This window comes from Ictalurus furcatus, chromosome 29 (assembly GCF_023375685.1).
Source record: "Ictalurus furcatus strain D&B chromosome 29, Billie_1.0, whole genome shotgun sequence".
Classification (NCBI taxonomy): Eukaryota; Metazoa; Chordata; class Actinopteri; order Siluriformes; family Ictaluridae; genus Ictalurus; species Ictalurus furcatus.
In genome coordinates, this window is record NC_071283.1 from 13856940 (window position 1) to 13927616 (window position 70677).

Genomic DNA, 70677 nt, shown 5'->3' on the forward strand with positions numbered 1-70677 from the left:
TGTATGTGTATGTGTGTGTGTGTGTGTGTGTGTGTGTTTAAGGGGTTAAAGATGGCTTTCTCAGGATTCCAGAAGATCAAAGCGACTGTTGCTGTGGCGATGGTTGCTGTCTGGGAGGTTGCCGTGGTGACCATTGCCCATGCTCATCATTCCGCTGTGCGCACTCTCTCCTCTCACCTGAACAGAAGTCGGATCACTCGCGGGTTCGTCGTCATTCAGTCCGAGGATCTTTCATAACGAGCACAAGTTCCTGGATGAAGTCGTAGTCACTACAGACGTTCACCTCGATATTTTCTCATACAGGATTTTTAAGTAGTGAAACGGGTTCAAACGGTAACGCTGAACTGTAGCAAACAGCCGAAAATGACGGAAAAGAGTTAAAAAACACGACAGGAACCGTCAGCCTGCCCGAACACGTCTCAAACCTCACTCCACGTCCACGTTAATCCGGACACTTCTGAAAACGCATCTCTTTTCCCACGTTTTGGCGTTCCCGTCCACGCCGAGACGGCGTTCTCATTCTGGCGAAAACGGAGCTTTTATCGTAAAGTGTATCGAATTGAAAACGCCGTTTTGGCGCTGTGGCGTGGACTGAGAAAACGCCGATGTTCAGAAACCGATGACGTGTTTGTAGTCACGTGACTCGTTGACAACGCAAAACAAACAAACAAGATGGTGGACGACGTTGATGCCGCGGTTATCGTATCCGGCTTCAGAGTGTCGTTAAACGTTAAATCTCACTCACTTGTACGACCTTCAGATTGTTTCGGAATAAACGCCTGACGGAAACTGGCGTCTTTGCGCGTCGTTACGCGATTGTTCACGTGAGCGTTTTCAGACGTTCCAGCGTGGACGAGCGATTCCATGTTGTGAACGGAGGCGTACATTCTAAGACATTCTATACGCTTGTACGCTTCCAGCTTGGGTGTGAAGGTCAGGCGTCCACATACATTTGGCCATATAGTGTATAATTCCTTAAGATATATATTTCTATATATATCGATATCGATATCTATATTTACACCACGGTCTGTCTGAATACACTGGAAGGTGTGCGTTAAAACCGTATAACGCACGGGTAGTTCCAGTCCGTTTAATCTCCTTTCTAAATGAACGCGCTGCCTATAAACAACCGTAACCATAGTAACGTACTGCAAACATCAACGACAGCTTTAACGTGTCGATGCTCGTATAAGCGGGATAATCCACGGCCAGGTGTGCGTTACAGCGTTTTAACGCACCACGGGAGGCAAGGAACCGGGTTTGACACACCTAGCCGTGGATTATAGGAGGTGAGTAGGTGGGGTCTTTCAGTAGAATCGGAAAAATGATCATCAGAACTATATGGAGCCCAAATTTGACCACGTGAAGGGTTTTCTCCGGCTGCCACACAGGTTCAGGTATATTACAGGGAAATGTTTATTACTCATATATGTTAATAAGCTCGGAGCAGAGAGGGCTTGAGCGCATGAACTTCTCATCAGTAGATCACTCACCCACAAGAAAGTGTACGAAAAGCCGGAGCAAATTTCAGGTGATTCAGAGTCGACTCGTGTGATTCGATATGGGATCGTAACGCTTTCACAATTTTTTTTGTGTGCGTAACAAATAAAATAAAAAAAAAAAACACTACATATATCACTATAGTGCGCTAAATCCGGTCCTACGTTTATACAGGTTTATACACTGGAGGTTCGCTTGGGACGCAATCTACTCTGCTAGCTAAGAGATGATTACAAGCAAGCTAGCTAACCCTCCCAATCAGGAGCAGTAATAAATGAGTCCAACATCTGGACTGCCCGAGTTATTTTTTCAAATGAATGATTTATAGTCAGGATTAAATCTCCGCTAAGATTAGCAGGTTGTTTTGTAATGTCCGTGAGCGAGACGCGTTATGGGTTCGCTTTCCGATGACGTGACCTCGCGTGTCCAGGAGGAGACGTTTCGCTCTGGAACGCCGCCGCAGGATGACCTGTTGATCACGGCGACTCGTCATATTCCTCTCGAGAAATATCAGTCACACAAAAAGAAATAAATCTAGTGTGACTGGGTCTTAACACTCCACCGTGGGAGTAATGTATTACTAATAAAGCGTCTGTAACGGCGCTCGGTGAGTGTGTGTGTGTGTGTGTGTGTGAGAGGAAGCGTGCTGATAAAGGAGTGTGCGAGTGTGAAATCAAATGTTAGTGTTAGGTGATTGGTGAGAGCTCTGTGATCGATCTGAATGTGATTGTGTTGATAGTGCTGAGAAGGGTCCTGATAAATTATAACTGTGTGTGTGTGTGTGTGTGTGTGTGTGTGTGTGTGTGTGTGTGTGTGTGCGCGCACGCACACGTGTGTGGGAAAATCGGATCACTGGTTTCATAGCCAAAACACACACACACACACACACACACACACACAGTGATGAGTACTTACTCAATAAATAGACAGTGTGTTAAAGAAATGCATAATACAACCCGAGGAAAAAAAAAAGAGAATGAAAAGAGAGAGAATGAAAGAAAGAGAGAAAGAGAGGAAGACAGAAAGCTTAAGAGGTGAGAGATAGGTTGAGAGAGAGAGAGAGAGAGAGAGAGAGAGAGAGGAAGGGAGAGGGAGAGAGAGAGAGAGAGAGGAAGAGAGAGAGAGAGAGAGAGAGGAAGAGAGGGAGAGACAGAGAGAGAGAGAGGGGAAGGGAGAGAGAGAGAGAGAGAGAGAGAGAGAGGAAGAGAGAGAGAGAGAGAGAGAGAGAGAGGAAGAGAGGGAGAGACAGAGAGAGAGAGAGGGGAAGGGAGAGAGAGAGAGAGAGAGGGGAAGGGAGAGAGAGAGAGAGAGAGGGGAAGGGAGAGAGAGAGAGAGAGGAAGAGAGAGAGAGAGAGAGGAAGGGAGGGAGAGAGAGGGAGAGAGAGGGAGAGAGAGACAGAGAGAGAGAGAGGAAGGGAGAGAGAGACAGAGAGAGAGAGGAAGGGAGAGAGAGACAGAGAGAGAGAGGGAGAGAGAGGAAGGGAGAGAGAGACAGAGAGAGAGAGGAAGAGAGGAAGACAGAAAGCATAAGAGGTGAGAGACAGGTTGAGAGAGAGGGAGAGAGAAAGAGAGAGAGAGAATGAAAGAAAGAGAGAAAGAGAGGAAGACAGAAAGCACAAGAGGTATGAGACAGGTTGAGAGAGAGAGAGAGGAAGGGAGAGAGAGAGGGAGAGAGAGACAGAGAGAGGAAGGGAGCGAGAGACAGAGAGAGAGAGAGGGAGAGAGAGGAAGGGAGAGAGAGACAGAGAGAGAGGAAGGGAGAGAGAGACAGAGAGAGAGACAGAGAGAGAGACAGAGAGAGAGAGAGAGAGAGGGAGAGAGAAAGAGAGAGAGAGAATGAAAGAAAGAGAGAAAGAGAGGAAGACAGAAAGCACAAGAGGTATGAGACAGGTTGAGAGAGAGAGAGAGAGAGAGAGAGAGAGAGAGAGAGAGGGGAAGAGAAAGAGAGAGAGAGAGATGGAATGATGATGCCTGTGTGCAGATGAATGAAAAGAACAAATCAGACACCAGCGCTCATCTTTCTGACTCTTTCTATCTCTGTCCGTCTTTTACCATCACTCCCTCTCCTGTTCTCTCTCTCCATCTCTCACTCTCTCACGTTCTCGCTCCATCTTTTGGTTATTAAGCAGATCCAGATGTGTGTGTGTGTGTGTGTGTGTGTGTGTGTGTTCACAGTGAAAGCGTTTCATTTAATCATTAACATATCCATCTTCCCTGATTAAAGTCCCCCGGATTAACTGGCTCCGTCCCAAGACGCTAGATTTCATGCCTATTCTGTGTTCTTACTGGAACGCAGGACGTTTTAGAGAAACGAATCGTTCCCCCGAACCCAAACGTAGTCGATCAACCGAGACATGTTTGGTGTGTGACGTTAGCACCTTTACCCGGAGCTCCACATTCGCTGTGACGGAATAAGCTCTTTATACTTTTCCTGCTGATACGATGCACCGATCAATCTGTAACCATGACAACACCCTCACCAGGCATTTACCGATCCTAGCTAGCGCTGGCTAACTAACTAGCCTAGCATGCAATCTTTTCGTGTTCGCTCGTTGTCCTCAGCATTCTTCCCTCAGATCTCTCACTAAAATACTGTTAGTTATAGTTAAGACTAGAATTCATCGCTAGTTAGAAATTCAACCCTGGAATTCTTCGCTAGTTAACATATTTACTAGAAACTGAGGCTAACATTTATGTTTGTTTTTTTTACACCTCCGTCCGAACGGCAGGTTTACAGAAGGAAATGGTTATATTATCTGTAACATAGTGCTGTTGTTTTTAGCATCCTTGTGCCCAAGCAAATAAATCTTACACGATAAACGCTAATTAGCACTCTAGCTAGACGGCTATGACACCACAAAGGTACAATGTGTGTGTGTGTGTGTGTGTGTGTGTGTGTGTGGCCTATTTAGAAACATTTTCTTCACTTCATAAAATGTCTATTGCTATTAGCATGAAAAATGTAAAGGTAGCGTCATGGCTTGGGCTCGCATGGCTGCTTCTGGAACAGGCTCACTAATCTTTATTGATGATGGAACTCAGGGATGGTAGCAGCAGAATGAATTGAGAAGGAACAACGAATCAGTGCAAAGAAACAAGACGAAGGAGAAGGAGAAGAAGAAGGAGAAGAAGAAGAAGGAGAACAATAAGGAGAAGAAGAAGAAAAAGAGGGAGGATAAGAAGAAGAAGAAGGAGAAGAAGAAGAAAAAAAGAGGGAGGATAAGAAGAAGAAGAAGGAGAAGAAGAAGAAAAAAAGAGGGAGGATAAGAAGAAGAAGAAGGAGAACAATAAGGAGAAGAAGGAGAAGAAGAGGGAGAAGAAGGAAGAAGAAGAAGAAAAAAGAGGGAGGAGAAGAATAAGAAGAAGAAGAAGGAGAAGAAGGAAGAAGAAGAAAAAGAGGAAGAAGAAGAAAAAAAGATGGAGGAGAAGAAGAAGAAGAAGGAGAAGAAGGAGAAGAAGGAGAACAATAAGGAGAAGAAGGAGAAGAAGAGGGAGAAGAAGGAAGAAGAAGAAGAAAAAAGAGGGAGGAGAAGAATAAGAAGGAGAAGAAGAAGAAGAAGAAGAAGAAGGAGAAGAAGAAGAAAAAAGAGGGAGGATAAGAAGAAGAAGAAGGAGAAGAATAAGAAGGAGGAGAAGAAGAAGAAGGAGAAGAAGGAAGAAGAAGAAAAAGAGGAAGAAGAAGAAAAAAGATGGAGAAGAAGAAGAAGAAGGAGAAGAAGAAAAAAAGAGGGAGGATAAGAAGAAGAAGAAGAAGAAGAAAAGAGGGAGGATAAGAAGAAGAAGGAGAAGAAGAAGAAGAGGAAGGAAAAGAAGAAGAAGAAGAAAAAATAGGGAGGATAAGAAGAAGAAGAAGGAGGAGGAGAAGAAGAAGGAGAAGAAGGAAGAAGGAGAAAAAGAGGAAGAAGAAGAAAAAAAGATGGAGGAGAAGAAGAAGGAGAAAAAGGAAGAAGGAGAAAAAGAGGAAGAAGAAGAAAAAAAGATGGAGGAGAAGAAGAAGAAGAAGGAGAAGAAGAAGAAGCAAAAGAAGGAGAAGAAGAAGAAGGAAACCAATATGCAACCAAGTATTAAGTGGTATTTACTTTAAGACTATCTGTTCCATTACTTTTGCTCACCTGTAAATTGAGTAGTCTGATACGAAAGGTTGTATGTTTTAAGTTGTTGAACGCGTGTAGATGTAAACACCAGGAAATACAATCTGAAATCCTGAACTCTCGTCTCATCTCCATCGTCTCATCTCAAACCACAGTGTCTTTGGTGTACAGCGCAAACTAATGACCTGGCCTCGCCGTTCCAATACTTTCGCAGGGGACTGTACATATCAGTGCATATTAACTCTTGTGTAAAGCCATGTTTAAACACACACACACACACACACACACACACACACACACACACACACACACACACGTGAGAGGCCATCATGAGAAGAATGCTTTGTGGCGGTGTGTAATAGAGCGATAGCTCTAATTTCAGACACATTAATCACACTGCTGTCAGCAGACACACACATTATACACACACTAACATATCCATCATCATAAAACACTTATTCTTATCCCTACTGATGGGTCTCACACACACACACACACACACACACACACACACACACACACACACACACATATATGTATGTATGTATGTATGGGCATGTATGCAATGTTGGTGAAGTGTATATCCCAGAAGCTGATTGGCTGGCCGGGGGTCACGGCCGACAGGACGGACGGTTTATTCTTAATCTCCACTGTGGAATAAAAATCTCACACCCTTTCCATCAACAAACCCACCCACTCATGTCATGTGTACACACACACACCCTTTCCAGGCTGAGGTTTAGGACTACTGGCAGATATTAGTCACTCGTTTGTGTGTGTATGTGTGTGTGTGTGTGTGTGTGTGTGTGTGTGTGTGTGTGTGTGTTGGTTTTTCCCTAAAAAAAAAAACATAGTTTGTATTAAATGGCTGAGGTCCGAGACGTACCACGCCGAGGTCAAAGAGCGAGAGCCAACCAAGGCGACTCAGACGGTGCTCCGTCTTTGGTGTGAAGTAGCACTTTAACACGTGGCAAAGATGACAACAAACCACTGACACCACTATGAAAGGAAATTCCTCTCCACACCAGCAGGGGGCGGTAGTCTGTATTTGGCCAAAAACAAAAGCCCATGCTCATTTACTAAATACTATACAGTTATCATTTATGACCGAACGGTCATGTGACCAACTTCAAGCAGTCCCTCCTGGATTTTGCGATGTTGCGATCACAGAAATGAACGCAAAATCAAGGAACCTGAGGAGCTTGCGATTTTTGAAAATTACCGCAGATTTTCCAGAGATTCGGGCTGGAGACGCGTCATGTGACATCATCATAACCTGAAAAGAATCACGCATTTTTGGCCGCAGCAACCACAAAAAAACTGTGCGAAATCCTGTACGGACTGGACTGCCGTCAAGGCTCCTTACACGAGTTTTAGCAGAAAACTACTCGAGTTGGTGGAATTGCAATCGCAATCGCACGAAATTGTTCTGAACAGTCTTTCACAGTGATGTGTGTTGATAAATGAGACATTTTAGCTGTACTCGTGTTCGATGCACGTAAATCAAAGAGTGCTTTGGCTGAATGCGTGTTGTGATGATGTTACATGACGCGTCTCTGCCCAAATCTGCGGAAATTTTTGGAAAATCGCAAGCTCCTCCTAATATATTGCAGAGTTTGCGGCAATTTCTGCGATCACAAAATCACAGAATCCTGGAGGGACTGGTTATGGAGAGCTGAGTACCAAAAAAGAGTCAGTTGCAAATCATTTTTTTAAAAAAAGTGAATTTAACACCAAGTCCCAAACTGGAAAGCTATTAAACATGAACCATAAATATTCAATATTTAAATACATGTTTATTCACTAGATTAGATACACGTTTACGTGTACGTTTGATTTTCTGTATATTCCTGTAAAAATTATTCTAACAATGTTATTTAAACATATTTTGGAATATTTTTTGACTGGGTACAGTATACAGGTGACTATAGATAGTGTCAATATGAAACATTTAGTGGATCATTTGTCGCCCTCTGTTGGCTGCGAGGTGAAATATCAGTTAAGAGCAGAATTTTACATCTATGCTGCCCCCTGCTGGTCATATCAGTCTGTATATACACACATACACACAAACACAAACAACCACCAAACTGTATAAACACTGTAAAGAGACTGATTAAATTAACTTGAATTGTTAAAAACATTAATGCATTCTTCTTTAAGAACATAGTAAGTTAGTTACATAATAACATAATATTATGCCTATTGTTATAATTAGTCAAACATATTATGTTATATATTCTATGGAATATCTTAAGACTAACCTTTTATTATCTCTTACTGCAAATCCAACCTACTTTAGGACTGCTTTGCTGTAGTTTCCAGTAATTTGGCTCAAACAAAATATTGAAAGTGCATAAACATTTACATTGACATTATTCTATGATGTTTGCAACAAAAATATATTTTGTAAAAATCGGTGGAACATAAAGCAAGTTACAGAGGAATTTATGAAAATAAACATACGTCCCTCCAAAAACTTGTATAGGCTTACCGTTTAATCGAACCCCGTCCAATATGGCGGATATGTTAACGCGGGTCAAACGGAGGCTAACTGCGCATGCTCCTTATGCTAGTCTCGTCCAGGAAACGCACTAGATGAGAAATACCGCGAGACTTGAGTTTGAAAACTGGCGGTTGAATGATTATTGGAGCTTTTTCAGAAGAGGAGAAGCAGCGTAAAAAGTACGTCCTGTTTTTCATTTTTTGATGATTCTTATATGTAAAATATGTAATATATTGTTGTTGTTGTTTTCTTACATTGTCAGGTAAACGTAAATGATTATTTTCCACAGTGGTTATGTAACATTATGTTGGGAAATCTGGTCATTTTTGGGTTGTTTTTCCTCACGTCGCTGGTTTAAACCTACGTTAGCTATGTGGCTAACAGTGCTTTTGTTGACGTTAACAATGCAGCCTCGCGCTTCGTGCGAGTTTAAAACTCAATCAGTTTAAACTTTTTAATTAACAACTGGTCACTTTTAACAATTAAAGTTCGTTTAACGGTTGTGTGGTTGGTTATAGATAGCTCGCTACTAAAATAGTGACGTGCAAAACGATTATTTCCTGTGAATCGACTCAGTAAGATGAATCGATTCCTTTTCGCACTGATTCTTTTTACGTGCTATAATGTCCAAAATCATCACTAGAACTTTGTATTATTTCTGAACAGCGTGTGTAGAGATCATTAGAAAATGAAGATGGTAATATTATATATTTATTTGGAGATTAATGGATGGTTTAGCATATCTAAGTACATTAATTGGTGATATAGTTGGTATAAAAAGTATATAAAAAGAACTTTTCCCCATAGATGGGACTTGGAAAGATCGCTGTATACAGCGTTCCAGGAGATCACCTGATCTTTCCAAGTCCCATCAAATGTTTATTTCTATCAATGGGGGAAAAGTTATTATAATATATATATATATATATATATTTTTTTTTTAAATAATATATGTTTTAAAAAGGCTGTTCAGCCTTTAGGTTCATTTTCTGTTTTGAGCTCTCCAGTGATTTGTAAAAGTTAACAACGAACATTACGGATATTTTGACAAAGTGATTTTGTGTGTTTCTTAGGAGCATCGAGATGACCGCTGATTCTAAACTGGAGATCCGTGAAACTTTCCAGCGCGCTCAGAAAGCGCTCAACAACAAGGCCAAGCTGGTGGCCAGTCTGAAGAACATGTATGTTAAGGTAAAGCGAGTTATATTTCTAAACATCCCCATGATTTGGTGAAGCTTGCCATTGTGAGCTGTTTTGTATATATTGGTATAGCTTCATATCTGAAGTTCACTGTGTGTGTGTGTGTGTGTGTGTGTGTGTGTAGTTACAGGATAAGGCAGAGTTCCACGAGGAGTTTCTGCGCTGCCTAAAATTCGCGATGATCGTGTACACCCGAGAGCCGGCGGTGGAAAGCGTCATCGACTTTGTGGTGAAGTTTGCCGCTAGCTTCGAGACGCCCGTCAGCGAGGAGGAGGCGGAGGAGGAGGAAGAAGAGGAGGAGGATACATTTTTGAACTTCCTGTTCAACTTTCTGTTGGAGGTAATCTAGAGCGGCGCGTAAAGCAGTAATTCTGAACGTGATCCGAACTCTGATATGAATATCGTGAACCGTAATAAATACGTTTCGACCTCTTTTTTTTATTATTTTGACGTGTCGCAGTGTCATGGCGTGAGCAGCCACGCGGTGCGGTTCCGGGTGTGTCAGCTGGTGAACAAGCTGCTGGGCAGCCTGAGCGAGGATGCGCAGATCGACGACGGGCTCTGCGATCGGATCCACGAGGCCATGTTGGTCCGTGTCACGGATAAATACCCCAACGTCAGGATACAGGCTGCGCTCGCCATGGCTCGCCTGCAGGACCCAGAGAACCCTGAATGTCCTACAGTCAAAGGTACACACACCCTTACAGCATCCACTCAACCATCACACATACGCGCATATATATATATATATATATATATATATATATATATATATATATATATATATTACTTAGTTAAAGTGTTCTGTCTGTTAGCGATGTATCATCTATTTAATTAACCTGAAATTGTGTAAGGAAGAGCGGAGCTGCTCATAATTTGAGTGTGTGTGTGTTTAAAGCCTACATGTTGCTTTTGGAGAACGATTCAAACCCTGAGGTGAGGAGAGCCGTCCTGTCCTGCATCGCACCCTCCGCCTTCACACTCCCCAAAATCTACAGACGTACTCGAGATGTTAAAGAGAAAGTCCGCAAACTGGCCTATCTGGTATACACACACACACATAATTTCAACACGGTATTTGCGAATCAGTCATTTTAAAAAGTAGATCGTATTACACAGTGAGTCAGAAGACTGGATTAAATTATAGTGTGTGTGTGTGTGTGTGTGTGTGTGTGTGTGTTTTTGTTCAGGTGCTTGCTGAAAAAGTGCATATCCGAGCTTTGACCATCGCTCAGAGAGTCAGCCTGCTGCAGCAAGGACTGAACGACTCTGCAGGTTAGCTGTGTGTGTGTGTGTGTGCGCGCATGCATGCGCATCAGTAGGGCTCGAGAATATAATCTCGAGGATGAGACGTGTCAGTGTAGCAATAAGTGTTAATTGTGTGTGTGTGTGTGTTTGTGTGTGCAGCCTCAGTGAAGGAGGTAGTGACGCAGACACTCCTTCCATCCTGGCTCCGCCTCCTCCAGGGAGACATGCTGCAGTTACTACACAGACTGGACGTCGAGAACTGCGCAGAGACCGCAGTGTCTGCCCTGCATGCCCACTTCTCTATGGCAGCGACCCCCGATGACCTTCTGAACGTGGCTAAACTGGACGACAGGTGAGGAGGAAAACATGCAAATGTTTTCGCATAACATTTAATCTTTCAGACACTGCATTAAGTGTGTGTGTGTGTGTGTGTGTGTGTGTGTGTGTAGAAAGTTGATCCCGTTAGACGCCCTGACGTGCGAGAACGTGCTGTACTGGCGTGCTCTGTGCGAGTTTGTGAAGAGTAAAGGAGACGAGGGGGAGGAGCTTCTGGACAAACTCTTACCCGAACCTGCTCTGTTCGCTGAGTACCTGTACAGGTAAACACACACGGCGCCATACATCTGCCCGGGTTTCAGGTTTCCTGTTCAAACGCAGGCGATAAAGGATTCTGACTACAAGTATTTGTGCACACACACACACCGTAAAACTGCACCATTATGTGTAACTGTTCTTTGCGTGTAGTTATATGAAGACCCTTCCAGCCATGTGTGAAGATGACCGAGCTGATCTGGCTCAGCTGGAGTCTGTGATGATGAAGGAGTTCATCACGCAGCAGCTCATCCAGCTAGTGGACTGCTTGGACACTGCAGAGGAGGGAGGAAGGTAATACACATGCTGTATGAACAAGGCCACAAGATGATTACATCCTATCGTATAGAATTGCAGACTACTAAGGAAAATTGATTGAAGATCAAAGCGCATGACAAACGGGGTTATTGACTCCCAAAAGTAGGAACCGGTTATGAACGGCTGAAACGAGTCGTTATTAATTCCAGATTTACTTCCTGTACAAACCTGTACAGAGTATGCTCTCTGAAAGGAGGAGTTTAGAATTAATCTTTAGAACGGATCATTGACCGAGTCGTTTGTGACACTTTTTTTTGAGCACGTTAAATTTTGAGCACGTTAAAGATGGACGTAAATTTATTGCATGAGCGCTTTAAAATAAAGTTAGGCACGTTTCAAAACTATACTAGGTGCACTTTAAGGGGAAAACTAATACTACATGAATTAACAAGGTCAATTTTGACTTCATGCATAGGACAGGACAGTGAAGTCGGTGTTTTGAGTATCTAAAACGCTTCCCTGTACCCGATTTATTGATTTCAGAAAACGCGTGCTCGCAGTCCTGAAGGAGATGCTGGTGCTGTCAAACACGCCCCTCTCTCTGATCAGTCAGCTGGTGCAGAGACTGCTGGGGATTATCCACGACGATCAGCAGCGCATCGCAACGGTGCGTGATTTATGTCGAATAAATCCTTACACCGTGCCGTTGCTCTTCTGATTCTTTCAAGCCGAATAAACGTGTTTTGTGCGTGACGAACAGGTAGCCGAGATCATATCTGACGTGAGGGAGCCGATCGTGGCCGACACGCAAACCGAGGACGAGAAACGCAAAAGACAAGTCCGAGTGAGTCTTCACGTAGATGCAATCCACTCTGGAATATACATTTGATCCACATAAATAACCGGCTTGAAACGCCATTGGTCTGTCTGTCTGTCTGTAGCTGGCCGAGGTGAAGGTGTGTATAATGGAGTGTAAGGAGCAGCTGGAAGAGTGTATCAGTGCTCAGGATTTCAGCCGAGCTGCCGAGCTGAAGAATTCCATCACCGAGCTAGAGGAGCTGAAGAACCAGTTAGCACAGGAGAACACACACACCGAACCTGCTAAAGAGCAGCACGCAGAGAAGGTATACACACACACACACACACACACACACAATTATTAGCAGTGTCATGATGATATTGTACACTGTTAATTGGGCAATTATCATGGTGTTAAATTTGGTATCACTTCAGCAAGTTTAGTGTCGTGCCATTTAATTTTCAGTGTTAATTAAATTCTCACCCAGTGTGTGTGTGTTTGTGTTTGGTCAGTTCTTGGTTTCAGGTCTAGAACTCTCCAATATTTCATCTCTAAGCTTTATCAAGGTAAACCGAATGTAGATCCAACTGATCCAATCCTGCGTTAAGTCCGCTTCATTTTTTAAAAATTTGCAGCATATGCCCAAGAGTGTTTGGACACCTGGCCATCACACCCATATGTTGACCCTCTACAAAGGCTGGAGTGGGAGAACCCTAACCGGAACTGCACTACTACACAATTTAGTGGAGAAACCTTCCCAGAAAATTGGAGGTTATTATAATTTAAAATTTTTTTAAAAAGGGGTGGAGTCTAAATCTGGAATGGGATGTTCTTGAAAGCACATATGGGAGTGATGGTCAGGTGTAAATATTAGCAATATTTTAAGCATCTTCCTAGCTAATCCACTAAGCTGCTTCCTGGCTGAAAATGATTTCGAAACAGTGGTGAATCTTTTGTGGATCTTCATCTCTGAAGCCTCTAAAGATTTTCTTCCCTAATTGATGGATATTTCCCCGGCAGAGCAAATCGACAAATAAATCCCCAGTTAGATCTGTCTGGAAACTAATCCTCACGCTGGAGCTGACCGCTTGTGAATGAAAGCTTTGGAGCTAGCCAGCTACGTTAATCATCTGGCTGTTTTGCTACTATGAATTGTGCGTGTTTTTGTGTGTAGAATGACCCAGAGACGTTGCTGAAGTGTCTGACGATGTGTGCCGAATCCCTGAAACAGATGAGCATCAACCGAGGAATCTGTCCCACCATCAGCGGTCTCCTAGAGTCGCTGGTACACACTCGCACTCACTCTAAAGCACACACACACACAGGTGTGTTTTAGTTTGTAATGAGAGTTGTATGTGTGCTGTAGGTGTTGCCGTGTGTGTCAAACTCCAACACCGCAGTGAGGAACATGGCTGTAGTGTGTTTGGGCACTGCAGCGCTCCACAGTAAAGACCTCGCCAAGACACACCTGGTGCTTCTGCTGCAGGTAACACACACACACATACACACACACACACACACTGGTGTGCCCCTTCACACTTTTGAAAATCTGAAAGCCAAATCTATTTGCTCTGTACGAGTCTCCGGTTGTGTGTGTGTGTGTGTGTATAGATCACCCAGCTAGACGAGCCTAAGATCAGGATCAGCGCTCTGAGAGCTGTGATCGATCAGCTGCTCTTGAACGGCCTGGACATCCTGCGCGATAGCGCCGCCTCCCAGCAAACGCAAACCTCCGATTGGCCGGATGCCAGCGACGGACAAGCAGACCGTCCGGTTGAAGAGAACGATAATCCTATACAGAGTATTCTGAAGCTGCTGGCTGAGTTCTTGGACAGTGAGGTGTGTTCGTGTTACTCTCGCACGTCTCACCACTGTCTGTTCTGAATAAACGTTTCTCACGTTAACCGTAACCTAGCACGGTTAGCGAGGTAGCTAGCAAAGGTGTCATGCTAGTGCTGTATCCATGAGTGTCATTTAATATAGGTTGTGCTTATAGATCTGCGAGTTGCGCACGGAGACGGTGGAGTGTGTGTGTAAGCTGCTGTACTGCGGCAGGATGGTGAGTGTGAAGCTGCTCACTCGCCTCATTCTGCTCTGGTACAACCCGCTGACCGAAGAGGACCAGAGACTGAGACACTGCATCGGAGTGTTCCTGCAGCTCTACACACACTCGCACAGGTACGCAGGATTCGTTTCAGTCTGGGGCTACGGTGTATCGTGTCTGCGGCGACGGAACAGAAATAACCTGGACCACAGACATCCAACCAATCAGGATAATCCTGCTGGTTTGTTTTGAATTTTGAGCAAACTTCACGTGCGCTCTTTGTCCCTCAGGACTCATCAGGAGTGCGTAGAGGAAAGCTTCGTTCCCACCATGCGGACATTATTCCACGCCCCGGCCACATCTCCGCTGTCCGAGGTCGACACCAACAACGTCGCCGAGCTCTTCGTAGAGCTGACACGCTCCAGTGCTCCGACTCTGGTACGCACGGCGCTAAGATAACGATTAATACGGCGAGAGTTGCGTTATGGGTGGGTGGCTATGTCACGGCGTGTTCTCTTCTCTCTGTGGGTTTCAGGGAGCGAGCGTGCACGACTCTCTGGCCGTGCGAGTGTGTAACGAGATTCTGCGAGACACTTCCGCTCCCGAGGTGCGCCTGTACTGCAAAACCCTCAGCACTTTGGAGATCAGCGCTGATCCGGGACCCGCTAACAGCGAACTGCAGCAGCTCCTCGCCTCCATCCTGCAGGTAACACTCACTCTACACACAAGTGTAGTAAAGTGTAGAGGACAACAACATACACACATCAGTTATCGGTTTTGTAATGTTGGATCTACCGAAAAATGGCGCCATCTTGTGGGCGTTTTGAGAATTGCACGCAGGAGCGCTATAACAGCTATTAACGTACAAATTAGACGTGTTACATAAACGCTTGATATGTAATTTAAGCAGCTTGGTGTTAAGAAATTCGAGACAGAGTCACGTAATCTGTTTACCTGATCTTAGCTTTCATTTAAAGAAAAGGGTAAAAAAAAAAGACATTTAGTGACGGTGCACTTTTATTTTTTGCACTCTTTCAGACCCTGTATTTACTGGTGTATAAATAAGTTTTGTTTTGTATGCAAGAAGGAAGTGAAATTGACAAAATTGTTATAAATAAAACGGTTCAGTGGTGGTGTCCTCATTGTGTCAAAAACAGAAGTAAAACAATAAATAAATCAAACGTCGGTTCTGCATATCGGTTATCGGGTGCAAATATTAGTATCGGTTATTAAAAAAAAATCAATATCGGTCGATCTCTCTCTCTCTCATTCGCTCCTGATCTTCGGGTTTTAAACAAAGGAACTGAAAACAGAACATGCCGGTGAAGATTTAGGCTGTGGCAATACGGCAAAAAAAATGTCCAGAATACATACCTGGAGGACTGCATTGCCTCTAACTATCCTTTAAGAGCCATTTTGCTCACTAAGCATTTAAAATACAATATTACGCATATAATTATAGCTCTAGTAGAAGCAGGCTAGCCTTATAATCTGCACATTTAAGGTAAAAGTGTGTTGCTGTGGGGAAAAAACCCCCCAAAAACTGTATGAAAACAAAATGAAGACGCCTGAACACGAATGAAAGCCTTTTGCAGGCTGGCTGTCTTTGAAGGCTTTAGATGTATATTGGTACATACATTGAGGCACTGTTTGTTACCATAGAAACAACTTATTTCCGAGTCCAAAAATGGCTTTTTGTGTGGGTTTTCTGGGGCGTCTCATAAATACTGTAATTTCTACATGATGTAAACACACTGATATTTTGGTGGATGCACATACATTCCACTACACACACACATTCTTTTTCATGCACAGGATGAATATGTACAGTACATATGGGATAATGTGTGACTTTTCCCTGCTTCCATAGAAACCTTTGATCATGTGTTTGTACTTATGTTTCTGTGTCTGTGTAGGAGGTAAAGGATAAGAACTGCGTGAAAGCCTTGGAGAAAGTGCTCGCTCGTCTTAAAGGAGAGCAGTGTGTTCGAGTTGCACACACTCAGGACGTGGCGCTGACCGCTGTGGATGGAAACGCCAGCGGTACAGCATACACACACACTTGTACATACCACTGTGTGATACGTTGTTGTACACTTCAGACTGTTTACTTGATCGTGTCACGAACACACTTTGACATCCGCCATATCAACCCAACCTTTATACCTCTCTTTCAATTTTATAACTCAAATATCCTTCAAACTTTTTTTCTGTGAGTTTATCATCACATCGACCCTTCGACTTATTTTTTTTGCGCTTTTTTTTCGTCGTTACAGAACTGGTGGATGTAGATGACTGCAAGCCTAAACGACCCAGAAGAGGTGTGCTAGTAAACCTGTTTCTCGTTTATTTATGTCTTTCGTGTGAAATGCTCCTCATGTGTGTTACGTTGTGTATCATATCTCGATGTGCTGCGCAGGTCAGAAGAAAGCCACGACGGCCCGGAGTGTTAAAAAACAGTCTAAAGCGAAGGAGTCTTCTGATGAGAGGTGGTATTAATCTCCTCACACACACACACAGACATATATATCAGCTCACATATACATATATCCACACGTGTACTCTGGTAGCTAACTGTATATTCGTGTGTGTATGTGTAGCGACGAGGAGAACGTTCCAGAAGCCACAGAAGCTCCATCAGCACGTCCGAGTCGGCGCGCTAAAATGGCAGCTCTGGATAAAACCAGGCAGGACCTGACGGCGCTGATGAATCACGAAGCCAGTGCGTAGGTCAGGGTTAGTCTAAACATCTCCAAACACACCCAATCTCAACGTGTCTCTGTGTGTTACGCTTAGGAGACGATGAAGTTGAACCACCGAGGTGTTCAGTCTACACTCTTCAGTCTGCATGCGTGTGTGTGTGTGTATATATATATGTTTCATGAGCAATATTACCTCCATATAAGGCGTTATCACTCACGAATATTCATCACTTATTATGACATTGATACGAGTCTGCTAATAAGGCTTACTTGCTGTGTGCGTTTATAAATATATTTTTTTCCCAACCTGCACTGCTGTACAATGTTCACTCCTCTCTATTATTAATCATCCCTGCAGTCTCCTCTGTTCTCCGTGTTAGAGTTTTGACCTTTACAGAGGGAGCGGAAAAGAGAGAGACACAGAGAGAGAGAGAGCACCGTTGAAGTGCTTGTTATAACATCAGCAAAACTCGCTCGACTTGCAAACCCGAGCAAATTATTCTTTTATAACGTTTTATTTCTCAAGTGTTTCATTTTTAAACCCCAATAAATAATTTTCTGTCACTCCCTGCATTGTTTTTTTTTTTTTATGGAAAAAAAAACCCAGACTTTTTTTTTTTTTCCCCTTATTTTAAAGGAAGCACCTTTATTGGTCTAGTGACAGGACATTCTGTTACATGTTTAAATCACATTAGAAAAGATAAAGTGTATATTTATATCTCTGTACAGTGTTTAGCACCTTGTGGATACTTACTTTGAACTCTCTCTCAACCAACTGTAACCAACACTCCCCCTCAAAAAAAAAACCTCCCCAAAACAACAACAACACAAAAACGACAAAACTGCAAAATGATTCATTTTACGAGAACACCGACACGACCGTTACAGCTACGCAAAAAGGAGATCAAACCCCTGGTTTAATTAACGCTTACAGTTTGACGTAAAAAAACAAAAACAAAACCCGTCTAATCACGGAAACACATTCAGACGTTTTTAAAAGAGTTTAACACACGCTAGTGCACTAAGAGGATGGATGGGGTGAGATATACTAGTGCAGTTCACTTCATCAAGATCAAAAGAAAGGGATGCCTTCGTTTTAAATAACGAGCTCGGATACGGATTTACACGGTAAGTTGTTAAATGTATAAGGGAGAACCGCCGAGACAAGAATTTTCCCTTGTACGTAGAAACGATTGTGGTATTAGTGGTGTAGTTACGAGGGTCTGATGGTGCACGGGCGGTACAAAAGCGCAAACGACCAGAACTACTTTTGTACCGTGTCGTACCAGAGTCGGAAATTTGTACGCAAGAACGTAGTCGTGGCGTCACGTTCTGACGTCTGCCTTGTGCTCACACTTTATTCTTCGAACGTAAAGGTTAAAACACGGACAAAATATTCAACGTTTATTAACGTTTTCTCGCTGCGGGGAAATTCTTGTCTTGTGGAAATAACAAACGATACAGGGGAGTCGTGAAACCTTGGTGTAGAACTTTAAACACGAACGCATGAACGGATGGTTATAATGCTGAAAGAACTGAGAACTTGAATACATTAAAAAAAAAAAAAAACAAAGCTTCAAAATGGGATGGAAAGGTTGGACCAAATAGGTTTAGGTTAGTCGCTCATGTCGTGATTTAGGCCGGAATTATGGGACGTCGGATTCGTTTTGTAAAAACGGAAGTGTTCCCTATGGGCTTTTGTACGCTCAAACGTTGAGTTTGTTTAAAATTTATCTCGGGTCCTCAAACATGCCGCCTGCCTTAATGACACGCAGAGGCGCCGATAGACTGTTAAATATCGTGATGTTGCAAAGCCGACAAGCAAAACATTAACGTTTGGAACTATTTTAAACCACTGTGGCAGTGTGTTTCTGTTTGTGTGTGTGTGTGTGTGTGTGTGTGTGTGTGTGTGTGTGTATAAAATGATAAAGAAGATTAAGCTACTTGTAGTGCAACACAACATACATGTTTTAATGCTTTAAGAAGAGAAGAGATTACTGGTAGATTTTCTAATCAGTTCTCCAGAATCCAATGTTGCTCACAGTAAAATATATAATCAGTCCTATACCGATAATCGTTTATACGATATATCACGATATATCACGATATAAGTGGTGTAAAACACCACTTCGTTGGTCTATAGGTGACAATGCATCAGCTGCATCAATTTTGTAAACAGGTTTTTAAAAACATAATAAATATATGATTATTTATTGCGAACGTTCGACAATTACGTTAAGGCTTCTCGAATCGAATCTGAACTTATTAGTGTTTAATATATAGAATCTAATTAAATCGGGACTATACTCAAGATCTTATGTTGCACTGAATCATTTCCCTGAGAATCAGAATCGAATCATTTTCAGCTCAGAGATTCACAATATTCACACTGATTTTGTTACCGTGGATCTTTCACGATCCTCCCTCCGCGTCTCCCTCTCTAGGTGGGCAGCATGTTTGGGAAGTTTCTCCTTTTCAGAAGGCAGCACATGATAGCGGCTCTTATTATTTTTGAGAGAGTGTGTGTTTTGTCGAAGATTAAAGCCTGAAGGACACGGATCTGGAGAATAACGCTTACAATGTAATTTTATAGATTAAAATTAAAGGTAAGTGCGATATGAAAACGTAACTATCGTTTCGTTCTGAACAACAGGTTGAATAATGCCGTTTTCTTTCTGAGACTGCGGTGTATCAGGTGTTAAATGAGAAACAGGATTATCAGTGTTGGCTCGAACTCGTTTACATGCGTTTAGAGACGGCATCGAGTGCACTCGCGCTTCTGAACAAACAATAAAAAAAAAAAACATAAAAAAAACTATTCCAACACAGCATCTCTCAGATATAAAGAGAAAATGAAATAATGCAGTAAGATAGTGCAAGTTTCTTAAAGTTTGTTGCTACGTGATGCTTGCCGGGTTTTTGTGTGCATGTCGTAACACTTCTTGTTTCCCCGGCTCATCGTTTTTAAAGGCACAGAGTGTGTGAGGAAAAACGCTGCTATCGGGCCGGACCTGTGAGACAGAGATGGCACAGATGTGTTACAGAGAAGGACACACAGATATTGGGTTTCACAGGAAGAGTCAGTAGGTTGATGCAGTGGTGTGACAGTGTCGTGTCAGTGCAGTGAGGCGGTGGTGAGGTGGTGTCGTGTCAGTGCAGTGAGGCGGTGGTGAGAAGGTGGTGAGAAGGTGTCGCGTCAGTGCGGTGGTGAGGTGGTGTCGCATGAAGCGGTGGTGAGGTGGTGTCGCGTCAGGGCGGTGAGGCGGTGGTGAGGTGGTGTCGTGTCAGTGCAGTGAGGCGGTGGTGAGAAGGTGTCGCGTCAGTGCGGTGGTGAGGTGGTGTCGCATGAAGCGGTGGTGAGGTGGTGTCGTGTCAGGGCGGTGAGGCGGTGGTGAGGTGGTGTCGTGTCAGTGCAGTGAGGCAGTGGTGAGAAGGTGGTGAGAAGGTGTCGCGTCAGTGCGGTGGTGAGGTGGTGTCGCATGAAGCGGTGGTGAGGTGGTGGTGAGGTGGTGTCGCGTCAGGGCGGTGGTGTCGGTGCAGTGAGGCAGTGGTGAGGTGGTGTCGCGTCAGGGCGGTGGTGAGGCGGTGTGGTGTCGAGTCAGTGCAGTGAGGCGGTGGTGTGACGCACTGTAATGTCAGCAGTGTAATGGGCTGGTTTTGGTGTAAAGATGTGATGTAATGGTGCCGCACAACAGTACCTTTTATAGTAAAGTTAAAAATGAGGTGAACGGTCATGTGGGGTGTAAAACACTCACCGAGTATAAAGTCGGACCACTTGGCTGCCATCACTCCTCTGCTGCTGCGCTGCCGTTTCGGTGATGGAGGCAACACATTTGTGCAGGAGTGCCTTCCTTTCCTGTTTACCTTACTCTGCTGCCGTGTGGAGGGGCCCGAGTTACTCCTCTTCTCCAGTTTAATGCACTTTCTGACCCCTTGTCCCCGATGTTGCGCAGACCCGCCTCCGGCAGGCGATACGCTGAACCTCACCGTGCAGTCGTTACACTCCTCAGACGGTGAGCGTGTGTTGGCGGAGTTTAACTTCTTCAGAAACACTTTGCACTCCCTCAGTGTGTGCGCACTCCAGGCATTAGCAGCGATCTGCTTTTGCTGAGTCGATGTCCTGCGGGACTTGCTCTGTACTGTGTTCAGTAGACCGTGTTCAGACACACTCGCAGGCTGAATCCCGCTCTCCTCCTGCTCGTTAAGGCTTTTATAGTCTACGTCGGTGTTCTTGGTCCTGGATTTGAATCGTGATCTTGCTCGATCTAGCACAGTTCTATAAAGGCGCCACGCTCCACACTGCTGTGATTTCTCGGTATCGGCGTGTGTCGTGTCCGACACACGTTGCTTGGTGTAACCGTTTTGTGCGCCACGGATCTGCGCTTGTGCTCGCCGGAGTTTCGCCGGGCTTTTCGGGACAACCGTAGCGAATTTCTTGACGCATTTCCTGAGCCGCTCTGCTTGCAGACTTGAGCATAAGTTCGGTCTATTACTCGCCTGGACTGAGCTATACTGAAAAACCTCACATGGATTTCGGTTGTTGGCCTTCTTTACGATGGCGAGAGACTGCGTCTCGGTTGTCTGCATGAACCAGGAGCACAGCGTCTCCATGCTGCAGTCTCGCTCAAACAGCATCCTCACTGAGGACGAACTTGGAGCAGAGCTGTTGTCCTCATCTGACGTGGTTGCGTCTGACGTGTCCGAAACCCACGTCTCTTTCATCACGTTGAGCCGCCTGTTCATCTCTTGCTTTAACGACTCGGGTGACGCGGACGGCGGCCACCACCGCAGATTCGCATCAAAGAGGGACTCGACCGACTCTGCTGGGAAATGGACGGCATCCTGTGGAGAAGTGTTTGGCCTGGTCTTGGTGTCATTAGCGTTTTGAGGTTCATGCTGTTGCGTCTCCTGGTGGGTTACGTTAGCTCTGTTCAGCAGCAGTTTGCGAGGTCTGGGTGTCTGTGTGTTAGAACGTGACATCGCGACACACCGCAGCAGATGGATGGAAGGTCTTCTTTCTCTGACTGAGTGTCTAACGGAGGCTTGCATTTCCTCAGTGATTGTCTCCTGTTCTTCATTCAGTTCCAGTTGCGTGACCAGTGCCCGTCGCTGTACAGCCGGTTCTCTCACGTCTCGCTTCATGTGGATTTTGCGCTGCCGTGGTGAAACCGTGGTAACAGTAACGGAAATCCCTGAGATTTTGACCTTAGCTGGTCGTCCTGGTCTCCTCGTCCCTGCTTCGTCACTCTGCTTTGGACACATGATTGAATGCGTGAGACACTTCCTGTCCTCCACAGGCATGACTAGGTTAAACTGATCTTTCTTCATGCTGACTTGTGCCTGTGTGGACTGCGCATTCTCTTCTGCATTGCTGCTTCGTTTTAAAGAAGCTCCATTACCTTTGCTTTGTTCTGTAGGACCGTGTCCTTCACACACCATCCTACGTGCTTTCCGCCTCCCGTATGTAATGATGATCTTTAGGTTTTTATTGCCATCCTCTCCGCTCGACACATCTTCTGCTCTTTGTTTTTCCGTGTCCTCACCGGAAACTGCATTTGTGTCCACCGGTTTGAATTTCCGCGGTCGGCCGATTGGACGCTTCACTGCTTTCTCTGTTGGAGCTTTTAGCTTTTTGGGTCGTCCAGGGCGCCTCTTAATAGTCGGATCAGTCTCGTTAACGCTATTTACACAGTCGCCGAGACCCTCTGTGTTAGCAGAGTCTTCTGTAGAGAGCTTTTCGGTACGCTCGTTGCTTGTCGTCACTATAGTTTTATCCTTGGCCTGCTCTTTGATTGTGTTTCCCGCCCACGACGCCTCCACACACGGATCGAACGATTCTTCATCATTTTGTGGTTGTGCAGCTCTGAGTGTGTACTTAACGCCATCTTCATCTTTAATAGTCGACACTAGCATGAGTTTTATTGGACTGACGTACTTGACGTCGTCAGTGTCTGTGGAGTCATTGGTAACAGGACTTGGGGATTGTGTTATGTCTTCAGAACGGCGTGTCTTTACCCTTGGTCGACGTTCAGCATGAGACTGTTCACTGTTCTCGTCCTTACAGAGTTTTCTCTTGTTAGGTGAAGCAGGTGGAGTTCTGGGTTGTTCTGTCACAGCACTGGGTGGGGGTTCAGTCGTGTCGGTGCCATGTGTTGGGGTGCTGTTAGCTTTAGCAGAGCGACAGGCAGCGTAAAACATCTTCCTTGGCTCGGTGACATAAGAAGACAAGTGTTGAGGGCGGACGATATTCCGCCGTGACCTCAAAGTGCCACAGGGCTCTGCTTTCTCTGTACACGTCACTGATATGTTACTATGTGTGCTGGGCGTGTCTTGGTTCTGAGCATGTGTGTTGGGCGTGTCTGGGCTCTGAGCATGTAACTTAATTGTGACCGTGCTCTTAGTGTGTGAGTTGAGCGTGTCTGAGCTCGGACTGAGTATGCTGGGCGTGTCTGGACTCTGAGCGTGTGAGGCGGGCGTGTCTGGGCTCTGAGCGTGTGAGGCGGGCGTGTCTGGGCTCTGAGTGTGTGAGGGGTGTGTGTCTGGGCTCTGAGCATGTGTGTTGGGCGTGTCCGGGCTCTGAGTGTGTGAGGGGTGTGTGTCTGGGCTCTGAGCATGTGTGTTGGGCGTGTCCGGGCTCTGAGTGTGTGAGGGGTGTGTGTCTGGGCTCTGAGCATGTGTGTTGGGCGTGTCCGGGCTCTGAGTGTGTGAGGGGTGTGTGTCTGGGCTCTGAGCATGTGTGTTGGGCGTGTCCGGGCTCTGAGTGTGTGAGGCAGGTGTGTCCCGGCTCTGAGCGTGTGAGGCGGGCGTGTCCGGGCCCTGAGCGTGTGAGGCGGGCGTGTCCGGGCCCTGAGCGTGTGAGGCGGGCGTGTCCGGGCTCTGAGCGTGTGAAGTGGGCGTGTCCGGGCTCTGAGCGTGTGAAGTGGGCGTGTCCGGGCTCTGAGCGTGTGTGCCATGGGTAATCGGGTACGTCTTCCTCTTCTTCTTCCTAGAAATGTCGGGTTCAAGTCGCGCAAGGTCTCGTTTGATCTGTAGGCTTTGCCTGCGTGTTGCGGGTTGGTCATGCGACCTGCTTATGGCCTCCATCACTTCCTGTCGCCTCTGTGAGCGGGTCTGAGGGGATCGTTTCTCAGAGGCGAGGTGTTGCTCGAAGAGCTCCTTCAGGTTGTAGTCTTTCTCACTGCTGCTGTGCAAGACGGTGGTGATGATCTCGGTCAGGTGCGTGTCATCACACGCTTTCACGCTGTCGCCCGCGTGCGTCTGCACACTCCACTCTCGCTCCGACGCTTCCATGAGCGTGTCGGTGAACTTGTCCATCAAGTCTATTAAGTGTTCAGGCTTGGCGTGTGTCTCGGGCGTCAGTGTTTGATCAGTGTGTGTGTTGTGAGGAAGGAGAGGTGGAGGCTGTGTATTCAGGGTGTGTGTGTTCAGCCCGGGCATGTCTGGATCACGACTGCTCTCGGCGTCCTGCGGTTTCGGCGACAGCGGGGGAGGGGATGGACTGTGGCAGCGCGAGTGTGTGACGCTACCTGTGTGTGCACCGTGTGTGATGTCGTTGCCGTGTGTGTTCTGGCACACCGGTATCCGGGAGCGAGCGCAGCGGCCGGCACACCCGAGTGCGACGCTCCGACAGGAGGATCCGCTACAGCTCTTCATACACACACACACGGAACGCAGCGCGCACACTCCAAGCTTGCACGGGCATACGCACCCGGCCGCAACACAGCTACTCAACACGCACAGCGATTCATCAGCACGACAGCAGTGTCCACCATGCTCGCTCCTCGGAGTCCCTGCTGTCCCACGCACGTCCCTCTGAGCCGCCACCACCCCACACTCGTCCTTTGGCAAGAATGGCGTCATTTCCTGCAGGATGTGCAACAGCAGGACTCTGTGGTGAGCACAAAGCGATGTCATCACCTCCTCCAGCGCCGTACCTCTCCGCTCCTCTCCTCTCTCTGTCTCCAAACAGCTACAGGTAAATGAGGGACACATCGTTACTCATCACTCACACTGGGTAGCAAGAGTTTCTCTATTTTCTCCATGTTCACATTACAGCAGCACAAATCCGACATATCTGCCAAAACGTGGCACCTGCTTTGTCTCAAATCACACGCTCTACGTCTTGTATTTCTTCTTACTTTTGTTTTCTATTCCTTTGCAGCATTTCGGCTAATTGAACAAGCCAGTCACGGTCAGACTTTATGCACATTAAAGCATCCAGGGTAAACTTTAAATACCCTGCAAATATGTAACCTTAAACTTGTAAGCATGAGAGACATATCAAATGGAGGAGCTGCTAAATCACCAGTGGTGGCGCCAGTAATTTATTTCAGCTAGGTGTGTTAGAAAAGAGGTGATCTTGTTAAGACTTCTGCATTGGTCACAGGTGTTTTTATTTATATATATATATATATATATATATATATAGCGCCATTTAACCTTAGTGGCTCTACAAAGCGCTTTACGCTGTTTCTCGTACACTCATTCTCACACACACACCAATGGTAGAAGAGCTGCCCTTCAAGGCGCTATCCTACCATCGGGAGCAACTTTGGGTTCAATGTTTTGCCCAAGGACACTTCGGCATGTGGAGTCACGTGGGCCGGGCATTGAACCGCCAACCCTACGATTATCGGACAACCCGCGCTACCACCTGATCCACAGCCGCCCATTAATGTAATTTTTAATGTGAGTCTTCTACCGTCGACAGTATACACTCGCGGTCACCCCTGTACCCCCATGCATTTATTTATCTGATCATGGCTGATGAGATTGGTGATTTTAAAAAGGGGGAGGAGCCACTTGATATGTCCCGCCCTGACTTGGTGATTTTGTGAGGAACGTAATTTCAGTTTATCTAGTAGGATCTTATTGGAACTCTACTTGTATTTTAATGGAAATGTCGTGTTGTCGTATAGCTCCAAAATCCCGATAGAGTATTTTTTTTAAATAAAATTTTTTTTAGAGTATTTTACAGTATTACTTACAGAACGTTGAATTCACAGGTAGTCCCAGTCACATTAATCACCGTTCTGAATTAATGCGCTGCCTATTAATAGTATAGTAACATACACTTACAGTTGCATACAGAGTGGGACAGCTCTTTCCTAATATAAACCTTTCCTAATTACCCTACTTGGCTAAACAGATGATCTTTGAGTGTCATTTAACTTATATGGTGAATACGGTCATTTTGATAAATGGGCCGAGGCACAAGATAAATCTGACGGACTGCAGAAGATAAAGTTCAATGATTTTGAATCGGTTATAAGTAAACCCACAGCTTCATTATTAGTCGAGACGCGTCACAGACACAGATAATTCACATACACACAATCTCTCTCTCTCTAATAACTATTTATTATAATTCCTTCAATTAAACGTAATCCCTTACATATCTCTCTCTCTCAAGACATAAATCTTCAGAAACCATCCTGTAAACATCTTACTCTGTATTGGTCATTAATTATTAATAATTCTAGGATCAAAAAGTTTTAAACCGTTCTTTTATTTCAAGCTTTAAAGCATATACCGTGCGTACAACTAAATATTAGGACAAGACGTGCTGCTTTTCCAGGCAATTACAGAGGAAAACCGCACCTTTCGGATTTTTAAATATCGTGGATCCCGTTAAAAGTGCTGTAGACGTGGTCCTACAGGCTCTTTAACTCTTGTCCTATAAGACAATTCCTACAGGAATATTATAGGAGTGGGTCCAAAATGTGAAAGTAACTATAATTACAATCCTGTACCAGTTTCTTATTGCCGTCTTTTAGGATATTTCGACAAGGACACTTCACCGGGACTTTAACTCTAAGTGTTCAGATAAATTCTGCAGAACTCGACTGTTTTACACGTCCCAATTCATCCTCGTATCATCTCATCAGTTATTACAATACTTAATAATAATAATAATAATAATAATAATGTTAAAGCAAGGATGGGATCACAGTGTGAGGATCTGTGTGATCTTTTCTATTCAGAATTCTTGGCTCTTTATATATTAAATATATTTTTTTATTCTTTAGTTCTGTGGACAGTTTTATTCACATGCGTTACCATAAACATGTTTTAGTTTTATTTAGTTTGTTCCCCACATTAATGTAGCAAAGTCAGCAGAACAATGGACACGGAGACCCATCAGAACACACACAGGGATTCAAACTTAATAATACACCTGGGGGAACCTTGGATTTGAGAATCAGAGAGTCAACCTGGCATGAATTATCCTCACACACACACACACACACACTTAAAGCAAACCTAATCGTTTATGAGGATGCTAATTACACATTTCAGACATGTTAATTAACCAGCACATAAAGATACACACAGATTTTAATGCACTTTATTGTCATAGCATTTTTGAAGACTTTTTTTTTTTTTTCTTTAAAAACGATTCAAAATCAAAGCGAGCATTACACATTAACATCAATAAGAATTATTTATCAGCTTTATAAATTAAATTGTTAAAGATTCATGAGTGTTCAGTGGACTTGCTGAGCGAAAAGCCCTTCTCTGATTAATAATAATAATAATAATGCAATTAATCATTAATCATCACAATTAGAGAAATATAACTTTTATAAAGAGCTAGAATAAAAGCATGCAGAACACGGTTCACATTTAAAAACAATGAAGTGCTTCAACACAAATTCAAACACACTTAAGCTCAACACAGTCAAGTCTTCTCCTGATTAACACAGAAATAATACACAAACATTTCAAGAGGAAAATCGGAATCAAATCGAAGTGCAGGGAAACGCCCCCCCCCCCTCCCCCCCGATTACACCCCGCACTGCGCGAACACCACGCCGTCACACGCGGCGTTAACGCACGTCCCGATTTAAACGTCACGTGATCATCGGTTCATCACCCCGACTGCAGTTGTGTTTCCGAGTACTAAAACCCAGTCACTACTTTTGTTCTGTTCTTTGTTTGAATTAAAAAAGGCGTGACGGATCACGCTAGAAATTACAACGGACATCACAGGGCTCGAAATTAACGTGACGATAACGGTGACTCTCAGCGGCCGTCTGAACGCAGAACTCGCCATAACGACGGTCCCGGCGCGTTCTCGGACTGAGAGGTGCAGCGGCGTGACATGAATACGACGACGGCGTTCAAAAAGAGCAAAATTCCGGTATTTTCCAACCTGGTGTCTGTAGTCCACGTGTGATTACTGCCGACAAGAAGTTCGACACGGTTCTCCAATGCAACCCAAGACCGACCGCCTCCATTTTGTTTACCCGAGAACCGTGTCAAAGTTCTTTGCCTGTAATCGGACGTGTCGGAAAAACGCCGGAATATTCCGGAAATATTCTGTGATTCAGGATATAAAAGTTCTCGAATTCACTGCGGAGAGAATAAATACAACAACATACAGTAATAATAGTAATAATAATAAAAACACTTCATTTCAGTCATCATGAGAACTCGAGACGGAGTTTGTGCTGTGGCCAGGAGACTTTTTTTTTTTGTTGTTGTTTTGTTTTTTTTGCATTACAATTGGTTAACGGTTGGTTAATTTCAAGCCCTGAGTACAACAAAACAAAACCATTATTAAATTACAAACCCTGAAATGAAATCAATACGCTATCCTTACGTTGCACCAAGCTTAAATTAACACACAACACTGAAATGAAATGATTAATCATACACCGAAAATGAAGCGGGCAGGTTTTATTATTATTAACTCTGGTCTCTGTTCTCTCTCACCCTGAGGATTTCACTTTTTATGGCTACATTAACCAAACTCAAGAATCAAATTTGGTTTCTTTACCTGAATTCATCGTTGCTGAAACGACGTTTACATTAATGTGGTCCAAAAACAGAGGAAAAACAAAAACCGTCGACACGCGAGTCGAAATACCGACGCGGAATAAACGAGGATTTTAAAGCACAGACTGAAATAACGTCTCTGATTAATCGAAACCAGATGTGAGGATGTTGCCGATACTCCGAGAGCGATTAAAAGCCTTATGACCTACGATGTTATCGCCTTTTACGATAGTGACGCTCGGCACCCGGTCGATTTTGGCTTGGCCGAAGGAATGACGGGATTGAGAAGGACGTGGAAAACCGCCGTCACGTCTCGGCCGGCCGATCGCCCAGTCGAGCCCGTGATGAGCGTACCATCGGGATATCGTACAACCGAGTATCGGCACACGCCCGCTGTTTACACGGGATCGTTAAAATGTTAACGACGGAGAGAGAAATCAATTCACGGATAAAAATCTGTTCTTAAATTAACGCAGTGCCTGTCCCGACAACACTAACACCCATACGCGGGTGTTAATGCACACTTATAAAGCTGTTCGTTGTTCATGCGAACGCGTTAATAACAGGCACTGATGTCATGACATTCAGTTTACACGGCAGAAACCGAGCGGCTTTCTTTATAAATAACGTAAACACAATTCTCACAAAACACTAACACGTCATTAACATGTCATTAACAGCACATTCCTGAATCACAAAATTCACATTTCATTTCTGCGGCTGCACTTTAAACCGTTTAGCAATAAACACAGGTGTGTGTGTGTGTGTGTGTGTGTGTGTGTGTGTGTGTGTGTGTGTGTATGGGTCTTTGTGTATGTAGCTTGTGTAAAGTGCAACCGAATCTCGTCCCTCGAGCGTTTCACAACTTCAATTAAAAAATGTTAATAGAATTAGTAAAAAGGTTCATGCAGTGAACACACCACAGGCAAGCGTGTAAAGTGTGTGTGTGTGTGTGTGTGTGTGTGTGTGTGCGCGTGTGCAGTATGTATGTTACAGTGTTAAATACATGAATGCTATCTTTGAGGATAAAGTAACTACTAATAAAGACACATCAGAGACGAGAGCAGCGCTGCAGTTTAGCCCTGAATAAAACACACACACACACACACACGTGCATGCACACACACACACACACACACACACACGTACGCGTGCGCACACACACTCCAAGTGGTGTGTTACAGACGTCAGTACAGCAGCGTTGTGCGGAGAGTGAGGTCGCCCTGAATGGTTCATTTGGTTACAGCAGAAAATCACAATCACATCAACATGAACATTAAACTCAGCAGCGTTAATTACATGAGGTTTAACTGGAGCGTTAATTATCTCGGTGAGGTTTACTGCGGTGTTTATTCTCCCAGCGAGGGATTACTGCATTGGAACGGATCTCGGCACGCTTTAGTCGCAGTGTTAATTATCTAAGTGTGGATTTGCAGCATTTTTAAACGATTTCTGTCAGTACTGAATACGGTGTTAACTATCCGAACGAGGTGTTTAGTGCAGCGTTAATTATCGAGGTGAGGACTTGGGGCATGTAATTTATCTCCAAGTACTGACTACAGTGTTAACGATGCCATTGAGGTGCGTTCACTGCAGTGTTAATTGTCCCAATGGTAGGGGTTTGGCTTCAGTGTTAATTAGCTTTGTCATGTTTTACTGTAGTGTTAATTATCTCTCCTCGGCACTGACTGCGGCGTTAACTGTCCCAACGAGTGTTTTTTTTACTGCAGTGTGACCTGTCCCAGTACAGTGTTAATGATCTATCTAGCATTGACTGCAGTGTTAATTACACCTTTAAGGTGTTTACTGCAGTCTTGATGTGGTTTTTAAGCGCTGTGTTCATTAGCTTTGTCGGGTTTTTCTGCAGTGCTAACTATCCTTCTGCAGTGTTAACTGTCCCAACGAGGTGTTTACTGCAGCATTAAGTAGCTTTGCTAAGATTTTTACTGCAGTGTTAATTAACTCCTAGATGTTAAAGCAGTGTTTTAATGAAGTGCTTTGAGGTTTTAATGCAGTGCTTATCTCGGTAAAGCACGGTTTTGTTGCAGTGTTAACATCGCAGTTAACACAGTGATGTTAGTTATCTCGGCGAGGTTTTACGGTGGTGTTAATTGAGCGAGGTTTATGGTGGTGAGTGAGGTTTGTTATGGAGGTGCTAATGGTCCAAGGTTTCACATAAGGTTCTACAGTGGTGTTGATCATGACAGAAGTTTTTACGGTGGTGTTAATTGTCCCACGGAGGTTTTTACGGTGGTGTTAATTGTCCCAGTGAGGTTTTTACGGTGGTGTTAATTGTCCCAGTGGAGTTTTTACAGTAGTGTTAATTGTCCCACTGAGGTTTTTACGGTGGTGTTAATTGTCCCAGTGGGGTTTTTACGGTGGTGTTAATTGTCCCACTGAGGTTTTTACGGTGGTGTTAATTGTCCCAGTGGGGTTTTTACGGTGGTGTTAATTGTCCCACTGAGGTTTTTACGGTGGTGTTAATTGTCCCAGTGGGGTTTTTACGGTGATGTCAATTGTCCCAGTGAGGTTTTTACGGTGGTGTTAATTGTCCCAGTGGGGTTTTTACGGTGGTGTTAATTGTCCCACTGAGGGTTTTACGGTGGTGTTAATTGTCCCACTGAGGTTTTTACGGTGGTGTTAATTGTCCCACTGAGGTTTTTACGGTGGCGTTAATTGTCCCACTGAGGGTTTTACGGTGGTGTTAATTGTCCCACAGAGGGTTTTATGGTGGTGTTAATTGTCCCACTGAGGTTTTACGGTGGTGTTAATTGTCCCACTGAGGTTTTTACGGTGGCGTTAATTGTCCCAGTGGGGTTTTTACGGTGGTGTTAATTGTCCCACTGAGGGTTTTATGGTGGTGTTAATTGTCCCAGTGGGGTTTTTACGGTGGTGTTAATTGTCCCACTGAGGGTTTTACGGTGGTGTTAATTGTCCCACTGAGGTTTTTACGGTGGCGTTAATTGTCCCACTGAGGGTTTTACGGTGGTGTTAATTGTCCCACAGAGGGTTTTATGGTGGTGTTAATTGTCCCACTGAGGTTTTACGGTGGTGTTAATTGTCCCACTGAGGGTTTTACGGTGGTGTTAATTGTCCCACTGAGGGTTTTATGGTGGTGTTAATTGTCCCACTGAGGTTTTACGGTGGTGTTAATTGTCCCACTGAGGGTTTTACGGTGGTGTTAATTGTCCCACTGCGGGTTTTATGGTGGTGTTAATTGTCCCACTGAGGGTTTTACGGTGGTGTTAATTGTCCCACTGAGGGTTTTACGGTGGTGTTAATTGTCCCACTGAGGGTTTTATGGTGGTGTTAATTGTCCCACTGAGGGTTTTACGGTGGTGTTAATTGTCCCACTGAGGGTTTTATGGTGGTGTTAATTGTCCCACTGCGGGTTTTATGGTGGTGTTAATTGTCCCAGTGAGGTTTTTACGGTGGTGTTAATTGTCCCACTGAGGTTTTTTTTGGGGGGGGGATAATAATTATCCCAGTCTGATTTGACTGCAGTGTTAATTATCTCAGCGAGGTTTTAGGCCGAGGTTATTGTACCAGTGAGGTTTTCCGGTGATGTGCTAAAATTAATAAGAAATTACACACGTACATACTGAGCAATCTGATTCACACCCAACAGCGTTAATTTAAAAAAAAACAAAACAAAAAAACAAAACAACTCTTATGCCTAAATGCTCATTGTTGAAGGAATTAACACAGCGTCATTAACACAAACAGCGTCGTCTGCATCCATCTGATCATAAACAATAACTCACCTGATGCCTCGCCACTGATGACATCATCACTTATTAGTCGAAATAAATTAACTGTTTTAATGATCACCAAATGCCATTCTTCCACTTTCAGTACACACACACACACATCTCGCTAAACCGAGTGTGTGTCACACACACACACACTACACACACCTCTCCCATACCGGTCTTACACACAATACACACACCTCCTGAAACTGAGTGTGTGTTAAACCAACCCGAGTCTGTGTTTGACTACACTGGCTGTTTGTTACATGCAACACACACCTTTCACATCTGAATGTTACACATCATAAACGTGTGTTGCACTAAACTAAGTGTGTGTTACACACAATTCGCTTACCTCCCTAAACTGTCACACTAAATGTGTGTTTTACGCAACACACACACACATATCCGTAAATTAAATTAGTGTTAAATTAGTGTTACACCAACCTGAGTGTATTACCATTACATTTGTTTTATACAAAATCGAGTGTTATGCTAAACAGTGTGTTACACTAAATTGTGTTACACCAAACTGTGTGTTACACTAAATTGTGTGTTACACTAAACTTTGTGTTACATTAAACTGAAAGAATGTTACAGTAAACTGTTACACTAAACTGAGTGTGTTGCACTAAACTGAGTGTGTGTTGCACTAAACTGAGTGTGTGTTGCACTAAACTGAGTGTGTTACACTAAACTGAGAATGTTACAGTAAACTATTACACTAAACTGAATGTGTGTTGCACTAAACTGAGTGTGTGTTGCACTAAACTGAGTGTGTTACACTAAACTGGAGTGTGTTACAGTAAACTATTACACTAAACTGGAGTGTGTTACACTAAACTGGAGTGTGTTACACTAAACTGGAGTGTGTTACACTAAACTGAGAATGTTACAGTAAACTATTACATTAAACTGAGTGTGTGTTGCACTAAACTGAGTGTGTTACACTAAACTGAGTGCGTGTTATACTAAACAGTGTTACACTAACCTGTGTGTTACATTAAAAGGTGTGTTACACTACCCAGAGTGTGTTTCACTAAACCAAGTGCATGTTACACCAAAATGTGTTACCTTCCCCAAGTTTTTTTTTTTTCCTGAACAGCAGATGCAAACACTGTGTTAAAGAGCTTGTTTTGGGGAAATAAATAATTTACATAATTAAATACAATCTCTGAGCGATGAACACCTATCACTGTGCAGGTGTTAACGCTGTGTCAATAAGCATTAGCAGATTAGCTTCCCTAAAAATCAGACCTGAATGAATCCTTCAGTTCTAACTGAACAGTGCTTTGCAGTTTAAATAGAACAATTTATATCTTACAGATCTGCACAGTGAAACCCTGAATAAAGGCGTGTGCGTGTGTGTGTGTGTGTGTGTGTGTGTGTGAAATGTGTAAGTAATGTGTATATTCAAGTTTACGTCATTAGAGTTCCTGACGGTTTAGCTTGTACGAGGCGTTTGTCTGTGTGTGTGAGTGAATGAGGTGGGTGTGGGTTTGTGTGTGTGCAGGCAGTAGTGAGGTTAATCGCAGTACTGAGGTTTAAAACCGTTTCGAGGCGTTCAGCGTTGTCCCTGAGGTTCCTGGTTCCGGTGGGCGGGGCTTCTTTTTGGGCGGAGTCTTCAGTGTCCCCATACGCTCCTTCACTTTGTACTCGAGCGTGCTGTGCGGGACGCCATACACACTCTGCGCCTTCGACACCGTCATCTTCCCACCCATCACCATGGCTATAGCCTCCTCCAGGATGTCATGGTCGTACTGGCGGTAGCGCCCGCGCTTCTTCCGCGGCTGTTTGTCGCGCCGGTCGCTCTCCTCCACACATTCGTCTGCACTCGCGCTCCCACCCACGCTCCTGGCGCACACGCACGGCGGGGGGACGTCCCCCTGCAGTGGACGGGACTCGAGGGTGGAGCTACAGTCGCTGTGTTTGGGGAGGAGGATCTTGACACGATCTGAGGTCTTGCTGTTGAGGTAAACGGCGTCAACAAGGCCGCTGAGGTCAGAGGGCGGAGTCGTTACGCCTGGACGCACCTGAGGGATGCGGAGCAGCGCAGAGCCCCCTGCCGGAGTGTTGCACGCGTCCCCGCGTTCTCTCAGCTCACACACCAGCCGGTGAAGGAGGGATGCTGCCGCCGCACTCTCCACTGACGGTTTAGCGCGATCTGGCTGGTCAGACCGGGGCCGAGTCCAGGACGTTGCCGTTTTGGTCTCACCTGTGTGCAGAGCTGTGCGGGACGAAGTCACTCCGTTGTGGTTGGCGAGCACGAGAGGCGTGGCGCCGGAGTGTGTGTGATCCGCATGGAGGCGTAGTGTGTTCTGAGGTATTCCGTATAGTATGGCAGCTTTGTGAAGGTCCAGCGCACCAGAGCGAACATCCTTCACGGCTTTAGAGAGCAAACCGTCAGCAAACTGAGTGCTGCGGCCCAGACGCTCGTCTCTGATTGGTCTCCTGGTGGGTGGGAGGACGAGAAACGCACGAGTGAGCTGACGAATGACAGGAAGCACTCAGGGTCCACTCCTTTACCGCCTTGTCTTTGGTAACATCACTCGCTTCTTATTTGTGTGTTTAACACACAGCCTCACTTTTGGGGCGTACAATATGTGTCTGGACCTGTGTTCATGTGTGTGTGTGTGTGTATGTGTGTGTGTGTGTGTGTGTGTGGGTGGGTCTGTCTGTGTGTGAGTTTGGCTCCTGTTTATCTTTAGTCTGAAAATTGTAACGAGTAAACGGAAATAAAGCGATAACTTTGGGCAGTGCAGCCCGTTGAAGCCCTGACACACACACGTGACGTTACCGTCCAACAAGTGAGAAAAGAGTCAACCCTTCAGTGCAACACAACACTCTCCGCATTAACACACACCTGATTAACACACACTCAGTTTTAAGAGTTCAAAAATGTGCACAACATTTAAGACATAATCAGAGCACTAAGACACTCATGCCTACACACACACACACAGACACACACACACACACACACAGTCGATCATAATCTAAAGTGTTAACTAACTCACCCTGATAGTCTTTGTTGCGCGAGCGTGTTCAGAGACGGTGTGTTTTTCTTTGAGAGATCGAGAACGCCATCTGCTAAGACAAGACAACATCATCGTTAAGACACACTGGCTCTGATTTAATACGATCCCAAACAACAAGCACTAATTTGCACGTGCAATTGGATAAATCATGCACACAAATAGTGTATATGCTGTGGGGGATTGACAAAGAATAACCGCATGAATCTTGTCACGCTTGCATAATCGCACATCCAGTATGACGGTAAATAAAGGTGGAGAGACATGCTGTTCAAACTGCTCAAGATACAAAATAAAAGTGTGTTCTGGTCCAAAACATAGACGGTTTTATTTTTACAGGTCCGTTTAGTATGTGTGCACGTGTGTCGGTTACCTTGTTGCGCACACGGTGTGTTGCGGCTGAGCGTCAGGTCCAGTGGTCCGTCTGGCTCGGTTTGCGTGATGGCATTCTGGTTTTCGACCGTTTGAATTTTATGCGCATATTCAACGGCAAACTGGCGAATCATCTTCCTCATCAACTCCTGCGCGGCCAACGGAATAATGGGGTCGCAGCTCTCAGGGAATTCTGGGTAATGTAGTACAGCATACCAATGAATAATTCTTGTAAACAATGAAATATAACTCATGCTCTGTTACCCCCACCAGAAGGTGCCCAAGGTCAAAAAAGTTGACGGGTGTCTGTCTTTTTAACGGCATTGTGTTCAGGACTGTGAAAAACAAACGTGAAGACCTCACTCAATTTGTTTAAGACCTTGACAAATGCAATTCGTTTACTTTTATGTTGTACCGGTGTGCTTGGCAGAACTTTGGTACTGGAGGAGCTCTAATGTCTTTCATTTTAATTCGTTTTAATTTTCATGAGTCATTGACCAAAAGGCCAGTGCATTCTGACTTACTTCAGCCAGCCTGGAACTTGAAAGGGAGGTACAGAGTCTAGGTAACAAAAGGTAAATAATGTAACCCAAGTATGCATCTTGTGTATTTGTTTCCTCTGAGATGCCTGCTTCTTAGGCGGCTGTGGATCAGGTGGTAGAGCGGGTTGTCCACTAATCGTAGGGTTCATGGTTCGATGCCCGGCCCGCATGACTCCACATGCCGAAGTGTCCTTGGGCAAGACACTGAACCCCAAGTTGCTCCCAATGGCAAGTTAGCGCCTTGCGTGGCAGCTCTGCTACCATTGTTGTGTGTGTGAATGGGTGAATGAGACACAGTGTAATAGAAGTGCGCCATTTCCTTGATCACTATGGTGTAACCATCCTATTCCTGGCTGTGACCCAGTGCTTATCCAAGAACTACCAATACTTGGGATGTATGTCCTCTAAATCTAGCCTTGCCTATCAGCCATGTGGTCCTGGCCTTAGCTTTTGATTTGGTGCCATAAGTCCATCCAGCTTCTAATTAAATAATGGCTTCAGTGTTAGCCTGTTTATAGCTGTCACCATGGCTCCATTACTGTTACTGTTTCCTAGCCATGCCTGTATCTCTGCTCTGGCTCTTAGACCATTTGCTGTTCTGCTCTCTGCTCAGTTTCTGTCTCTTCGCCTTGAATCTGCTCCAGCTAGTTATTTTGTCTCGGTCTCTGTTCCTGTTCTTAGCTCTGCTCCTTTGGCAGCCTTGAGGTCTTGATGCTATGTTGTCTCAGCTCCAGCTCCAGATCCTTTTCCGGTGTTTTCCGTCTTTGATCCCTGTCAGGTTGAGCCATGAGTTGTCCCCTAGATGTGATCCCCTGGCCTTTTTCCTACACAGTAGGAATGTAGTATCTTTCCAGCATACTTCAGTAGTCCTTCTCCAGTGTCACACACAGGTTCTGGTCCTTCCAGAGTATCACTCACAGGCCTTGATCCCTCCCTGTTGTCACTCGTGAGCAACGGACCTTTGGCAGGTGTCACTCACAGGCCCTCTCCAGTATTATTTGCAGACAGTGACGCTGGTCATTCCTCAGAGTCCCTCACATACATACACACACTGCTCTTTTCTCAGGGTCACTGACAGGGCTTGAACCTTTCCCAGGGTCACTGGCAGGTCTTGAACCTTTCCCAGGGTCACTGGCAGGTCTTGAACCTTCCCCAGGGTCACTGGCAGGTCTTGATCCTTCCTCAGGGTCACTGGCAGGTCTTGATCCTTCCCCAGGGTCACTCAGAGGTCCTGGTTCTTCCCCATAATCACGCACAGAAATTGATCCTTCCCCGCGGTTCCTGGTCATTATGCCAAGTCACTCACAAACATCGACCTGTCCACAGGGTTACTCACAGGTCCTGGTCCTTCCCCAGGGTCAGTCACAGACCCTGTTCCTTCCACAAGGTCACTCGCAAATCCCAGTCTTTCTCCATCGTGATGCGCAAATCCCAGGCTCTCCTCTGTGTCACTCACAGGTCCCGCTCCTTCCTAAGGGTCACACTCAGATTCCAGTCGTCCTACGTCAGTGTCACTTTAGGGCCACTTGCAGGTACTGCTCCTTCCTCAGGGTCCTTCACAGACCAAGACATGTCACTCCCAGGTCCTGGTTTCAGTTGGTGATCATTTCCCAGTGTCAGACACTGATAAAGCCCTAGGTTTTGTGTGAATTTCTAAATGAATGGCAGTCTTGAAATCTAGAGAGGTCTTAAGCCCTTTCTATATGTTTACAGCCCTGTCCCCTATTCCTATCTCTCTATCCTTGCCCCTCTCTCAGGCCACCAGCTGGACCTCGGTTCAGTCACTGTATCAACTCTTTGCGGTCCCACACCTTTTATCGCTTGAACTCTGGATGTGACTCTGTCGAAAGTTCAGTAGGACACAGGCTTGTTCTGAGTCCCCTCATTGTATTTTTAAACATGTCAGGAGATTGCTATCACTAAGACATTAAGCCCTGTTTCAACAACAAGGTGCCAGTGCTGGTTTTGGAGGTCCTGCTTAATCTCGAACTGTTCCGTGCATTCTCGTTGCAGAAGAGGCGGTTCTTAGGCGACAAAATTGATTAGGCTGCAACACTAAAAAAAATTGCTAGTCTTGAGCCAAGAGTTTGTGACATCAAGGGCACTGAGATGATATTATTTCATTGCCATGACAACTCAAGTTATTTTTATGTCTGCTGTTAAAACTGTGAGTTGTCAAGAGTGAGAGCTGACAGTCACGATCAAGCTCAATTCCTATTGTGGACAGAAATGGCCACTAACGACCAGCTCTTATCTTACACATGTTCTGTACCAAGTGGCTCTGCAGTTTTTCCCCACTGAGAAGTTTTGCATTTGTTATTAAAATTAATCCCATTAACCCTGAGGTGTCCACCTTCCACTTTCAACAGATGTTTCGGATGTTCGGCTTTATCGCTTGAGCGTTACGCATGTGCCGATAATCAGTTAGACATTACACTGCAGCGTTCGGCATGTGCCTACATTATTCTTCAAATTAGTCGTCCCCTCTACATCATGTGTAAGGGAGAGCGGGGTGAGTTGAGCCAGTTTATACTTGAGGTGTCTTTAAAGTGATGACAGTAGTAATGTCTCCAACTAAAATACGTACATAAATTTCAGGGTGTGTCGCATCCCTGGGAATAATCACTTTGGATATGAAATAAACTGTTTTCAAAACATGACTTTCCGAATTAAAAAGTGGTCTCTTGGCTCAACTTGCCCCCAATGAGAGGTAAATTGAGCCTAGGGAGAGGATAAGTTGAGCCACATGGGTGTAAACATTTCATCTCATATGCTAAATCAAAGCAAGACAAATTCAATACCAAATGACTTCTTAAAGGTTTTATTTAAAGATAAAGTTCACAACTTTAAAGGCCAATATTTGATTAGCCTATACTGGTTGCACAATTTCACTTGACCATGTAGAACATTTATAGAAGGGATTTATTTATAATCGCACTATCCGGTGTCACCCAGATGAGGACGGGTTCCCTTTCGAGTCTGGTTCCTCTCAGAGTTTCTTCGTCGTATCGTCTCAGGGAGTTTTTCCTCGCCACTGTCGCCTCTGGCTCGCTCATTAGGGGTAAATTCATACATTTAAAATCTATATCCTGGATTATACTTCTGCTTTGGGACCGTGTCCATTGTTAAAAGTGCTATACAAATAAAACCGAGTTGAATTATAAGGTTACACCGAGACTCATGTTGAAGCTATAATCTCTAAATAAATGCCCAATTTGGTACTTTTTAGAACCAATGATTACCAATTAGTCATCTCGTGGGCACTTCTCTTAGCTAATCACAAGGTGAGGGTGGACATTTCCTGGGAAAATAATCATTGATATTCCCTATTTGTATTTATTTATTTATTTATTTATTTTAATATAAATGCACACTTGGACTAACCTGCTTTTCCCTTCCTGATCCAGCTTGCAGGGACATCAATATCATTTCATAGTGCCAACTCAAACGCTAGTTCAAGACATTTCATGGCACTTAGACCATGAAACACTCCAGCTAGATTTTTTATATGGCCTTTTTTTTTTTTCTTTATTAAGTTCTGTCTCAATTTCTTCATCAAAGAGTCGACTGGCATGTCCAGTTCTACTTCTCCATAGTTGTTTCAAATCCATGTATAGCTTTAGTCATCCTTGTTGATCTTCTAGTCCCTTACCACGAGACGTATGGACCTCCCGTTCTGTACCTCTCCCACCGCTCTGTCCAACTCTACAAGACGAGTTGAAGCCCTGTCTGTCTTCCATTTATAAAAGCATTCCATGATGGTTTTTGGTCTAAAATTCAAAATGTCCCATCATTTCAGTGATAAAATGCAAGAATGCAATGTAGAATTACAGTTAAATGATACTTTAATAATAATCATAAGGCTCAACTTAACCCAGGCCTTTTGTCTCAAATTACCCCACTCCTGCCATTTTAACAAACTTGTATCATCCAGCAGTTTAGAGCTAACGTCACGCTAACAGTATCGCCTCATATTATATCTTCCTAAAGCACTAACCCCTGTGTGAGATGTTTTTTTTCTCTCCCTGAAACCGGTCTATAATTGTTCAGACATAAGAATCATGACTCCTTGAAATGTGCTTACCACTTATTCCACGGTCCTCTCTCTATCACAGCGTGAGTAAAATGGACGACTCTTCAAAAATGTGTGGTCACATGACCAATTCTGTTTAGGGTTGCCTAGAAAAAAAAGGGGTGGCTCAACTTCCCCCAAAGACTCAAATCACTCCGCTCTCCACTACCTCGTGAATGTCCTTTGTGATGTATACAGCTCTCGCGGTGACCATATACCATAAAGCTAAAGCCTGAGGGGTGTACGTGTGTGTGAGACAGTATCTATTACCTTTCTTGTGTAAGACTGCATGCAGAAATTGGTCTGCTTGGCACTGGAGTGTGTCTGAGGTGTTGATGCCCTGAGGGGGGGTTTCGGCATGGGGGGGCGAGTCAGGCAAGCGGTCCTGTTTCAAGAACAGAGATAGCGTTCACTAAAATAAACAACGTTGCACTTAACATAAATTAACGCTAAAGCATATCAATGTACTTTTATTTATATATACACACACACGAACGTACTGTGGAATATTCAAGGATGAGGTTTAAGTTATCTCCAAGGGTCGATCTTTGTAGAATTAAAAGACAAAGAGAGATTTTACCGTGTTCAGAAAAGGTAGCAGTTACTGAATTAGCGCTAACGTTTACTTCACACTTACACTGATTTTTTCGAGCTGTAAGTTGCAGAAGGAGCAGCGCACATCTGTCGACCAATCAGCAGTCGCTTCAGGCTCACAATCTGAGAAGCAAACACACACCCACAGAGACACACTCACGGATGTTAAAAATAGCAAAGTCAGACTCTTCTCCCGACGACGAGCTGTGAAAACACTGCCGCGTTTCGGTAACACGTTAGCGCCCTCGTCAACCTGCAGTAAACCTGGGCAGACAATGAGGAGGCGGGTGTAACAGGAAGGAGATGATTGTTCAGCACTCAAAAATAAATGTCTGACCCATAACTTGTTAGTGGGGAAGAGCAGAACGGCCCCGGCTTTCACGTACAGACGGCAGAATTGGAGGAAAAACATAACCTACCCATACCCATAAATACAAGTCTTTAAGGTCTACAGTCTCAGTTCTTTGTCTAACGAACTCGCCTCGCGTCGTTTTAACCCGCAACCTTTTAAAGGCGCAGACGAAACTGAACCGAAAGGAAGTAGACGAGGGCATTAAAAACAGACGAGTCAGACTTCAAATTAGAGTACTTGTGTCTAACGTCTGTGTAATATGTCATATTAAACACGTAAAGAATAACTCACTGTCGAATATGCTGAGATCTTGCAACAGCCTCGACCCATAGATTCCTTCCAGTATACTCTCAAACCCTGAAACACAGACATATAAAGGATATAATAAAATAGAAAGGGAAATAAAAATGACAACCCCTCCTAAATACCATCTGGGGGGGGGGGGAGGAGCAGCACTAACGAGTAAGATACGCACGCCCTTTGTCAATTAGCTAGCTAAGTGTAACCATGGTAACAATTACGGCCAGGAATCAAATTCAGGGGGAAAAAAGCATCCGCTACGACATCATTAAATGCGGCGTGTTCATCATTATCACGGTGTTACCGAGTCGTCAGTGTTTCCTGTGTGTTACATATGCGCTGAAGTACATTTGTACTCAAAAGAAGGATTGTAAAGGGTTTTAACTAAACCATGATGGGTGAATATGATTAGATAGGTTACAGTTAATACAACTGTTTCTTTTCATTAAAAAAAAAATCTAAACCAGAAACATTCTCAGTACTTTCATAAAAATAAGAACGCACCCAAGCATCATGTCGTACAAAATAAAAACGATCCTTTTATAGGACTTTATATACTTTTACTAAATAAAATCTCGACATTTATATCTCGATGATATACTAATGTCCCACAAAACAAAATCAGGCGGTATTGAGATTTTTCCCTGATTCAATACGCATCGATTAATAATTTCAGGTTGCCGTGTAAACCGCTGTAAGCAAATCCATTGAAAAATAGCCTTTAAAAAAAAAATTTTTTTTTCCGACAGTCTGTGTGCTTTACAAGAGGCACGGCGGTCTACAGGCAAAAAACAACGTGTTAAATAGTTGAGAGTATTTTTAGCACTAATTAAGAAGTGACGCGCGCCAGCTATGCAACTCTAATCCCTGCATTTTTGAAGAGTGTAAATGCGTATATATGTACTTAAACCCCATTTGGACGGGGTTAAATTTACACGCGGTAATTTCCTATTTTACAGGAGCCCCTCTGGAATGTTATTTCCGTCCGGATCGGCAACGTCTCCGTTTTTCTCCGTCCTTTCTGAGAATATTACAGGCTGAATAGTTAGCTCGTGCTGAATCGAGCAGACGCGTACAGTTTTTCATTGTAGCGTCCGGTCTCGAACTGAACTAAACGATTTTTATTACTATAAAAAGGTAAAACTACGGTGGGGGCGGTGCCGTGGTGGGCGAGTGATATCGAGTGTAATATCGCAGCAAGCCTAATTTTTACAATTGTTGCGGTAATCTTGGTTCGCCCCAAACGGAAATAACAGCGTCCCCGCCTCTACTCCAGCACCTTTTCGCATATCCTCCTGTGGTAAAATTTTATCGCAAGAGTTTTATATCGCCGAGGAAACGTGTCGAAAAAACGTATTACAGACGTCCAGCTGATTAACGAATCCGATCCGAACAGGGCTAAAGAAGGACTTACTAATGAATTTTCTCACAGATCATTTTTTTGTAATGATTTATAATTGAACGTTTGGGAGGTAAACGCCTGTCGTTCTGTCGGTATAGTAAGCAACTAACTTTAAACGTGAAGCCGAATCGTGTATTAATCTACTTTATTAGACTGTAAACACTGGGGTTGGTACGACTTTCACGGCGAGTCCCATGTTGTGTCAAGACCGGACAGTTACCTCATCGCTGAGGTTTTTTACAAAATCTTTTCTTTAACTCGATCCTGACGGTCTAGTCTCTGCGCAGGTTCGCATATCCTCGTACCTCGCTCGCAACTTTAACGTACGCGACACTGCCGAGAAGAAATAAACCGAACAACTGTTTATTTATTATATGTGCTAGCCTTGTTTTGTTTTTTTTTTTGGGCACACTTTTCCTCACATAATCATCTCTCTCTCTCATCAGCTCGTCACAACAACGCGATAAATAACGACAAACGTAACAGGTTTTTTTTTTTTACGGAAAAAGTCACGTTTTCAAAAATACCTTTCCGAGAAAGGTTTTGTTTCCTTTGGTGTTTGGTGTACATACAAGGAAGTACAAAGTGCACATTTCACACAGGTATTTCGTAATAATAAACACATTTTCCTTTTATTTTCACCACAGCTTTGTGTCACAGATTTAAATGGTCGAATAATATCGTGATCCTAATTAAAAATAAATAAATAAATAAATAAGAGAGAGAGAGAGAGAGAGACTAATCGAAGATATTTTTAGACTTGGTTATCAAATTTCAAACCCTAAGACCCACTGAAAACACACAGATGATTTGCACTAAACAATGCATTAATATATTATAAGTAATATATTAATATTTTATATTCATGCGTGTAGGTTTTTCTAAATAAAGATGATAAAATATGACAACATTAACACAACATATGAATAACATAACAGTAATAATAATAACACGGACTTTATTTAACTGCCTTTCAGATATAAACACACACGAGCACGGTGTGTAAAGTTTTAGATTAATGTAGCATTTATTATTATTATTATTATTTTTTAAATCAATAATTATATATTATTAAACCCTAAATCGCCGTTAAGGCAGTTAGCATTTAGCCTGCTGTAAAAACGCTAGCATTACCGGCGAAGAAAGAAAAGAGCAATAAAAATGTATTCACAACCCTGTCACTCTGTTCATGACTACAAAAATGTATTAAAACACAAAAACACCTCAAATTCAACACCTCTAACGAACTCGTACTGAAATGTTTGTGTTAAAAATGATTTAAATATAATTTCTCCAGGACGCGAATCAAAAAAAGATGAGAAGCCGAGGGACAAAAGAAAATGGAGCCAGCACTGGACAGCTAATGCTAACTAATGCTAATCCTGACAATCTTTGCTATCAGCTATGCTTAACAGAAAACTAATTAGCGGTTATGCTAGCTAGCACAAAAAAACACTGACCGAGCCACGGCCTTTATTTGTTGGCTAGCTCCATGTTAGCATTAGCTAGCGGTTGAGGCTGTAGCCGCCTCTGTTGTTATTATAGCGTTATAATTGTTTAATAACAACACGTTTAAGCGTTATAGCTTTAGTATTAGAGGTCGCTTAACTCAAACTGGGGGTCTGTGGTGATGGGATTTAGTGTCATGTTATCGGTTAGCCGTTATTGTGATCCTGGAAAGTGCTAGCTAAGCAGATTAGCGTGTTAGCATGTTAGCGCGCGAGCTCATTGAGAGTAAGAGAGAGAGAGAGAAAGAGAGAGAGAGAGAGAGAAAGAGAGAGAGAGAAAGCCGCCGCTGCTGTAATTCTCCCTCCGCCTCAACGCCGCTTCTCTCCCGTTTTTTTTCTTCTTCTTTATTTAAAGACGCCTTTTTATATAAATTCCGTTCTTTTTAATTTATACATAACTATTTATTTATTTATTTATGTTTTCCGCTTACCGACGCAGTGGATGAGTTTGTGCCGCCAGGAGTCGAGCTCGCGCCGGAACCCTTTCCGTTCCGCCGAACATCTCGCGCTGCAGCACCGCGTCGCCATTCCGCCCGTCCGCGCGCACCCGCTCCCCCCTTCTACCGAGGCTGACGTCGCGCGACGTCACGCGCCTTCCCCGCGCCCCAAAGATTGACACGCGTCAACACCGCGGGAGGAGCGGAACCGGATCAGCGCAGTGGAAAACAACACACACACACACACACACACACACACACAAAAGAATCTCCATAACATCAAAAAAAATGGAGGACGGTTCAATCCCCATTCTGATTGGTCAGAAACAGTGGCGATCTGTTTAGCAGTGAAAGCCCCCTGAGTGTAGTGCTGTTATAGGAAAGTAATCCAAGACTGGATAATGTGATGATCTCGAAGTTGATTATTTTCCCCTAACTGCACATACTCCGGTGTTTTACTGTTCCTACAGCCTACCACAGTTGTTCCAATTTTCTCATTTATTGAAGAACAAAGCTTCATTTTCAGATTTAGACGACGTGCACGTTCCACCATCGCGTTCAGGGCGAAGTTACCCGAACGTTTCTCCCCATAGAGATAAAAACATAACACACAATGGGCAAAACACTCGAAACTAGTGAACCACTGCACACACCCAGACCATTAGGAACTATTCTTTTGATCTCTGGTGCTTTATCTCTATGGCAACCATATCAGAAGCAGTTAAAGTGGCCTCGTTGGGACTGCCGTGTGTGTGTGTGTATGTGTGTGGGTGGGTGAATGGTTGGGGGAAGGGAAAGCAGTGGTGATATATATTCCAAGGTTACAAGGTTAACAATTAAAGAGAGGGAGACAGAAAGCATTTAAATTCTGCAGGTAGTTTATTTATTTAGAAGGTTGCTGAATGTTAATTGGTGAACTTAAAGACATCGTGAAGATCCTGACTTACACTTCGGGTCGGAACGTGGATTCCCCGAACCTTATCTGAGGTGTTTCTCATGATCCCTCCTGCCATCACTCGTCAGTACATTTCTTATTGGAGTTCATTAAGTTGGATCAGACTGTTCTTGAGGACCGCTCCGGACACAGGAACCGATCCCTCAAACAGTGGTCCGGATATGCGTGAAAGCGTCACAAACCCAAGCCAAGCGTTGTGATTGTCTCTACTTGTACACACTGCTTCCTTCCTGTTTGAAGTTTTACAGTGGTAGTGTAAGGGGAGATGTGGGCGGGGTGCGGAAAGGAAAGAATGCTTGGTGGATACAGTATTGTGCACAGCATGGCCAAGGGAAAGTAGATTTTTAAAAATAAATTAATGACTTCATCTTTTTTTAATCTATCTAGATCTACATGTCAAGGTTGTCCTCTTAGTCCACTACCCTTTACATCGGTTCTGGAAACACTTGCTTCGAAGAGAAGACCCGAGAATTAAAGGTGTATTTGCAGGGGAAAGAGATGTGCTGATGACAGATTACTATTAGTTAAAGACCCTGCATACTCTTTATCAGGACTCCTTAATGTGATTGAATCATTTTCAGAATTTTCATGGGGGTTTTTTTTTCTGAGATCGCAAAATCTTGGAGGAACCGGTTTATTATTAGTCTTAGATTACGCAAAGCAAGTCCCTGTGTACGAGCTATTACTGTAAAATAAGACCGTATTAGAATAAACGCATTGATACCAACCCATCGTTCATGTTACAGCCGGAAATAGCGTCCGAGGCACTGTTGGTCTTCTGACCAATCAGATTTGAGATTTTCAAAGGGCTGTGGTATAAGTGCATAAAATGCATGCTCAAAAAATCACTAGAAACTATCAGTTGACATCATAGGCTAATTTTCAGATTCACTAAAACGTCACGATCAACTGCCTATAAAACGTGTTCTATGAGGAATATATTATTATATAAAGAACACGTCTTTGGCAGTGGCAACACAGACTATTCAAGCATTTACAAAATAGTCAAACCAACTATTTATTATGTAAATATCAATAAAAATAAGAGGGGCGCACGGTGGCTTGGTGGTTAACATGTTCACCTCACACCTCCAGGGTCGGGGGTTCGATTCCCACCGTGGTCCTGTGTGTGTGTGCGGAGTTTGCATGTTCTCCCCGTGCTGCAGGGGTTTCCTCCGGGTACTCCGGTTTCCTCCCCCAGTCCAAAGACGTGCATGGTAGGCTGATTGGTGTCCAAAGTGTCCGTAGTGTATGAATGGGTGTGTGAATGTGTATGTGAGGGTGCCCTGCGATGGATTGATGGATGGATGGATGGATAAAAACATAAGAGAGGCAGTAAAAAAAATCCAAACTAAATCAATATCTGTTGTGACCAATCTTTGTCTTTAAAACCAATTGTCTTTAGGTATCAATTCTCTTAGGTACACTCATAAAAAAAGGGTTCTCAAGTGTTCACTACTAAGGAAACACGCTTTAACCCTATAAAGGCGTTAGATAAGACGGTCTCCTGTACCGTGCTACTGCCTGAGGCCGACGTCAAGGCTTCCCACAACAGAGGCAGAAGGTGAGACCTCCCAAGTCTTGTTCACACCAGAGTCCAACAACAAGGCATCCCACAACCATCTCACGCCTAAGTCTGACTGTGTGGCTGCCCAAGCCTTGTCCCCCCCTCACGACCTCGACATGTCTGCTCCAGGGCTCCTTAGGGAAACACCTACTATACAGACAGTGCCTGCATTGGGACTTTGGGGGCTGTGGGGACATTTTTCCCAGAGGGCCAGGACCACAGAGCGGGGAAGCTTTGTTAGGCGCTTCAAAAGAAAACGCCCTTAGGTGGGATCTGTCAGAGATTCAATCTCGTTCGCAGCACGCTCAGCAGCCTGGAGCACGACAGCACGTTTACGGGTTATCAATGACTTCATGTTCACACGTGTTTTGTTTTATGACATCATTAAACATGACATCTTAATATATTAATACATATCTTTATATTAAACATAAAGACTGTAGGAATATCGAGTTGTCACGTCCCCCTGTAACACTTTTAAACACACACTCTCCAGCACTCAAAGGAAAAATAAATGTTCTGCCAGATCACTATGGTAACTGTATGCGATGCAGTGGTTTCAATTGGACACAAACATGTGTATTTAAGGGAAGGGAAGATGATTGTAATTGTGCTTTCTATTCCAAGATTACAGCACCAAAGTGAGATTAAAGAGCACTGTAATTATTAAGTAGTTCATAAAAAGAATGCCAAATGCTATCTTCTTGGTTTTCAGATCATCCTTGCTTATACCAGTGCTTCTGAAACCTGTCCTGAGGATCCAGAGCACTGCACATTTTGTATGCCTCCCTCATCTAACACACCTGATTCAACTCATCAGCTCATTCGTACAGACTGCAAGACCTGGATTGGGCCGGTCAGATAAGGGAGACATTATAAAATGTGCAGTGCTGGAGGTTCTTCAGGACAGGTTTGAGAACCACTGATTTTTACAAATTTATGCAAATCATTGCATGATAATGCACTAGTATATATATATTTATTTTTTTTTTAAAAATGTAAATGTTGACTTTCATTACATTCTTAATTTTCTGGCTCAGTAGGATTGATTATTGTGTAAATTAGTGCCACTGTGTGGTATTTTGTGCTATTTCGTCAAATTATTACCCTCTGTGCTGCTCACAAAAGAGTATACAGGTAGGTGGACTGACTTCTCTAAACTGACTGTTGGGTGAATAAGTGTGTGTGTGTGTGTGGTATCCTGATGCCAACATATTTCTGTTTCAATTACACCTTTTAAACTTTGGGAGGTGTGGCCTCAGGGGAAGGAACATGTTAGAAGATACACAACTGTGCAGTTCATGGTGGGGTTTCCCTTGAGGAAAATGAACCATGGTTTTATCATGGTAATGGAACCACGGCCCCCGTAGTGATTTGGTGTGGAAAATGTAATCAGCACGGGCAACCCGGAAAATCCGCTTAAGTACCTGCACAAGTCGACCCTTTCCCCATGCAGAAATACTGACTTATCTTTTGAACCAACTCTGAACCACTAACATTACAACATAAAGCTAAACCAACACAAAATACAAACCACACAGACAAAACAAACACAAAACACAGACAAAACAACACCACAAACAATATAGTCGTGAAAAAATAAGTACACCCCAAAAGCAAATTGTTGGCTGCTTTTTCTGATCCTCTGTGCGTATTAATAAAGGTGATAGAGTTTATCAAATGACACATAAAATTGACATTTTGTAGTAATTTTCACAATTTAAATGAACAAAAAACAGATCAATCACATGGAAAAAAGTAAGTACACCCCTACATTTATCACGCCTTCAAATGCATGAAATTAGAATCAGGTGTTCAGGATCGGGTGGCAGTGATTAGAACATGCTTAGGGAGTGCAGGTTGAACTTGTCTTATTTATACCCCTCTCACATCTAGTGTCTGGTGTTCCCTTTGTTATTGAGGTGTGTGGTGTCATCATGCCAAGATCTAAAGAGTTCTATAAGGCCTTCAGAAAGAAACAGGTTGCAGATGCCTTGGAGTCTGGCAAGGGATTTAAAAAGATCTCCAAATTATTTGAAATACATCATTCCACTGTAAGGAAAATCATCTACAAAAAACAGCGCAGATTTAAAATGCCAGTTAGTCCACGACTTGCCGTCCCAGCAAATTCAGCCCAAGAGCAGACAAGTCTGAACCCCAAAATTTTGATCATGGGATCTGCCAGGAAGTCTTGCAACCGTTGGTGTCAAAGTGCATGCTTCTACGATCAGAAAGAGATCGCACAAATTTGACCTGCATGGGAGGCGCGCCAGGAAAAAGCCTTTGCAAGACTACAGTTTGCCAATAAGCATACAGGTAAAGACCAGGCCTTTTGGAATTATGTGCTCTGGACAGATGAATTTTGGGCAGCCAAAGAGAGATTTTCAGGAGAAGCACCTCATAGCAACTGTGAAGCACGGTGGTGGAAATGTTATGGTTTGGGGTTGCTTCGCTACCTCAGGGACTGGACAGCTTGCATTCATTAATTCAACTATGAATTCTGCATCATATCAAAGAGTGCTTGAAGATAACGTGAGGTAATCTGTTCAAAAGTCTAAGTTGAACCGAAAGTGGATCTTTCAACAGGATAATGATCCTAAGCACCCGAGCAAATTCACCAAGGAACGGCTCAAAAAGAAGAAATGTAGGGTTACCGCTTGGCCGAGTCAAAGCCCAAAGTTGAATCCCATCGAAATGTCGTGGGGGGATTTGAAACGGGCCGTACATGAAAGAAAACCCTCAAACATCTTGCAACTGAAAGAATATTGCATGGAAAAGTGGTAAAAACAATAATAAATAATCCCAGCGAGCCTGGTGGACAATTAGAAAACGCCTACAAGAAGTTATTTCTGCTAAAGGGGGCAATACTAGCTTCTGAGGCCAAGGGTGTACTTACTTTTTCCACAGAATAATCTCAAACTTATTGATATTTCTGTTGAATAAATGATTGAAAAGGCTAATTTTCCTGGTGGTTTTGTTTGCTTGTCCAAATATGTTTTAAAAAAAAAGAAAAAAAAAAAAAGCCAACAATCTCCATGGGATGTACGTATTTTTTCACATGACTGTAAACCCACAACACATTTTTAAAAGACAAAACACACACAATATAAAGACATATAATCAAACACAACTTACACAGAAACTGTTCACACAACGGACTCTTTATTTAAACTAGCTTTATGGCAGAACAACATAAACCGCACCGAGCGAAGTGTGTTCTCTGACTGGAAGTAGAATACTGACATCTGTAGGTCGTAGTGTGAGAGTGTGTGAGAGTGTGTGAGTGAGTGTTGTACGGGATAACACTGACACTTTACCTTTACGGGGATGAACCAATCGATCGATCCGATTGGCCGATATCAATTCCTCGTTGTGATGGGCCAAAGATACAATTACATGACAGATCGCCTCGATACACATACACACACAATCGCGTACTTGTGTGTGTGTGTGTGTGTGTGTGTGTGTGTGTGTATTTGGGTGTATTAATCGGATCATGAGGGCCTAGTCCAGCTTAGAGTAAACTGTAAATCCAGAAACTCCGCGCTGAATGACAGCAGCACTCAGTAAGTGGTATTCCTGTTCTCACTGATGTAACATAAAAAACCCTCACGTACACATGGGTACATAATAAAAGCCAAGACCCAGGTACAACCATGTCCGTTATATCTTGGCTTTGTTAGTCCTGCCTGGTTGTTATCGACAATAAATAATCAGCAAATACAATTTCAGTGTTTATTTATGAACTCGTAGATTACAATAACCGGTTTTGTTGTTGCTTTAGAGGGACTACTGCTCCGAAATAACAACACAACCAGACGTTGTCTTCACGTTACTGTATGAATATCTTTTGTACACGTACAGTAACTTGAATACAATGAACGGCTTTGTCTTTACTTCAGTGTACTAGCATTCCTGCAACCAAGTTATTTTTTCACGACCAAGCCACTACAGTAATGGTCTTTAACAATGCTACAATGTTGTTAAACCCTTGTGATTAACTGCAGGAAAAACAGTGTGATGAAAGAACAAACAAACAAAAAAACATACCAAAAAAAACCAAAAGCAGTGGTATACTCCATGTGAAGGATGCATGTAAAAGTACAATATAAATGTAAAAATATTTAAAAATATAAATTAGTAAGGTGTTGTCATGTTGAGCAGTTTAGACGTGCCGATATTAAGGCTAAAAGGAATGATGTTAAAATATATTCATAATGAAAATAGTTTTATAATATTACATATGTATTATTAGATTTAATATTATTAAACTATTAAATACTTCAAAAGAGCAGAAAATGTTTTCCTCCCATTTTCTACTAAATTAGTCATTCCCACCACTAGCTAATTACGCTTACTGCTAACAACCAGGGAATGCAAACGCTAAAACATGCTCCCTCCAAGACATGTGAAGCCAGTCATCATATTTTCAATAATTTAACAATAATTCAAGGAAAGTTCTGTCTTACTCCTCTGTTGGAACTAGACTTCCAGAAGTGGGTTATCAGTGGTTAAATCCCCAACACCACATGTCGAATCATTTCTTAGTCTCAGCGAAAGGTGCACAGGCTCTAGCTAGCTTGAGACACTAGACCAGGGGTGTCCAATCTTATCCGCGAAGGGCCGGTGTGCGTGCAGGTTTTCCTGCTTTCAATCAAGCAGGAGCCACACCTGATTCCACCTGTTTAATCAGTTGATCTTGGTTTTCAGTACTCAGGTTTGGCTTCTGCTTGATTGGAATGAAAACCTGCACCCACCCCGGCCCTTTCCGGATAAGGTTGGACACCCCTGCACTAGACTTTCCTCAATAACGGGGTCTTCTTGGTATGGGTGTCCAATCAGAGACTCCATGGACATAGTCACTACGGACATCGGGACAGGGTGTACTGGCCCACGACTGGCCTCGATGCCTACTATATGCATTTCCATCACTAACACTGATTCTGCCCACTTTGCGCATAATTCAGCAACTTGGCCACGCTGTCCGTCACAAAAAAATGCCACAAAGACGTTAAGATGTCATCCCTGAGCAGACCTATTGTCTCAAAAGGACGGGACAGAGATTCGGCACCTTTAGCCGAGGTATACCTCTGGCTTTGGGTTTGGACTTCATGGCGAAGAACAGTTGAGGACAGCGACCTAGCGGTCAGGAAACACTCCTGCATGGCAGAACATCTAGTGCATGCTCTCTTCAATTTAAAGTATACCTTCAAAGGTGTGTACCATTTGGATATGGTGCCCTGCCATGTTACTAGCCTTAAAGCCTTTCCTCCAGGGACAGCAGAAAGTCCCAGTCTATGCTCCCCAAGAGCCCAGCACAGTATCTCCTTCTACTGGAATCCCTTAAGACCTCTTACTATAAGCCCATGCACATGCTGAACTGAAATAGGTGCTTCTTGTCACAAAAAAAAAAGTAAAAACTGCATGACTTAGTGATAAGCCTGCCTTGTTTGATGGCCAACTGATCGTGAGCGTGACCCATGGTTATATTACCCCACTTTGTTAAACAATCGACTGCCCTTACAGCGACCGCAGAGGATGAAACTGCCTGGTTATGCCCAGTACTCTCTCTGAGGTACTATGTGGACTGGACAGAGGTGATTCGATCATCAGATCGCCTACTGGGTCATGGCCTACAGGCAGGCCAGACATCTGGCCCCTATGGAAAAGTACCACTTTAAAAGCGGCCCTGGATATTCTACAGGTTACACATCACCCATTTTAAGGATGTGAATGTGCCGATCATCTCTGCACACCTTTTCAGACAGTTCTCAGATGGGTCAGTTCCGGAAGACATGGAACACGTTATCCAGATAATAATCACCATCTATTGAGGTCAGGAAGGGTGAAATATAATGCTGGTAACATACATAACTGTGGTTCTATGAGCATGAGGTGAATCCAGATGGACCATGAGGAGAAGGTTCCATGGAGCGGTGGCTGTAGTAAAACAGGATTTATAGCGAATACTACGGCGAAGTCACTTTGTGACGTTGTTGGAAGATCTTGACACGCGTACCCACGAGGAGGAACTCGGGTGATTATTCACCACCCCTGGAATTTACCTGGGGTTCATATAACCACGGTTACTGATGGCTCGGTGTTAACACACTTGTGCGTCTTAAGCGTACTGGAATGTGGGAATCTCCTTCCACAGTCCGAGCAGTGATACGGCTTCTCTCCGGTGTGAATGCGTTGGTGTATTCGGAGGTGACTCTGCCGTCTAAAACTCTTTCTACACTGTAAGCAGTGGAACGGCTTTTCTCCCGTGTGAATGCGCTGGTGTAGTCGGAGAGTGCCCTTTCGACTAAAACTTTTGCCGCACTGTGAGCACTGGTGCGGTTTGTCTTCTGCGTGAATGCGCTGGTGAGCCTGGAGATGACTCTGATGAGCGAAACTCTTCCCGCACTGCGAGCATTCAAACGGCTTCTCTCCCGTATGCACGCGCTTGTGCACCTGAAGGTGACTTTCGTAAGGGAAGCTCTTCCCGCACTGTAAGCAGATATACATCTTCTCCCCGGTGTGAGTGCGCCGATGTGTCTGGAGCGTACTCTTTCGGGTGAAACGTTTTCCACACTCCGAGCAACAGTGCGGCTTCTCTTCCGTGTGAACGCGCTGATGTATCTGGAGATTACTCTGCCGTCTGAAACTCTTCCCGCACTGTAAGCAGCGGTACGGCTTCTCTCCCGTGTGAGTGAGCTGATGTTGCCGGAGGTGACTCTGATGAGTGAAGTTCTTTCCGCACTGTAAGCAGTGGAAAGGCTTCTCTCCGGTGTGGAGGCGCTGGTGCACGTGGAAAGCACAATGGTGGGCGAAACTCTTCCCGCACTGCGAGCAGTGATACGGCTTCTCTCCCGTGTGAACGCGCTGGTGTATTTGTAAATTGCTGTGGTAAGTGAAACTCTTCCCGCACTCCGAGCAACGGTGCGGCTTCTCTCCTGTGTGAAGGTGTTGGTGCCTTAGGAGGTTGCTCTGGTGAGCGAAACTCTTCCCGCACTGCGAGCAGCGAAACGGCTTTTCTTCCGTGTGGGTGCGCTGGTGGATTTCGAGATTCCGTTGAAAAGCAAAACTCTTCCCGCACTCCGAGCACTGATGCAGCTTGTCTCCGGTGTGGATGAGCTGGTGGGTTTGGAGATGATTTTGGCGGGTAAAACTCTTCCCGCACTGCGCGCAGCGATACGGCTTGTCTCCGGCGTGAATGCGCTGGTGTGCTTGGAGGTTGCCTTGTCGGGTAAACCTCTTGCCGCACTCTGAGCAGTGATACGGCTTGTCTCCGGTGTGAATGCGCCGGTGTGCTTGGAGATTACTCTGTCGCGTAAAACACTTCCCGCACTGCGCGCAGCGGTACGGCTTTTCTCCGGTGTGAACGCGCTCGTGAGCCTCGAGATGATTCTGCTGGCTAAAACTCTTCCCGCACTGCGCGCACCCATACGGCTTTTCTCTTTCGTGAACGCACGGGTGCGTCTGGAGAGAACTCTGGTGCGCGAAACTCTTCCCGCACTGCGCGCAGCGGTACGGTTTCTCTCCGGTGTGAACGCGCAGGTGGGTCTCCAGATGGCTTTTTCGTCGAAAACTCTTGGTACACTGCGAACAGCGGTAGGGCTTCACTCCTGTGTGAGTGCGCTGGTGCGTTTGGAGATTGCTCGGGCGCCTAAAACTCTTCCCACACTCCGAGCAACGGTACGGCTTTTCTCCGGCGTGAACGAGCTGGTGAATTTGTAGGGTGCTACGGAAAGCAAAGCTCTTCCCACACTCTGAGCAGCGGTACAGTTTCTCTCCTACAGGAATGTGCTGGTGTACGTGTAGATCGCTCTGGTGAGTCAAACGTTCTCCACGCCATGAGCTATCGTAAAGGTTTTCTTCCGTGCGAACGCACTGGTGCGTTTGGAAATCACCCGGGTGAGTGAAACTCTTCCCGAAGTCTGAACAGCCATCGACTTCTTCCTGCTCTTGTCCGGGAACGGTGAGGAGAGGACCGGAAAGTGTTTGCTGACTACCAGAGCTTCTTGTGGGCATCAAATCCTCCTTACAGTGGCTTCTTCTGATGTGTTTCTGGAGATAGATTTGCGATGTATACGAAAGGTGACACCAGGAACAGGAGAAGACTTGCACCAGGCCATCTTTCATTTCTGGAACATCAATGAGAAAAAAATAAATAAATAAATGAGAGACTTGCTGTTTTAGGAACTGAACCAGTATGAACAGTAAAATGAAAGACCAATGTGATGACCAAAGGCAGTGGAAAGTATACCGAAAGTATCCCTGTGAACATGCACAGGAATAGAGATCATACGCTAACAGTCACGTAATGGGACATACGTACACCGTATGGCGAAAAGTACGTACCACCGGACCATCACGCCCACGCGCCCATTTTAAATGGCCGAATAAAGCATGGGATTGGGATAGGAGAGGATTATAATAGCCACTGCTGGTCATTTGGGCCGTACGTAGTAATGATCAAGTCACAATGTTTGGACATAACCATTTATGGAGGACTTTTTTTTCCAGAGGCAGCTGAATTCAAGGCCGTGATCTCTTGGGTACTCCTCTCCGTACCACACCAAGAGCTCCTGTCCTGGTCTGATGGGTTGACAGCAACGGTAGTGAATCCCTCCTCGATACTGGAACGCCACAAGATTCTGTTCTTCACCATTACGAGCACAATTCACATATCTTTTAGAGAATGGGGAACAAGTAAAGCATAGACGGGGGAAGCAAGAGGGATATCATCAGAAATAGGGGTCCAACGAATAAGTAACTATAAAAATCAACGACTAAACAAAGACTTCTACAGACTGCGCTGGCGTCTTACTCACCTCATCCAGTTAGCATGGATCTCTTCTTTAGAATCTATGTATTCCTCACTCTGTCTGCTCCTGTAGATCTGCAGAAAATGTTATTTTATCCATTAACCCAAATGTCCAATGGTATAAATTTCCATGGACTAAAACATAACATAAAGCTGGTGGTTATAAGCCCTTGTCTGACCTATCCGCTAATCCTGGGGCCACGTTTCCAAGTTTGCCTCGGACACTCTGAGAACGAATTTTCGGGAGTTACTTAAATGCGCACCTGTGTTTAGCCAAACCCTTGAGAATATCCAATATCTGATGAAGGCTATAACAGTGATTTTATATGCAAATTCAATTTACCAACAGTTCAACCAACTTAAATGCCTCAACTGACGTACTATTAATATGTATAATCGATTACCGATCAAGAATTTTTATGACTCACCACCCAGGAGTAGCCACTGTTCATGGCGTCCTCTCGGTCTACCAGCTCTCCCTCATACGGCCCAAAATGTACACCAACCGAAACAGTCTTCCCGTTGTTAAACACGCCCAAGCCTGCGCCAGAAATATTAGACTGTCGAACTTCTAGACCAAGCGGAAGGGTTAGTCTGGCTCGATCGGTGACCCCCACTGGAACAGGGGTATCAGGAATGAAAACAGCTGGACCATGAAACTCGCACTTATTGATGAAGAAAGACTTGCAATCCTCACAGTCTGGAAGTAAAACAAAGTGCTTTCAACCCAAATCATTTTTAGTAAAATTACTGTTATTATTATTATTAAAAACATAAACAAGATAAATAAGAAAATGGGTTTTGTTGTCTTACAGAGGTATTCATCATCATGTTCGGGCTGTTCTTCTTTAACACGTTTCTTCTGTTGGTCGTTCCCCAAAGAGCTTGATGCCCCTTGACCTGCAATCCCATAATTAACATTTCATTACGGTCATCTCAAGTAAAAGACAGGAAATGTGACTGTTGCGAAATGGGTCCAGTCACAAATGAACTCTAGTTTAGACTATAACGTTTTCTTCGTACTGTACGTCTCCAGTGATCTGTAGTCTTACCGAGGTAACCTTCATCTTCAGATTCTTCCACTTTTATGATCTTCAGCAATCCTTCGTCCTGTTCATCCACGGCGGTAACGTCTCCCAGAGAGCTTGATGTCCCTTCTTTTGAATCTGTACGAGTTTCTGTCTGCACGTCTTTGCACAGCTATTGACCAAAGAACAATAAAGTCTTCTGTAGAAAAGAAACTCCAAAGTCTTTTTGTAATCCGCTTTTAAAAACGTCGGATCTTGCACTAGACTTTGTACAGCGGTAGTAATGGCATAGTGTGCATGCGGTGTGTGGCGTGATTGAGAGGTGCCATTTTTAAAATCCTTTGGTCTCTGTATGCCACAATGTAACAGAAACCAGTCATTCTGAAACACGCTATAGACTTATTAACCCCCCTGTTATGTCATGGGTCAGTTTGATCCATTTCTACATTTGAGATGTCTGAAATACTGGTTAATCTCTCTTTTCCTCTTTGAATTTTTTTGACGTTTCCTCATTTAGGATCATGAACTTATATGCAATTTTTTCTTCTTACGGCTCGGCTCGGACAAGCCGTAATAAAGGTTTACTGTTTTAAGCCGTTCTTTGCTGTTTTTGTGTGTATTTAAACTCTGGAAGTCATTTTGACGCATAACATAACGGATGTAACATTGTTTCCCAACATAATAGGAGGGTTAAGCGTTAATTAAAGCACATCTGATTTTGATCTGATAGGTTTATTATGGGCAGTGTGTTGGATGGAAAACACCAAAATAAATAAATAAAAACGTAAACCGTATCAGACAGGATACCGTTCCGCATTATAACATGTACAGTAAATACACCGGAACTCCAAATCATGCAAAAAAAAACACAAAAAAAACAAAACAAACAAACCTGCCTTTACAATAACAAAAAAAAACTGCAATGAAAAGCTAACTGACATTTATGGAGGTGTTCTGAACTCTCCAATATTAAAGTGCACCTATTATGGTTTTTCAAATATCACCTTTCACGTAGTGTGTTATAGAGCAGTTTGTGAATGTAAAAAGTCTGCAAAGTTTCAAAAACAAAAAGTGCACGACAAACAGAGTTACCGACTCCAAAAAGAAGGAACCGGTTCTGAACAGCTGGAACGAGTCGTTATTAATTCCCGACTTACTTCCTGTACAAACCTATGTAGGTTTGTAACAAAAACAAACCTCTGACCTTCACTGACTGCTCGCTGACAGTGGTAGACCAATCAAAGCAGAGTATGCTCTCTGAAAGGACGAGTTTGAGAACGAATGCTTTAGAACGAATCCTTTAGAACGGATCATTTAACGAGTCGTTTGTGACACGGGAGGGGGGTAATGCTGCAATTTAAATTATGAGCACATTAAAGTGTTTTTGACCTCGGATACATGTAAATCTATTATATGAGAGGTTTAAAACAAAACGTTTAAAAACCATAATAGGAGTGCTTTAACTCTTTAACTCTCGGGAAGCCCCGCCCACCCAACCCAACCCCACCCCATTTTGCACTAGTAATGTTTTGAGCCTTTCTTGCAGTGTTTGGAAGATGCAACAATAGAGCACCCTCGCTTTCCGATGAAGTAAAATGGAGAATGTTTTAAGTGGGGCTCGTGTGTGTGTGTGTGTGGGGGGGGTATGAATACGTCTGCGCCGTTATAAAGCCTTTTTGCTTTTTGTACTCGTAAACGTTTACACACACGAGCAACCCTTACCTGCGAGCGAACATGAGAGCCTGGTCTGCCCTCTGCTGCTTCCATTATAAGAGATCTAGATAAAAAATTAACAATTTTAGGAAAGAACGAAACTTAGCCGATAAGTGTGACAGAACGTAGTGCTTTCCAACACGGTTCACCGCGGTCCTTCTGTTTAAAGCTGTATAAAACGTCTTCTTTTCAGATTTACGGTCTCTTTACATAGTACACTGTATAATTTGTAGAAGCGGGGTGATTTATAATCGCACTATCCGGTGTCACACAGAACAGGACGTGCTCCCTGGATTCTGGTTCCCGTCAAGGTTTCCTCCTCAGGTTCACCTCAGAGAGCTTCTCCTCACCGCCATCACCTCTGGCTTCCTCATGAAAGATCTAAATATGGATGTAAGTAATCTACAGAGCATCTTTCCTTTAAAAAGGTCTTCATGTTGAAAGCACTGTAATGATGGTCAAGTTGAACTGATAATCATTCTAGGCACAGCTTAAAGTAGGTAAAAAAAAAAAGTAGATAAAAAGGAGAGCGCGCGCTCCTTTTTACCTACTTTGGGCAAATGCAGCTTGCAGTAGCGTGAAACAAGCACGCGAACCCGTGGCCACGCCCACTGCGCGCGCTCTCCAAACGTCAAAAAAAAAACAAAAAAAACGCTGGAAATCCGTTAGAACAACGCCGTTAAAATGTATTCAAACGTTATTTTTCGAGTGTGACACTGAATACATTTTCCCCCAAAGGCATCTATATAATATATATTAATCGAATTATTATTATTATTATTTTTTTTAAATTTAATCAGATTTTTTATGTTTTTTTTCCCCCTGTACATGTAAAACAAACTTACCGGAAACGCAATGACATCATAATAATTATTATATATATATATCAGTGCACTTCATACGCCATTTTGCCCGCTTACATCCTATGTAGCACACTTAATCCACTAGGGATGTAGATTTAGCTATCATGCTTTTATTTAACTCACCTTTCTTTCTAAAGCAGAACCGAGACAAGTTCCTGAAACACAGCTAGAATAATGAATGGTTATTTTGTAATTCAAATAGATGTCTTTCCTTGTAAGAACCCTGACACAAAGATTTATATAGAAAAAGATGAGTAGATGGATCAGAAAGCACAGTTCTCCTATTGGGAAAAACTGCAGCGCGTCGTCTTCTTCGTCGGGGACGGCGGTCTGTGATCCAGCGCCACCTGCTGTTCTGGAGCGCAGACGCGGCAGGAGAATAGACTGGTTTAAGAGGACTGAAATTTTTGAAAGTACACATAACATGTATAAGGGTGATTCTGTGTTTGGGGTGCTACAGGTAGACATTCCCTGCAAAAAAAACAACAAAAAAAAAAACAACCCCTCATACACACACAAAACAACAATATAAACATATAAATACCATTACAAACCATCAGTTAACCATTAAAACCCATTACTATTTCCTCTATTGGTCCTTAATGGTATCCACTGGACATAACATGCCACCAGTAGAAGGGAACAAATTACCAGACCATTACAGGTTCTGTTAAAACCAATACAATTCCCATTAAAACCGTTACAAATTGTATGAGGGATTTTATTGTTGTTTTTTCAGCAGGGTAATGATTAAACACAGGAGCGCGGTGGTACAGCAGGTAGCTTTCCCAGGTTTGTTTACATGTCCCTTATTCGGCTGATGCTTTTCATTAAAAGAGACTTACAGTTGAGACAGCTGAAGAGTTGAGAGTTAAGGGTCTTGCTCACCGGAGTCATCTTGGTGGGCAATGCTTGTGGACGCCTGACCATCTCACCCAAATGTGGTTCTTCTCCAAATTATTTGAAGCACACAATTGCATGGAATGTCTCTGTGTGCTGTAGCGTTACGATTTCCCTTCACTGGAACTAAGAGGTCCAAATCTGTTCCAGCATGACCGTGCTCCTGTGCACTAAAGCGAGCGCCACGAAGACACGGTGTGTTCAAGTTCGAACAAGGTGGACGAACTCGAGTGTCTTGCAGAGAGCCCTGACCTCAACCCCACTGATCAACTTTTTATCCACACTTAGCTGTACTGTAATGAGCATTTCGACCAATCACGGTGAAGATCGAACTCATATAGGCCATCAGAAAATGGTTTCTAAATCAGATCAGTTATCGGAATTGTCTTGTAATTGATTCATTGCTTCGTGGATGTAAAGTGTCTCAGTTTTCCTTGACAACATCCACCAGGAATCTCTACCATTCACACACACACACACACACACACACACACACACATTCTGTGGCCTACAGATGTCAGTATTCTCCTTCCAGTCTGAGGAGCAGAGACATCTCCACTGGTTTATATTATGTTTCCACATTGCTCCACTGTATGAACAGTTGTGTAATCTGTATAACATTTCTATTGTCTTCATGTTGTTTGTATTTGGATTTATACAGTATGGATATGTTTGTGTAGCTATTACAGTTGTACGTTTGGCTTTAAATTGTGTTTGTGCTTAAAGTTGCCGTATATTTTTTATATTGTGGGGTTTTTATTTTCTGCCCTTTTCTCTTCGTAGATAATGTTTTTGTGGGTTTTTATTATTTGGGTCGTGCTTGTGGTCGTTTGGTTTATTTTTATCGTGGTTTATGTGTGGGTTTACGGCGTGTATGAACTTTTTTTTTCTTTTTTTTTTTTGGTTTATAATGTTTGATTCACTAGGCTTTTTTTTTTTTTTAAGAAAAGAAAAGCTGGAAAGTTCCGTTTGCTTTGTGCTGCTTTGTGGGGGTTTTTTTTTTCAACCTCAAACTAAATGGTGTGCGGAAGTTGAATCAGGACTTGAAACTTGGATTAGTAACCTGGCGGTGAAGTCATATTTGTTTTGTGGGATTTGAATGCTGTGTGTGAGTTGGTGAGTGTCTCTGTTGGTTGTACATCGTTTCTTTTGTGTATTTGTGGACTTCATTCATGTGTTTTTACCAGAATGGACCATGACGCACTGCACATTCAGCCATCGGCCCTGTTTTACTGAGAGAACACAAAAGCAGGATTTAGCCCACGGGGCAATAATGTGTGTGTGTGTGTGTGTGTGTGTGTGTGTGTGTGTGTGTGTGTGTGTATTTGACCAGTCATTGCTGTTTTGCTTGTGTCAGTCCTGAGAACACAATCCTTGCAGAAAAAACACGTGCTTTTTTCACATTTTTCTATCATTTTATAGGAATATATGCAAATAAAATAAACAAGTAATACATGTAAATAAATAAATAATAATAAAAAATTAAGATTATTTATTTAGGCTAATTTACATATTTATAACTAAAGATTTTTGTTTAAAAAAATCTTTCCAAATATGTAAGTCCTAGCACTGTGTGGATAATTATCATAATTTAAATCATTTATATGAATATGAGCAAATCAATATATAAGATTGTTTGTTTGTTTGTTTGTTTAATCGCACATTCATAAATAATTATATGACAATTCTATGCATATGTAAAACAAATATACATAAAGAAGGTTTATTTACAAACAAACAAACATTCTTCGAGCTTTCCTTCACTAATATTTCACTATATAGTTGCACTTTTAATGATTAATTATTTAAAGCATACGCATCTTCAGTAAAATAAACACACACGAGGTACAACAGATGTATCCCATGAGGTTACTGCACCCGTCCTGGGGGAAGGAGAAGTACAGGTCAATTATGGAATTAAATTTGTGCCAAAAGTATTGAACGTAACTTTTCATGAAACGAACCAAAATATAAAATGCGAAAGAAAGAAGAAAAACAGTGTGAAATTTAAACCGGTGAACTGAACGGTGAGATTTAACACACACGGTCTGCAAATAACCTGCATTCTTTGTTAACAGACAACTTCGTTGTCGCTAATCGTGGTTTATGAACGCGCTGCCAGAGTTTTCGTTTACGCTCTGCAAGTGTACGTTCGCCGTTCTGGCACAAACGTCTCGTGTGGGTGGGGCTTAACAGCGATTTACTGTCACTGGCTGGCGAGATTTGGATCGACGGCTCGAGCGTCCAGCCGAGGAGGAAGATGATGACGATGACGCTGCTCTGTGCCGATCCTGAGAGCTCTTCTTGGAAAAAAAAATAGTCGTATGAGACTCCCCGAGCCTCAAATATCAATTACAACCTCAATAAGTAAATCATTTCCACAACAAAGTACAAACACTAGAACTATACAGAGAACCGCATCCAGAACGCTCTCCAAAATTCACACCACTGGAGTCTCTACTTCCAGGTCAGGGAGCGGTCATTAGCCAATGAGAGTAAAATCGTTGTTAATCCCTGCCCGCGCCAGAAGTTTGTACCAGAATGGCGAGCGTAAACGAAACCTTTCAGAGACACCTTTTTCCTTCTCTCATTGTATATTTTTGTTTGTTTGTTTGAAAAGTCGATACTTTTGGCACAAATGTCATTCCATAGTTATATACACTGGTTTTTTGTTTTGTTTTGTTTTTTTTTTTTTTTAAATCTGAGAGCACATCCATGTTATATCCATTCAGGAGGCAAAACACGTGCATGGCTGTTGTGTGAGAACTGCGGATCTGGCAACACGGCTGTGCACAGAGTAAGGAGGAGGTAAGGAAAGCAAGGAATGGGCTCCACCCCCATACAGCCTCATCACCATCACCATCAGCAGCAGCATCAGCATCAGCATTGCACAGAGACACACCGAGAAGGAGAGAGAGAGAGAGCTCCTGAGCTCACAACCTGCTCCTGCCGGCGATCCTCTCCATGCATGTGAGTACGGTCCTGCTCTTCACCACTCATCTTTAATAACTAATGCATGTTTCATTCATGGATTTGAGCATTCTCTCTTAATTGTAGTGAAGTAACCTTCAGTACTGCTGCGTATTCTCGAGAAGGATACTCCATGCCGGTCTTACTCTGCAGTATTACAAGCCTAATATTCACCTGCATGCCCTAAATGTTGTGTTGCATCTTGGAGCTCAGTGGAAATGTCATACTGGGCGGTTTATTTTTAAACCCTGCTCGAGAGATGCCCCTTTCTGCTCCAGTTGGCTCGCACTACGTACTGCATGAAAAATCAACCACAACAACACCACCACCACACACACACACACACACAGCTCATACGTGTGTGATGCTCGCGTGAACCAGTGTCCCCTGTCCATCCTGAACCATGGCTGTTACACAGCTGAAGCTACGCTGCATGGCTTTAGTGGGTTTAAGGTGAAAAAGCTTTCCTCTAATCCCATTATAAAGCAGCTAAGTCACACACATCCAGCTCTGTTTACTCCAAAAGAGATGTTCGGACAATAAAAAAGGAAAATCACGTCGGTTAAAGCTGCAGCTGATGCACGTCGGAGAGCGGTGAAAATTTCTGTTTGATTTTTTTTTGGCTATTTTTTTTTTTTTTTTTTTCCTTTTGCCAACACGTGAGATGTTTGTCAAATAAACTACAGCAGTCGGAGGACAGGCTGTTTGGAAGGACTCGGTGTAGGGGGTAAAATATGTATCCAATATATATATACGAGAGTGAGTCGAATGAAAACATTATTTGTATTTTTATTTTTAGCATTGTTGATAAGTGAAAAACGTTAAAATCTTTACAGATTTAAAAAAAATTTTTTTTTCATTTTTTCTCCTTTTCGGTGTTAGATATATCGCCCTTTTTACAGTAAAGTTTTCATTTGATTCACCCTCATATATTTAATCAAATCTTTACAGATATTTACTAGAATCAGAATATTTATTAGCTCTTCATATTCTTCTTCTTATTATTTTACTTTTATTTTTATTTAATAATATATATTTGCTAGCATGGGAACACTACCTCACATGTAATTGGTTATTATTATTATTATTATTATTATTATTATTGTTTTTATTTTTTAAATATATACTTAATAGAATTTTTATTTTAAATACCCAACATATATTTAATAACACATTTACAATCATGAGTGATTAACTAACACAAAACTAGTTTATATTATTTTTATTATTATTTAAAAAAAAAAATGTATTTAATAACACATAGTTGTTTAGTAGCGTAATGAATGAATGAATGAATGAATTAGACATTTCACTAGCATGAGAATATTACTATTAAAAAGGTAAGAAATTGTCCACAGCTGTAGTCTTACAATGACCTGGCCGGTTAAAAGGAACCTTGAGAGATGCTGTGGTGTTCTTCCTGGTATCACGTCGATGTTGCTGCGAGCTCTGAGTCCTGCATGGAAACACAACACACACAGGCGCGGGTGTGTGGCGTTAGACTGTGCCGATCGTACTCCGATCCCATACGCACACACGCACGCGCACGCACGCACACGCACGTACACGTGCTGAACTGTCAACAATGATTTTAAACTCGATGCGTAACCGTGCGTATTTTTTATTTATTTATTTTTTTTGAGAAATATCTTTAATGCAAAACTACTCATGCTCTTCATGTTGATTCTCACTGGCATGATTTGAAAAAATGCAGGTTGCATCCTTCTGCTTCAGAGCAGTTATCAGAAGCTAATGCGAATCAGCCGGTGCTCAGCCGTTTCTACAGTAACGTGGAGGAGCTGTTGTGCTGCTCTTTCACCCCGGACCTGCACCTGTCCTCAAGACCGTTTCGAAATCGACGCCGCCTCAGACGTATGGCTCGAGACGGTCACGACTGTTGCGGGGTGATGAATCTGAGGGAAATGGCTTTAGACGGATTTAATCTCTCCGTTCGGAGACAGTTTTGCCATCGCATCGTTTCCTGGTGACCTTGAGCGTACAGACACAGCTGAGCACAAGAGCCAGGCAGCACTGTGGGACGTCCCCATGGGCCTGTGCAGGCAGTCTCTCTCTCTCTCTCTCTCACTCTCTCTCTCTCACTCTTACACACACATAACCTTTCATAAACCTTACAAATATTGCCATGCAATACATCGGGCAAGCGTCTTAATTTTTAAATGTCTGTCTATAAAAGCTGAAGCAGACAACCTTAACCCTGTCCCCTGTTTGTCTGTAATTAACTAACTAACTTAAGGGTTGTCCCAGTGGTACGTTGGGTAGCATTGTCACCAGGGTTCCTGGTTCGATCCTGAGCTCGGGTTACTCTCACACATTCGGGTTTCCTCCAGGTTCTCCGGTTTCCTCTCACCTCCCAAAAGTCACGCAGTAGGCAGATTGGCAAGTCCAGGTGTGAACTTGATCCGGACCTGTGTGCATTTCCGGTCGGATTCCCACCTCATGCACAGTGTTCTGCGAGTCTGACCAGGGTAAAACACTTACTGAAGATGGATTATGGATGATAATAATAATAATAATAATAATACAGAAAATATGATTGCAGTTTACCTCCCAGGCAGCAGAGGGCTCTAAAAATAACAAGCTACACCTTTATCCAAATACCTGACAGGCTAGCTGAATTTGTAACAATGCTACTGGTGGAAAAGTGTTTGTTTTTTTTTGTAGGGGAAATCTTGACGCTTGTTTGCAGAACCCTACAAGAGAGGTTATTTCCCTACCAGGGTTTCGAGTAGAACCTGTCAACTAACCCTTTATTTTCTCCTTCCCTCCTTGTTGTCATTTCCAGGCTACTATGAGGAAACCACTGGAGTGCTAAAGGTCAACCGGATTTCCCGCACAGCAGTGGCATGTATCGTGTGTGCTAAGCCGTACTAGCCGAGTGTTGCATCATGGGTCAGCGGTCGTGCCACGTCGTCCGGAGGAAGCTACGTCCAGCACGGGTTCTCGCACTCCTCCTTGGGATCTTGGCAATAAGCTCCGTTTCCTTCTCCACCCTCGGTGCCTTCTTCTCCTCCTCATCCTCCTCCTTGTGGAGCTCTGCCTCCCAGCAAGAGGAGCCTCATGGCCCTGCTCCTCACAGGACTCTCCTCTCGGTTAGCATTACCAACGTGTCAGAGAGCCAAGGCGATTATCCCGAGGACTTGTTCACGTTGGAACAGCGTCGCCAAGGCGCGGTGATCCTGCACATGCTCGGCATGCTGTACATGTTCATCGCATTGGCCATCGTGTGTGACGAGTTCTTCGTGCCCGCGCTCACGGTCATCACCGAGAAGCTGGTCATATCAGACGACGTGGCCGGCGCCACCTTCATGGCGGCCGGAGGCTCCGCCCCTGAGCTCTTCACCTCCGTTATCGGCGTGTTCATCTCGCACAGCAACGTGGGCATCGGTACTATCGTGGGCTCGGCCGTGTTCAACATCCTGTTCGTGATCGGCATGTGCGCCGTGTTCTCACGCGAGATCCTCAACCTGACATGGTGGCCGCTTTTCCGCGACGTCTCCTTCTACATCCTTGACCTGATCATGCTCATCGTCTTTTTCCTGGACAACTTCATCAGCTGCTGGGAGAGCATGGCCCTGCTGCTCTCCTACGCCACCTATGTGCTCTTCATGAAGTTCAACTCCCAGGTGGAGGGCTTCGTCAAGGGCTTGACGAACCGCAACCAGGTGGTGGAGGTGGCCGAGACGCAGCCTAAGGTGAGCCAGATGCCATTCTTCTCCTTTTCCTCAAGGTTCACTCTTCTCCTCCCTTCCTCTTTTCTCCTGTCTTTTCCTCTCTCATCTCCCTCATCTTTTCTGCTCATCAGTACCTTCTCTTCTCCTGCTCTCCTCCCCTCACTTCTCCGCTCCTCAAAATTCCTTCCTTTCTTCTCCTTACTTCCTACGTCCATCTCCTTTATTCTGTCACGATTCTCCTCCCTTCATTCCCCATTCTCTCTCTTCTCCTCCTCTCTCTTCTACTCACCACTCCTATCATTCCCTCATGACTGACTCCTGTCCTTCACTCACAATCCAGTCCTCTTCTCCTTTACCCAAATCTGTCCATCTCCTCTTCTCCTTTACCCGAATCTCATTCCATCCATCGTGTTTTTTGCTCTCGCATTTCCGTGTTTTTTGATTTGCTCTTCTTGATTCTTCTCCTCACCCGTTGGTGCCTCCTTTCGCTTCTCTTCCTCTCCTCATCTCTTCTTTCCTCGCTCATGTTTCCTTCTCTTCCTCCTCCCATCTCTTCTCTTCTCTTTTCTTCTTTCCTTTCCTTCTGCCCTTTCTGCTCTTCTTCCCTCCTCCTTCCGTTCTCTCCTCTCCTCTCGTCTCCTCGACTCCTCTCCTACCGTTGTTTTTCGTCCCTTCCCTCAAAATTCACTCCTCACCTTTCTGTCCTTCCTTTCCTCCCTTCACGGTTCTCCTCCTTCTCCTTTTCTCCTCCTCTCTTTAAATCGCTTCCTTCGTCCACTCCTCTCTTCTCCTGTGCTCCACTTACCTCTCCTTCCTTCTCTCGAGACTCAGTAGTTTTTTCGTTTCTCGTCTCCTCGTTCATGTCGCCTCCTCCTCCTCTCCTTACTTCTCCTCCCTTCTCTCAAAATGGACTGTTCTACGTCCCTCCTTCTTCTGTCCTTCGCTCACAACTGTCTCTCCTCTCTCTTCATGACTCCTCCTTTCTCCCTTTCTCTTCCTCACATCTCCTTTCTTCCCTCTCTTTTCCTCCGATCCTCTAGCCTCTTCTCTTTCTTTACCTCGTCCTATTTTTTTTTTATACCTATTCTTCCTCCTGATTGAGATCTCTCCTCCTCTTTCCTTCTTGTCCTGGACTCACCTCATGCTTCCCTCCTTTCCTTTTTCTCTTCCTCTCTCCTCTTGTCCTTGACTCCCTTCTCATTTTCTTCCTCCTTACTCCACAGTCCACTCCTCCCTTCCTCTCTCAGTCCCTCCATCTTGCACTGATCTGCATGTCTGCGTTTCAGAATTGAGCACCTGGTCGTGATGGAGCAAGAGAGAGAGGAGAGAGAGAGAGAGAGAGAGAGCAATAGAGCGATACAGAGACAGATTGATAAGGAACGATGGAGCCTTAGGCTGACGAAGTGAAAATGATTGAGTGACACTGACAGAGCAATCCCGGTGGTGAAATTTCACCCAGCGTGCTTCACCCAGCCCAAGAGTCGACCCTCTAGGTTGCCTGGCAACAGGTAGCGGTTTGGTTAGCAGGCGAGACGGTCTACTCGCACTTGAGCACACACAAGCATGCAATCATCAATGATTATGTTTCTTATAGTGCAGTGCACAGATTAAACACTCAGAGCAATGTCTTCTTGTTTTGCTGAACGGTAAACACATCCGTATAACACCTCATGCTTAAGTACAGCTGGACGAAGCCTACCTGCTCTTCTTAAGTGTTTGTTGCTGGTGTTTAGCGAGGTCTAAGGTGAGCCCTGAATGTCATTCTGCGATCATTTTGTTTCTCAGAGCAAGGCTCTCGCCTGATCGGATCATTATACGATTAACTCGACAATTAAATGGTCTGGTCTGGTAAATGGTCTCCACTTATGTAGCGCTTTTTTAACCTTTGCGGTTCCAAAGTACTTTACACTGGTTCTCTTTCACCCAATCATAGATTTCCTCTCTCTCTCACACACACACACACACACACACACCAATGGTAGCAGAGCTGCCATGCAAGGCGCTAGCTTGCCATCGGGAGCAACTCGGGGTTCAGTGTCTTGCCCAAGGACACTTCGGCATGTGGAGTCACGTGGAGTCACGTGGAGTCATTTGGAGTCATGTAGTATCATTTAGAGTCATGTGGAGTCATTTAGAGTCATGTTTAGTCATGTGGAGTCATTTAGAGTCATGTTTAGTCATGTGGAGTCATTTGGAGTCATGTGGAGTCATGTGGAGTCATTTGGAGTCATGTGGAGTCAACTCTATGATTAGTGGACAACCCGCTCTACGACCTGAGCCACAGCCGCCTTAAATTAGATCACAAATGATCCTGAATCATTCTTAAAATGCTATATTGTTAAAAGTAAAGATGTGAAGTTTGAAGTTTGACTGTGGTGTAAGATCTGTGTGTGTGTGTGTGTGTGTGTGTGTGTGTGAGAGAGAGAGAGAGAGAGAGAGAGGAAGTCTATGATTGCGCACAGGATGTTGTTGCTTGTGTGGGAGTGTGTGAAAGTGAGAGAACGTCATATCAGTGTGTGTGTGTGTGTGTGTGTGTGTGTGTGTGTGTGTAGGGTAGCAGGTGAACTCTGTGAGGCATGTCGTCGATGTTCTGTGCTTTGGCATCTGCAGGAAGACGATCTGTTCATCACAGTCTGATCTGCTCCAAGAGTTTGTCTCACTTCAAACTAAAGCACGGAAGCTCTCCTCACTCATCCGGCCCTCCCTCCATGCCACGTAACGAATTTTCACAAGGCACGATCTCGGAAGTCGCGCGGCGAGAGTGCGGCCTTAATTAGTTGAACCGTAGACCACGAAGCCGCTCTCCGCGTAACTCGGCTCATGTGGGATTACTCGAACAAACGCCAAACGCCAGAGCAGCCACCGCGTCTTAAGCTGAACAAGTCGTGTCCTACTTAAAACAATCCTTAGAGACTTAGCGCCTCTTCTGTATCTCCCGTAACAGTTTATCCAGCAACTCCTTTTCTCTCTGTCCAGTTTCGAACGCCTCGGACGAGGTGTTTTCGTGTCTTGGAAACGCACACGAGCTTGAACTGGACGCTAGCGGTGTTAGCTCAGCTCAAAACGTCAAAACAAGTCTAGAACCGCC

The 70677-nt window shown here is 43.9% G+C and overlaps 4 protein-coding genes across 9 annotated transcripts in view; 2 read left to right on the forward strand and 2 right to left on the reverse strand.

Moving 5' to 3' along the window:
* Window positions 1-8252: 8252 nt before the first annotated feature.
* Window positions 8253-17510, forward strand: ncapg (non-SMC condensin I complex, subunit G). 5 transcript variants are annotated; one of them, XM_053619053.1, is made up of 23 exons: window positions 8253-8279; window positions 9174-9291; window positions 9425-9640; window positions 9761-9989; window positions 10199-10344; window positions 10491-10575; window positions 10708-10900; window positions 10998-11147; window positions 11293-11433; window positions 11941-12064; window positions 12158-12241; window positions 12339-12521; window positions 12709-12762; window positions 13371-13481; window positions 13563-13682; window positions 13808-14035; window positions 14193-14374; window positions 14531-14678; window positions 14776-14946; window positions 16157-16283; window positions 16517-16561; window positions 16660-16729; window positions 16841-17510. In XM_053619053.1, exons 2-23 carry the CDS (start codon window positions 9184-9186, stop codon window positions 16968-16970), a joined length of 3045 nt encoding a protein of 1014 aa, XP_053475028.1. In that variant the 5' UTR covers window positions 8253-8279; window positions 9174-9183; the 3' UTR covers window positions 16971-17510. The 5 variants fall into 5 exon arrangements, with proteins under 5 accessions (XP_053475028.1, XP_053475027.1, XP_053475029.1 ...); XM_053619052.1 differs by having other exon boundaries at window positions 16517-16729; XM_053619054.1 differs by lacking the exon at window positions 12709-12762.
* Window positions 17511-20395: 2885 nt separating this feature from the next.
* On the reverse strand, window positions 20396-45963 carry lcorl (ligand dependent nuclear receptor corepressor-like). The gene is made up of 7 exons (XM_053618821.1): window positions 45084-45963; window positions 41734-41799; window positions 41134-41213; window positions 40767-40881; window positions 35884-36075; window positions 35493-35562; window positions 20396-24911 (listed from the first exon to the last, which is right to left on the reverse strand). Exons 1-7 carry the CDS (start codon window positions 45178-45180, stop codon window positions 20396-20398), a joined length of 5136 nt encoding a protein of 1711 aa, XP_053474796.1. The 5' UTR covers window positions 45181-45963.
* Window positions 45964-53619: 7656 nt separating this feature from the next.
* On the reverse strand, window positions 53620-60711 carry LOC128604169 (zinc finger protein 709-like). 2 transcript variants are annotated; one of them, XM_053619056.1, is made up of 8 exons: window positions 60151-60240; window positions 59174-59228; window positions 57476-57623; window positions 57237-57323; window positions 56852-57123; window positions 56431-56498; window positions 56097-56287; window positions 53620-55740 (listed from the first exon to the last, which is right to left on the reverse strand). In XM_053619056.1, the coding sequence occupies exons 2-8, from the start codon at window positions 59216-59218 to the stop codon at window positions 53684-53686; spliced, it is 2868 nt and encodes a 955-aa protein (XP_053475031.1). In that variant the 5' UTR covers window positions 59219-59228; window positions 60151-60240; the 3' UTR covers window positions 53620-53683. The 2 variants fall into 2 exon arrangements, with proteins under 2 accessions (XP_053475031.1, XP_053475030.1); XM_053619055.1 differs by lacking the exon at window positions 59174-59228 and having other exon boundaries at window positions 60151-60711.
* Window positions 60712-62897: 2186 nt separating this feature from the next.
* The window catches only part of LOC128604173 (sodium/potassium/calcium exchanger 2-like), a 50835-nt gene continuing 43055 nt past the window's right edge, over window positions 62898-70677 (forward strand). Inside the window, exon 1 of the mRNA XM_053619062.1 lies at window positions 62898-67610. Coding sequence (XP_053475037.1) covers window positions 66804-67610 — 807 coding nt within the window. The 5' untranslated portion in view covers window positions 62898-66803. The remainder of the gene's footprint in view (window positions 67611-70677) is intronic.

What these genes read in the sequence shown, in the direction of transcription:
- LOC128604169 (XM_053619055.1), bottom strand. Translation starts at nt 60,495, where the DNA reads ATGTCTACCTGTAGCACCCCAAACACAGAATCACCCTTATACATGTTA. An exon ending in TGAAGATGAAGGTTACCTCG is followed by an intron (nt 57,324 to 57,475) that starts GTAAGACTACAG and finishes ATGGGATTGCAG; the next exon opens with GTCAAGGGGCATCAAGCTCT. An exon ending in ACATGATGATGAATACCTCT is followed by an intron (nt 57,124 to 57,236) that starts GTAAGACAACAA and finishes TTTTACTTCCAG; the next exon opens with ACTGTGAGGATTGCAAGTCT.
- ncapg (XM_053619050.1), top strand. Translation starts at nt 9,184, where the DNA reads ATGACCGCTGATTCTAAACTGGAGATCCGTGAAACTTTCCAGCGCGCT. An exon ending in CTGAGTTCTTGGACAGTGAG is followed by an intron (nt 14,036 to 14,192) that starts GTGTGTTCGTGT and finishes TTGTGCTTATAG; the next exon opens with ATCTGCGAGTTGCGCACGGA. An exon ending in TCCTCGCCTCCATCCTGCAG is followed by an intron (nt 14,947 to 16,156) that starts GTAACACTCACT and finishes GTGTCTGTGTAG; the next exon opens with GAGGTAAAGGATAAGAACTG.
- lcorl (XM_053618821.1), bottom strand. Translation starts at nt 45,180, where the DNA reads ATGGCGACGCGGTGCTGCAGCGCGAGATGTTCGGCGGAACGGAAAGGG. An exon ending in CACACCGTGTGCGCAACAAG is followed by an intron (nt 35,563 to 35,883) that starts GTAACCGACACA and finishes TTGTCTTAGCAG; the next exon opens with ATGGCGTTCTCGATCTCTCA. An exon ending in GCGCAACAAAGACTATCAGG is followed by an intron (nt 24,912 to 35,492) that starts GTGAGTTAGTTA and finishes ATTTACCTGTAG; the next exon opens with CTGTTTGGAGACAGAGAGAG.